We start from the raw sequence: 67,272 nt of genomic DNA on the forward strand, positions 1-67,272 counted from the left end.
AATTGTTAATTCACAATTTTATTGTTCTTCTATTAATTAAGAATTAATAATATTGCCATTTGCAACCATCATGATATGGTATTAATGATGTGATCATTCTAAATTCCTTTAGAGTTTAGATAGAGTCTAGAATATATTACATTATTATAATTTTCTTTCAAGAAAATGGCAATGGGATCCACACTCGTGCCAACATAAACTTGTATTCAAGAATAGGATTCAAAAAATGATGATGGGATCCAAAATATGAATCCCAATGAATAATTTGTTTAAATTATTATGATTGGTTCAAATAGAACTTTCTGTTATAACAATTTCAAATAGTTATTTATACCAACAAAAATCATATATACAAGTGTAAGTAGGACATGAGAGTAACAGAGTGAGAAAGATTTCAATGGTCATTCACTACTTTTTATTTTAGACATATATAGGGTTCTATTAATGTCATTCATTTTAATAGAATTGAAGTATAGGTATCCATTCTAAAAAGACCACTAGTATAGGTTCACAATATACACTTATGAACTGATCATTGCCATAGCTCATACATTGGTGGCATCTCTCTAAGCAATTTATCAAACTCCTTGAACGATAAATTCTTCATCAAAGCCGCCTTATTACCACCGGAGCCGGACCAAGTATTCGCCTCCATCCTCTCCATCCTTTCTTTCAAAATCTTGCTGTCTTTCTCTCTCCCTTCTGCTACCGTTGAATCTTTACCAGTCAGCTTTTGCACAACAGATTTGAAGCTCATAGCATCAGTTTCCACATAATGGGTGTTGATGATCACAACCTTTACTGGCTCTCTATTGCAGCCCGACATTACCAATCCTCGAAAGAAAATCAGAGGAAAAAACAATGAAAAACCTGGATGATTCAAAAGGTTATTTCAGTAGCAAATTAAGCAATACATTTGGTATATATGGGTTTGCTTTTGACTTTGGTTTTATGTTTGGAATAGCTAATATAATGGATGGAGGGTTTTTATAGAGAATCATAGTTGTTGTACGGTGGGGTTTGACAGTTAGAGAGATGAGATAAGTTGACCGTTGCAAGTTGGAGGCAGTCAAGACGGACCAAAAGTTTAAAGATAATGTCAAAAAGGCACACGCAATTGACGACCATGCAATTCAAGTTGCACGAAGGTACGGAACTTAAATTACACGCTTGATTGAGATCATGCAATTCTTATCAACGGTTGAGATTGATAGTTGCGAAAAGCAACTTTCAATCTTAACCATTCATTCAAAAAAATTAAAAAGTAAAAATTAAAAAGATTAAAAGAAAAAAAAATGTGAAGGATTTGGATAAATTGCACAATAGGTATTGTACCGGATTCTAACCAATAATAAATACAAAAACTATCACAGTGAGATTGATAGTTTCAAAAGTCATTTTTAATGTATGCCCTTGAATAAAATAAATTTTTACTTTTTTTTTTTGTTTTTAAATTTATCTCGAGTGAATTGAACAGTGCAATAGCAAATACACTGATCTCAATTTGTCAAGCTCTTCATAATTAAGAATAAAATAATACAAATGTGTTTTAGCCCAATAAGAATATTTTGAAAATATTATAATATTTTGTTGTGTTCATAAATTTTTTTTTGGAATTATTATGAGATTTATATTTAACTTATGTCTCTTAATATTTTAATTTTCAAATACTCCCACCCCAATTATAAAAAGGAAAATAGTTTCTTGGCAATTTAAGGCCCGTTTAGTAATGTTATTCTAGTAACGTTATTTATATTTTTTGAAAATACGTGTGGGTGAAAAAGTATATGGAAATACGTGTAATCTATATATATATATATATATATATAAAACCGAAACTTTTGAAACTCCCACAATTTTCCACGTCAGCACAATACAATATTTAAATTAAATTAAATTTTCCACCTCATCACTATTTTCTTTTTCCAATGCAACTTAGACTTCTAGCCAAATAAGGACACTCTCCCATCGCCTTTACTCTCTCCTATTTAAGAATTGTTTGCGTAGAAACCTAAGCCCCAAAAACTATTTTCTTCAAGATTTTTTTTTTTTGAGGGCGGCTCATGCTTCACAATTCATATATTCCACTTATGTATTGGACTCCTCTCCTTCTTCGGTCAATGCATCAAGGTTAGGGTTATTTGATTTGTTCAATAAAAATTATAGATTTGTTGCTTTTTCTTATAAGTTTGTCAATTGTTATTTTGTTTATTTAATTGCTGGGCCTGAATCTTTTAATTAAATCTTCAATTTTTTTTAACCTTTTAAAAGTTTTAATATTTTGAATTTTAACATTTAAAAGGTTTAAAAGGTAACTCATATTTCTCTAATATTTCTATGTTGTGTAGACATATTTTTTTTTTTGTTTATTATATTTCTCCATTGTGTAGTCACATAATTTTTTTTTTGTTTTAATAAATTCTTGGCTCAAAATCTTCTAATTGTTTGGTTTACATATGAATTTTTAAGTTCATTTTTTGCAATACATTTAATCGTCTGGCCAATTTCAATAGTAGAAAAGCTATAATCATGGATTCCCTTCTTTCTATTATATTTCTCTATTGCGTAATTATATAAATAAATATATATATATATATATATATATATATATTTATATTGTTTTATTTCAATACTATTGAAGCTTAGAATCTTCTGATTTTTTTTAAAAAAAAAAAAATTTGGCCTTTTGGAAGTTTTAACATCATAACTTTTGGGTTTTATTTTTTCTATTATCAGAAATTATCTAGAAGATTTCAATGAATATCCATGGATTATTCTTTTTGAGGGTAACCCATCTTTATCTTATATTTCTATTCCTAACTTTTTTTCCTATATTTTTTCTTTAATTGTCCGTGTTTATGTCTCTTTTGTTTTTCTTATTTTTACTTTCATAGCGTATGTACATGTTGTGTATGTTCTTTGATTCTTTCTTTAATGATTTTTGTGTGAGTATATGTCATCATATCTAGGTACTTAGGCAAAATCTATAAAGACTAAAGATGCTTCTTCTTCTTTTTTCTTTTTCTTTTTTCTTTTTCTTTTTTGTAATGAATCCTGTGTTTTTCATGACTTTAGTGAGCCATATTCTTAATGATCGAAATGGTTTTGTTTGACGTGGATTTTGTTCATATTGGTTTCAAAGTTTATTTCTTGGCTTATATTATAGATTGTAATATATTTATTCATCAAACTGTTTAGTTAAGTTTTCGAAATTGTTTTCAGTGTTGGACATTTTCTTGAAGCATGTTGGTATCATATATTAAAATACTGTTAAGTTGATAATAATAATAATAATATAGTTTAATAAATGTCTGAAACGTATAGCTGTTAACAAATGTTTTACCTATATGATTTTATTTTACAAATTCAATTTTAGTGTTGTACTCAATACATTTCCCGTGCATCGCACAGGTTAGTGACTAGTATTGTTTAAAAACTGAAAACATATATTTAAACACATGTATCAAATGGCCATTCAACTAGATATGTCAACTCAAAACGTGAAAGTCAGACCACACGATAAGCAGATATGGTCCATTCAAAGATTGCGTAGCCAAAAAAAAAAAAAAAAAAGATTGGGTAACAAGCAACAAGTCATTATATATTACCGTTATTAAAAACGTGAGTGTTGGATCTTGGAACGTTGACATATCCAATTTTAACTCTACATATAATCAAAAGGACAAAAAAGGACTTTTCAAGATTTTTCTTTTTTCTTTTTTTGATACATACTTTTCTAGATAGGAAATTTGGGAGTGGAGAGTTTCAAATTTGATTGATTGGCAGAACCACCAGTGGGATAGAGATCAAATCCATGCTCTGTTTCACTCGTATGATGTTGATGCTATCCTTCAAGTTCCCTTGAGTAGACAGGTGGTGCAAGATATCTTGGCTTGGTCTTTTACAAAGAATGGTAGGTACAATGTGAAGTCCGGGTACCATGTGGCCAAGCAACTGAGGTTGGCTGAGACTAACGATGGAGAGGCTTCAGTGCAACCATCAAATATTTCTTTGTGGTCATGGATATGGAAGGCTAGGGTCCCAAATAAGATCAGAATTTTTTCATGGAGAGCATGTCGTAATATACTGCCTACAAAAGACAATCTGGTGAAAAGGAGGGTGTTGGAGGATGCTCGATGCTGTTTCTGTCATAAAGCTGATGAATCGGTGCTGCATATTCTTTGGGAGCGTGGGGCAGCACAGGACATTTGGGCTGGCAGTGCAATCAGGTTTCAAAAATTTGGTACGGTGCAAGTGGATTTTGGGCAGTTGGTTGCTAGGCTCATGCCAAGGTTGTCACATGAGGAGCTGGATTTATTTTGGGTGATTTGCTGGCAAATCTGGCTTCAGCGGAACTCGGTCTTACATGGGGGAGCTTTTCAACATCCATCACGATCATAGCAGCGGGCTTTGGATTATTTAAGAGAGTTTCATGAAGCGCAAGAGCATCTAAGTGTACCTGTGACAGTTCCGGTTTCAGCAAGTCAGGCATGGCAGCCACCGCAAGCAGATTTCTTCAAGCTAAACTTTGATGGAGCATATTTTAATAATGGAGCTGATTCGAGTTATGGGGCTGCGATTCGCAATGGGAATGGTGAAGTGATGGCTGCTATTTCGGCTAAGGGTGGGGCTGTGAGGGATAGTGAAGAGGTGGAGGTGCTGGCTTGCTGTAAAGCTCTTGAATTTGCTATAGATGCTGGGTTTATGGAGGTGATTTTGGAAGGTGACAATGCAAGGGTATTGAAGACAGTGGCACAGGCTCAACCAGATCTAGCTCGGCTTGGGTTTATTTATGAAGATATTTGGTGCTTGATTGCAGGTTCTAGATCCTTTTCAGTCAATTGTGTTAGGCGTAGTGCCAATGGAGTTGCTCATGCATTGGCTAGATTTGCTAGATTATCTGATAATGAAACTGTATGGTTAGAGAAGGATCCTCCACCAGCAGTTGATGCTTTGTATTTGGATTCTAGTATTCTTCATTAATGATATTCATTTGGTTCCGGCTTCAAAAAAGAAAAAAAAAAGTGATTAAACAAATATGAGAATTTCTAGACTTTGCATGTATTCTTTATTTACAAAGAGACCCTAAACCCCTCTCTCTCTCTCTCTCTCTCTCTCTCTCTCTCTCTCTATATATATATATATATATATATATAATTTTCAAATTTATGGTGCTAACTATCAAGAGACTTTAATAATTAAGCTAACTAAAACTAATTTCATTCATTTTTTTTTTTTTTAGTTTGTTTCCTTTTGTAGATTACATTCTACGTATTTTTTCTTAGGACAAGGTTTAGTTACAAAATTTGTTGTAGTCTTAGACTACAACCTTACTCAATCTTTTTTCTTTAAAAGTGAATTTTGATAAATTCATCATTAGATTATATCTTCTTATTATATCTTCTATACTTATAAAATTTCTAGAAAATTAAAGATCAATAGTTATGTTATCAATAAATTTTTAAAATTGCAAGTTTTTGTAGTTTAATATTTTACATAAAATATTAGCTTATAAATCATATAGTAAATAGTATCCAATTGATACAAAATTTGTCATGTGTATTAAGAGCATAATGAACATGTCATTCAACAATTAGATTTATAGTAATATTTATTGATGGTGATCCATAACAAGTAGTCTTCGTCCATAAGGGCCGTCCAAGACCAATGACGTTCAAGACATTCTTCAAAAAGGAGAAATAAGAAAAATAAACTACAAACATGAAATAAGGACGTCCAAGGATGTTACTAGTCGTCCAAAGAGATTATGGTTGTCCACACTATAAAAAGGTGTGAACAATTAATAAACACTTAGTAAAATTCTAAGTGTTTTCCACTAATCACAAATGGTTAGACCACGATCCTCTACCTCAGAACGTGGGATGAATTCTCGAAATTTGCTCCACTTTCCCCACTAAGTCTACACATCTCACATAATGTTAGTGGCACCTAACAAGTAGACTCACTCCAAACTTTTTATAAAAAGGACTCAATCTCACTAGATTAAGTTAAGAGATGTGATAGGATTTTGCAACTCTTTGATTAACGAATTTGTATTGAATACAAATTATACTTGATGTAAATTATTAATCTTTACCAAAAAAATATAAAAGAGCCTCTGAGCACACAGGTGAGCGCGTGCTCAGAGACTAGTATCATTTTACTTGATAGAGTTTAACTAAAACCCAATTAGGTTAACTTTCACAACTCTTATTATATTGTAATCCTCTACTACTATTTTTTTAAATAGAAATAACAACGTAGTTAATTTTATCAAATTTTAATTTTTCGGATAGATACAAACAAAAAAAAAAAAAAAACCCTAGTTGCTATTATCAAATTTCTTCACTTCTTTTTATTCCAACGGTAAAATCAGTTCTAAAACTTGTACACTTTGTCAATGTTTTAGGTAGACAAAATTTTAATAGTTATTTTCAACTTTTTTATATCTGCTCAGCGGGATCGTTTAGAAAACATATCACCGTTGGGGTACATCAATGAAGATGCAAACATGGTTACAATAGGTTTGAGAGATTGGAGTTTTCAGCATGTAAAATAATGGAAAGCAAATACAACTGGGCAAACTCTTGCAGAGTATTCACAACACAGTTTTAGAGCTTAACTAGAAGATATCCCAGATTGCCCATATTGTTAACAGGCATACAGGGAAGATTTTTTTTTTTTTTTTTTTTTTTTTTTTCGGAGAAGAAAGTTAACAGGAAGCTAATGTATTTGTTTTGGTTGTCATATTAATAAAATTCGACCAATTTTTTTCTTTAAAATAAAAATAAAAACTTTCTTTCCCCTTTATCGTTACAGTTCTCTATTATTCTCTTTGTAATTTAAGCTTTATTCTCTATTGCTTGGCGTATTGTGTCTCTATGTAGTTTAAAGCTTTATCCTCTACGTACTGCTTTGAAAAATCTTATTTTGGAGGACTAGATAGCAAATACATAGCAGTTTTGTTTTATAGGTTTTTTTTTTTTTTTTTTTTGACAGGGAGTTTTGTTTTATAGTTGATCAAGCACAAATTCAGAAAATAAGTAGGGGAGGATTCGAATCCAGTTCCTCACATAGGGGATTAGAGAGTGGCAACAAGCTAAAATGTATAACATGATGGATATAACTTTGTTATTAACTTAACCTCTCTTTTTTTTTTTAAATTAAAGATAAAATTTATAAATTATGAACGGTGGTCATTAAATTGTCAAACCAAATATATGTATTTTTAAGCAACTTTCTTCTTGCTTTGATCAAGTAATATTTTTTTTTTTTGTTAATATGGATTGTAGGGTCACAATTTTGGAGCCCAAGCCCAAATCGTATGGAGTCTTAGTTTAATGAGCCCAATACAATGAATTTGTAGAGAAATGAGTTGGAAACTTGGACCTTAGCAAATTAAACGATCAACTAACAGGTCTAGATGATAAAGAAGGAAAAATGACATAGATTTACTAGGAAGAGATGTCCTCGGATTTTATCCGAGGAGACTCATTCTTCATATATCTCGTCCCCCCCTTTACCAGTCCTTCCCCCCTATTTTATACTATCTTCTCCTCATTTCCACCGTCCATGTGTAGATTTAGGTTGATAGTGATGATACTTGTCTCATTAGCCCCTTCTCAAAGTCATTAGGAGTGGTTGTAAAGACTGAAAAGTAGGGTTCAGTTAGCTGCAGAGCACTTAATGTAATAGTAGCAGCTTTCTCTTAGATATTTTCAGGCCTCCCTTTGTCCTTTTCTTTCTTAATACTTATTCTCTTTCATGGAATGGTCCGGAGTGTCACTCTCAATGACAGACCGTCCCCTTTGTCCTCGGCCTTGCCTGGCTGAGGAAGAGTTCTTCTTTGGGCTAGGCCCCTGGCCCAACATATACATTGGTATGGGCTCCCTAGTTTGTCACCCCCACATAGATCATACAATTAATTGCATAGAATGCAAAATATGATGTTTTCTTCATACACACACACATATATACACTCTCTTGGTAGGGTAAAACTCACCCAAGTTTCGGTGTCTCTTTTCTTGCTTTCAAGAACAAAAATTCAATTTTCATGTGAGCCTCTTTACAGACAAAATGGGGATATACTCCTTTCGGTGAAAAGTTCCAATAAGATCCCCCCTTTTTGAAACTATTTAGGAATATGCCCCTGTTTTGAAACTCAATTTTATCAAAATCGAGTTTTAGTGTGGAACTCAAGTTTCATGAACTCGAGTTTTTTGAAAATTTTCAAGTGGAACTCGAGTTCCACAATTTTTTTTTTTTTTTAAGTTTAATTTGGCTATAACTCGATTTTTAGAAAATCGAGTTTCAAAACAAGGTCATATCCCTAAAAAATTTCAAAAATTGGGTATTTTACTAGAACTTTTCGCCAAAAGGAGTATATCCCCATTTTGGCCACCACTTTACTTCAAATTTTTAAATGTTTAATAATTTAGATTTTTCTTAACTATTGAGTTGAGGTTTCCACTTAAAAATGCTTTTCAATTATTGTTTTAGATGATTTTTAATTATTAAATTTATGGTTTTAATTTAATTATACATTCGTGATTACTTGAGCCTTAAACTTAAAGTAAAATATATTACACAAACTTATTTTATAATTTTTTTTTTAGGCATCTCTTTATATATATATATATATATATATTGTTTTTTTGTTTAAACCCTTATAAACCAAATTTGTTTAACCTAATTAATTAACTAAGTAGTTACTTAGGTTAATTATTTAGATCTAGATTAACTCAAAAAATTATATCACAAAGTGTGGAAATATAAAGAAGATAGCGATACAATGACTCTAAAAAATTAATGAAACCAACAGTTTTAGGGTAAATAAAAAAAATTAAAATTAAAATTAAAATTAAAAAATAAAAAAAATAAAAAAGATGAGGATTTAACCTAACTATTCTTAAGGTAAACAAATTCACTATGATAGAATAGAAGTTTTACAATAGATTTTCTCCCTAAAATCTAAAATTACCTCTTGTAGTACTTACTCAAACAACCACATGCAGCTTCGAATGTACGGACTCTTTTATCTGAATTTGTTGAACTAAAACACCCACGTTCATGACTCTTAGATCCCACTCAAAGCTTTTTTTTAAATCATCAGCTATGTATGATCTTGTTGCAACAACTTTAGATCTACTGATTCTAATAATGTGTAGATGAAATTATGGTAGTGACTTTGAAAGGAGAAAGCACAGTACCTTTTAGATCTCAAAAGAGCATATCCAAAGTCTTTTAAAATGTGCCTTAAGGTTTCCTTTAAATACTAGAAGAATTAGATCTGAAACCCTAATCACTTAATGGGCTTAATGAGCTGTTAGGTTGAAATTATATTTTGCAAATACGTGTCTCAATTAGTTGAGCCTCTTTTCAATCGGTCGAACTTGACATGTTTCAAATTCCTAAACCTGCAGCTTCCTTATTCTTGTATTCTGACTAGCAACATCTAGAGTATTGTCTAATTATACCTATAGACTTAGGAATCTATATCTAGATAAGTTTATATTCACAATTTGCCAATTATTCTAAACTTTTAGAACCTAACATATATATATATATATATATATATAGAGAGAGAGAGAGAGAGAGAGAGATCACCTTTTATATTAGTTATATTTATAGTTATGCATTCATTATCTATTACATGACTAAGTAAATTATTCATTAATTTTTATTATCTATTTTATTATTTAATTTTAAGTAAATTAATAAAATATTTTTTTGTTTACATATGAATTTTAATTAACTGCATAATACTAGTATTAAGATAATTGTAAAGCCTAAATGTTTAAAACTTTAAATTGTTCACTTTTATAGTTTTATTTTTATAATTTTAGAAATCTAAGATGCATGGATTTATTGATTTGATACTAAGTGTGCATTTGGAATGAGCTGAATTTTTCAGTTTATCTCAACTTTTAGCTATTTTTGCTACCATTTATGGATCCTACTGTACTTTTTAATATTATTAATGAGTCTCAGTGTACTATTCAGCTTATATATTTAACATTTTTCTATACTTTCAACAAAAAGTTTTCAATTTCAGCTAAATTAGCTGTTCCAAATGGACACTAAATAATTTTTTTTTTTTTTTTTTGAGAAGATGATAGCATTGATTAATACAAGTTATGTATTTTTCTTTTTCTTTTTCTTTTTTTGGAAATACAAAATTGGCATGTCTGATAATGGATAAGCACTAAAATAACTTAGAATGAAAAGAAAAATTATGAATCTAATATAAGGCTGTAGCAAACCAAGACTTTTTTTTTCTACCAAAAAATATCCAAACTTTATATATATATATATATGTGTGTGTGTGTGTGTGTGTGGGGGGGGGGGGGGAAGAGAGAGAAAGACGAATTTGATTCGATTTTGGCTTCAGCTATCGCTTGCTCACACAATTCATTTTTGGAGATGGGATGCAAGATCAACCCTTCAGTACCCGTAACAATTCAAAAAAGATGTTAATCTCATCAAGAAACTACTAGTGTATTGATTAATATTCAAGTAAGAAATTGATGAAAAAAGACTAAGTGTTGGTTCTCGGGTTTAGTCCAAAGATGGTGTCATAGATAATATATCCCTCTTCTTCTTATTTTATGATCTTTTTTCTTTCCTTTTTTTCCTCCTCCAGATCCTGGTGCTTCTTGACTTTATACATCTTAGCGAAGATGCATCCGGATCTTACATTTGGAAGGGTATGATCAAACTATCTTGATACTTGTCCCATCAAGACCTTGCTAGAAAGTTTTTATACTTGAGTGTTAGCTATGGTGACACTGTTTAAGGTCATTTTTCCATTAATGCAGAGAACTAAGTAGTTGCAGTGCATTTAATGTAGAGGGAATAGCCATCTTGTACTTCCTTTTTCTTCTCTTCCTTGTTCAATACCAGGTTACCCTTATTCCACCTCGGGTTGCCCTATGCACCCCTCTGACTTTGCCCCTCGACCATCCAAGATTAGGCTGATGTCCTCGGCATCCTCATCAGTTATTGTTAGGCAGTCCAACCTGTCCAGGGGGGAGCTACGTGCTAGGGGTGTCAATTCAGGTTAGCGTGTCGAGTTCGTGTTGTGTCAAGGTAGGGGTATTCGACTAAATGGCTCAACCCTAACTCGACCCATTTAATAATCATGTTATGATCCTTCAACCCTAATCCGACCTGTTAATAAGGTAGGTTGACCTGACCTAACTCATTTGACACACTTAATAAACGAGTTGTGTTAGGTTGACATGAATGTAACACAACCATTTCAACCTACATAATATTAAATAGGCGTAAATGCACTTTTAGTCCCTAAATCAATTAACGCATTCCATTTTGGTCCTTTCCGTTAGCTCACTGCTGGAATTTACTTAGGTGGCAAACGAACTATTAAAATAATAATAAAAAATTTTATTTTACTATTAAAAATGCCATGTCAGCTTATAAATTAAAAAAATTTATTTATTAATTTTAACTAAAAAAATTAAAAACAAATCATTTAAAAAGAAATTAAATTAAAAAAAAAAATCTTTACATTATGTTCTTCCCAGTCATAATGAAGAACATGTTCATGTTCTTCCTCAAATAATATGTTTGGTTGCTGAGGAAATTAAAAAAATCAAGAACATGCCAACACAGAACACATAAAATCAAAGGGCACATATCTACAAAATACAAAGATCTTCAAAGATTCAAAACACAAAGAACACAAACCCAAACCCAACCTCAATCTCTAGCAAACCCAGAACATTACATGAAAAATCAAACCCTCCATACAAACATCAAACCCAGAAACAAACCCATAAATTTCAAACCCATATTTGAGAAGCCCGTAAACAAACCCAAAAATTTTAAACCCATCGATCTAATAGAGACCCACTGATCTGTGAGAGATTGGAGATAAATACACTTTAAACCCAAATCCAAACCATCGCCGACCTCAGCCCCTCCACTGTCATCGATCAGTCCATTAAGCCACTGCAATCCACACCAACGTCAAACCCATCCAACGATCCACCCCCACTGACCACCGGACCAACCACCACTTCACAACCATTAATCCAAGAGAGAGATTTAGAGATTTTTCCAAATCCACAATCTAAGAGAGAGACTTTAGAGCTTTAGAGCTTTAGAAAGATGAAAGAGAGAGGGAGATTTTAGTCTAAGAAAGAGATCTTTAGAGATTTTCGTTTGGGTAAGAAAACCCAGATCTACGATCTCTCTCTCTCTCTTCACCCAACCTCCAACCCAATCACGCTCCTCCTCACTCGAATTTGACCACAGATACTTCCCTACCATGAGTCCAACGTAGAATGGAATGTAAAACGCCGTAGTCGATTCCGGCTCCATAACCCGGCATTTGTGCTTCAAGAGCCAATTGTGGAAAACGATTTTCGAAACGAATTGGTCCATCCAGTACCACGCGAAGGCCGGAGAGGAGGACGACGTTGTTTTGAGATGGGAGAGGGTGGGATTGGGAGAGGTAGAGTCGGTGGAGGTGGTGGATTGGGATGTGAGTGTGGTGGTGGAGAGAGAGTTTGAGGGAGTGGAGAGTGGTGGTGTTTGGGTCTAGGGTTAGGGATAGGGTTTTGTGGTTCGGATTGTGATGAACACCATGGTTGGTTGTGGTGTGATTGTTTGAATTTTGAGATTTAATTAATTTAATTTCTTTTTTAAATGATCTCATTTTAATTTTTTTTTATTTAGTTAAAATTAATAAATAATTTTTTTAATTCATAAGCTAACGTGGCATTTTTAATAGTAAAATAAAAAAATTTAATATTATTTTAATAGTCCGTCTGCCACCTAAGCAAATTTTGGCAATGAGCTAATGGAAATGACCAAAATGGAACGCGTTAATTGATTTAGGGACTAAAAGTGGAAAAAATAAAATGTAGGGATTAAAATGGAAAAAAAAAAAAAAAACAAAATGTAGGGACTATGCATTTACGCCTATTAAATATAACATCCATCTAGAAATAATTTTTTTTACATCCCAAAAGGAGTGTATACACTTCAAGTCTTCAACCCACATTCAAAATAATATAGTTCAACAGAAATATAACATTCATCTAGAAATAAGTTCTTTACATTGCAAAAGAAGTGCATACTCTTCAATCCAAATTCAAAATAATATAGTTTAATAAAAATAAAATAACATAGTTCAACAAAAACAAGTGGGCCATATCATGCAATCAAGAAAAACACAAGGCACATGGGTTCAAAGCTTATGGTACAAAAGCATTATGTAGAAAAAATAATCACATTAGAGAGATAGAGAAATAACCGGTTTGAGAGTTGACACTTTGAGTTTGAGAATTGGGTGTGAGAAGAGTAGTACGACTGAAATAAAAAAAAAAAAAATAAAATTAAAAAAAAAAAAAAAAAGATATTTATAAGAAGGTTTAGAGATTTAGGGTTTGTAGGGTTTAGAGATCTAGGGTTTGTAAAGTTTTAATTTCCAATTATATCCCTTATAAATTTTTGTAATTACTTACTTTTCTTTTTAAATTTAAAATATATGTTGGATATAAAAGGTATTTGATAAATCTAAAATAAGATGAATATTTATTTGTTATACGAGTTAAACGGATTGTGTTAAGTGGATCATTTCAGGTTAACACAAATAAATTGGCGTGTCAAACGTGTCTATTGCAGGTTACGCAGGTTGACCCGCTTATGACACGTTTCTTATCATGTCGCTTTTGGGTCAACCTGTTTATGACCCAAACTCATTAAGGTCCAACCCTAATCCGAAAAAATCCGTATCAGGTTCGTGTTGTGTTCGCGGATTGGGTCGAACATTGACACCCCTACTATGTGCACACCTTCTGAGGACAATTTGCCAATGCTCCCCGGGGGCATCACTATATGAACTTTGTTAGCCATTTAGGTCTTTGTCCCCCCACAATATATATATATATATATATATATATATATATATATATATATAATTTAAACATAAAACGTGAAGTTTTTTTTTTTTTTTTTTAATTTTGAGAATCCGTTGAGTTAATTCTTGGCTCTAGATACTCTGAACTTAGGTTAGAAAAATCTTTTGAAGGAAAACCGAATATGTATCTTCTGCTCTCGTACGTGAACATTTCAAAATTTTAAAATTCGTTTATTTTTTTGGGTTATGCTTTTTTTTTAATCAAAAGTGATAAGGGAATATGTATCTGATATAAATAAAGTTGAAATTAGTTTTTTAAGGGAATATATCTTATCCATTTTTAAACTAGTTTTCTATACCAGAAAAAGAATAAATAAAATAAATTATGGAACTGAAATATAATTAAAATCTATTATATTATTTTTATCTTACCCTTACGTGATTCTTGCCCCCATTATTATTAGTTTCAAAAAAAAAAAAATCTATTATATTATTCTTATCTTACCCTTACGTGATTCTTGCCCCCATTTAGATTTTTTTCCCCCCAAAGTTAAGTTTTCAATCCTCAGGGTTAATTAAAAAAGATATATATTCCGCCCCCCCCCCCCCCCCCTTCAAAAAAAAAAAAAAAAGATATATATGTTACGAATAAAGAGAGAATCCGTTATGGATTTGTGAGTCAGACATGGCATATATAAGGTCTCTTTTTGGAATAAATGTTAATTAAAATCTCTATTAAAATCTTTTCTTTTTCTTTGGATTTGGGGTTGAGTCAGACATGGCATATATAAGGTCTCTTTTTGGAATAAATGTTAATTGAAATCTCTATTAAAATCTTTTCTTTTCTTTTTTTTTCTCAGATCAAATTTAATATATATATATATATATATGGAAATGCTTAAATGGTGGAGGACATTTTTCCCTTCCTTCTTATACATGTTTTGTCGACTTTCCATATTAATATACCTCAAAATATGAAAATACCATCTCAAGCAGAAAGAAATCTCTCATGTTTCCCATACCAAGAAATACAATCAATAAAATTAATACAAATTAGATTCATCTAATGTAGAAACCATTTTTTTTTTCGTTTAAATAGAATTATAATCCCATAAATAAGAGTAGACAAACCTAAAGCCAGAAGGAGAAGACAAAACTCATTTATCAAAATAGAAGATAAATGGGTTTGAAACTTACTTTTGGTTGGGTTTGTATGTTAATATTATCTTTGTCGGTATGTATTACTGAAGCTCAAGGCCAAACCAAGGATTTCAACGTGAAGAACTATGGTGCCATTGCTGATGGAGCGACCGACAACAGTAAGGTAATTCTTTTTTTTTATTTGTCTTTTACTCGTAGTGAAAAGTCTCTCATTAACTCTTAAAGTTTCTTGGACTTTTTCACACTATTCTTGTGTTTTTTTGTTATAATGGGTTCAATCAAGACCTATCTCAATCTCAAATGTTATGTTAGTAAAATATAAAAAGTTAGTGATTTGTTCATTGTTTGTAGCAGGACTATTAGTTCAAGTGTTTAGTAAATCAATTTTGAATTTTCTGGATGGTGTAAGTGTAACATGTGTAAAAGAGATAACAGTATATGGTCTGAATTCCTTAAGAACCGTGGCTTTAGTCACTATTTCTTATGCCCAGAAAACCCAAAAAGAGTTCAGGATACAATTCTAGTTCCTGAAATCCATGATTTGTTTCAACTTCCAGAACCTTAACCTAAAGAAGTCCATGGTTTCTTCATGGGATTGTGTAGAACAGTAGAACCTAATATTCAGACAATGATAACTATATATTGAAGACCAACTTATAAAAGAATTAAATATAGTTTCAAGTTTGATCGTGTAAAATTGAAGCTTGTAAGATTGACTTCGTGCTGGTTTGGGATGGAAAAAGAAGTTCTTTAAATTGTTAAATTATCAATTGTCTTAAAAATCTTAAATCATTTAATCCAACATTCCTTATTCATATGTGGACTGCCCCTTATTATTTGGCACCCAACACACCTCTTACTTTGACACTATATAAAATCACCAATTGTGTCCTAAAAATTTAAGCTATTAAAAAATAATGAATTTAATCATTTAATCTAACATGAATAACTTAATAAATTGATTTTTTTTTTTTTTTTAATGTTTTTTGCGTCAACAAACTTGAGTGCATGCATCAACAAACTTGAATTTTGAATGTTTTGTCAGGCATTTCTTCAGGCATGGAAGGAAGCCTGTGAATGGACTGGAAGGGCTAGGGTTTGGATCCCCATTGGAACATACAGGGTGAACTCAGTAAAATTTGAGGGTCCATGCAAGGGTCCAATAGCCTTTGTGATTAAGGGGTATCTCAAGGCTCCTACTGAACCATCCCTGTTTATCACCCAGAATTGGATCAATTTTCGATATATTAACAATTTGACAGTGAGTGGTGGTGGCGTCTTGGATGGTCAGGGAAAGGAGGCTTGGGCTTACAATGACTGCAACGAGAATCCCAATTGTCCCTCTTTACCAACGGTAAGTTAATTGCTTGTGTAGATCTATAGGGATTTCCTTGGTTCCAAAACATGTTGGTCTACCATGTGGATTAAGAATTTTGGGTCAAATTTACAAATGGTTATTCGTAGGCTTCACTATGATAAAGGGTCGTATATATATAACCATTGCCATGAAGTTATTGTTCTGGTCTTTCTTCCTGGCTCTGATTTTGTATTTCATGATGTGTGGATTTCTTTTTGTGTGTTAATACATACATATGCATGCATGTACTGGTGTCGTTACAATGATTAAAGTCAATTGGAAATTATTATAAAAACCGTGACAGGGGATTTTAGATCAGATCCCTTACTTGATAGGAGCAAACTTTATTTAGTTTTTGCAAATTCCTAAGTTAATGTCACATATAAATGCTTATTGACGTTGATGGTTCTCTTCCTTCATTGGAGGAGTTCCTCCGTCGATAAGTGGTCTCATATTCCATTGCCTTGTGGAGTAGCGTTGCTGCCTTTACCTCTTGGGACTGGCCATGAGACATACATTTCTATTACTCAGTGGCGGCTCCAGAATATATTTTTAGGGGGGTCAATAAGAAGATGCATTTTGGGTAAAAAATGAATTTTGCAGTCTACGTAATTCTTTATTACAAAGTGCTATATTTACAAAATTTTCATAAAACTTTTCTAACAATTTTAGATGATAATTTGTTATTAGTTTAATTTAAATTCACTACTAAAATTACTTTTTTTCTATTAATAACAACTAGTAACATCTGTTACTTAAGATTTGTTGTGAAAGTATTATGAATATAGCATTATATAATATAAACTATAAGTTTAATGTATATTGTTTATTAATACGATTTTTTTTATAATAGTTTATTAATATAATAAAGATACTAATTATTGTTGCTAAGCTTAAATCTTGAAAATCATTTATTGTTTTTAAGTACTATAATACATATGAATTATTTTTTGTTGTTAAAAAGAATAAATTTATAAGGCTTACTCCATATTTTAGGAAAAATTGGTTTGATATTGAGTTTTTTTTTTTTTTTTTTTTTAAAGACCAAAATATTGTCTAGATAATCATAATCAAGTTCATTTCAACTAGGCTTTAAAAAAATTTAGGTCTAGGGGTTTCAAAATTTTATTTTAAGAGGGCTAAAAAATAAATTAAAAAATTATATATAAATTTTTTCTTTTTTTGGCCAGCTAGGGTTCATTTGAACCCCCTGAACTGTTCCTAGAGCCGCCCATGCTATTACTATGATTTTGTTTTACCTATAAATAAAAAAATAGTACTATATATTTTTTGCATATAAAAACACAAGCTACACATACGATTCTTCGATCGATTTTTACATTGCTCAAATTGTGGGATGTCCCATATTCTTCATCTTCCATCACATCTCTTGTGAGAATAATTTAGAAGTTGGAAGATCCAAAACTAGTGGTATTTACTGATCATGCATATATTTTTTTATCGCTAATACTAATCTTTAAATTTCTCAATAGTATTATTAAAAAGTAAATTTTTTAATTTGTTATCTTGTTCCAAATGTAAGAGACTAACGTCTAGTTATGCATTGCAAATACATTTTCAGACAATGAGATTTGATTTTGTGACCAATGCATGGGTTCATCACTTGAGATCAATCAACAGCAAGAACACCCATTTTGTGGTTTTCGGATGTGTGGAAGTAAAAATCACTAATACTAGAATATCAGCCCCTGCTGATAGCCCCAACACGGATGGGATAAAAATGGCGAATTCAAGGGGCATCAAAATCCAACAAACAACGATTCGTACTGGTGATGATTGTATAGCCATGCTAGCCGGAACCAGACAAGTACGTATTTTTAATGTTACTTGTGGACCTGGGCATGGAATTAGTATTGGAAGCCTTGGCAAAGATGGAGATCAAAATGATTTGTTTGATATAAGGGTTAGAAACTGCTCATTTCAAAATACTTCTGATGGCATAAGAATCAAAACTTGGGCTTCTCCTGGAATTGGTAAGGTTTCCGGCTTGATATATGAAGACATTTTCATGAATCAAGTTGGCAATCCCATCATTATAGATCAAGAATATTGCCCGTACCCTCCTTGCAAAACGCAGGTAATTTTAATAATCCATTTCTTTTTTTCTTTTCTTTTTTATTATGATAGATGTAAATTTATGATATCCACTTTGCAATGTAGATGCTAGTGTATGAGATGGACCCCGAAAGAAAATAGGCTCTTGGTTAAAAAGTTGACATTTTTATTATGTTGTTAATGTGACATTAATATATTGATTGCTATATAAGTTTGTAAAGCTTTTGTTAAAAAATGGTCATACTTTTAGCATTTTACTTTCACAAAACACCTTATGGTTATTTATAATCTCTATATTAGTGGTACCAAAAAGCATGCTAGTGAATAAAAAACTGCAATGGCAAAGTCTTCCACTTGCATGCACAAGTTCCACACATTGCCAATTAATTATTAACAGTGTACTTAATTACTAATAAAACTTGTGATTTCCTTTCTTGTCTACAGCCCTCTCGTGTTCAAATTAGCAATGTCACATACAGAAACATCTGGGGAAATTCAGGTTCGAAAGTCGCAGTAACTTTCCGATGCAGCCAAAGCAGACCATGCAGAGACCTAGTGATGGAGAACATCAATTTGCATTATCATGGCCGTGATGGAGAGGGCTCTACTGCTATTTGCAATAATGTCAAAGGCGAATCTCTTGGTCCTCAAAATCCTGCGTCATGCATATAATCCTGCTATCACTAGCAAGTTCCATTTTAGTATGCTTTCCCATATATATATACGTCCAGAATGTTGGAAATAATGTAGACTTGAGGATCCCCTTCTTCTAATGGCTCATTCTTGTGCTTATTATCAGGTTCAAGGCATTTGGATTCTAACATGTCAAATACTATTGTATGATTAATTTGCACATTGGAGAATGGAGAGATTGTTTCATGGTTTTCCCGCTATAGTTTTGCCATTCTTAATTAACCTAGTCCTGCAGACTAAGATATACATAGCTATCTATCTTTCACTTTTCAAATATAAAAAAACAGAAGATATACATGACCAAAAATTATCTGGTCTTTCAGCATTAAATGGTTGATTTGTTTAAAAGCTTCAAAAGTTATTATTTTTGGCTGTTCTTGAGATTTTGGATTGGCATTATCTTTGATAATAGTACCACGATTAACCAAAAAACAAAACTCCTTATACATGTCAAACAAATCTCTAAATTAAGTAGCATGCTTTTATAACTAGTGACCATCAATGTTACAAATTTTCCTCTTTAATAGCGCTGCATTAAGAATTGGAACAACAACCCCACCCCACCCCCCCCCCCCCCCCCCCCCCCCCCCCCCAAAAATCCATGCTCATCAATAACTTTTGGTGCCAGTTCATTGACATTCCTTAAAATGATAAAATTAAAATTAGGGTTGAAACTTTAGATCACGCCTACCCCCACTTGTTGTAAGTTGTAACAATTATAAAAATAATAATAATACATAATAACATTTTCTTTGATGTTTATGAATTAAGTTTATATAAAACTACTCAAACTACTAAAATGAGTGTAGGAATATTTTCTTATTATGCGAGTTTTAGTTAGCTCAACTGATAAAGTCTTTGATGGTTAAATAAGAGATTTGGGGTTCAATCCCCGCCTACACCAAAAACCAATTGATGCTAACTGGTAAAGTTTCTCATAATTAAATAAGAGATCTGGGGTTCTATCCCTACCTACACTAAAAACTGATTAGTGTCTTGATCTAATAATATAAAGCTATCATAAAAAACGGATACTATAGATTGAAAGTTAAAACTCTCTAAATATATACATACATACATACATACATACATATATATATATATATATTTTTCCTCATTATCTTGTGTAAAATGCTACCGGTCAATAAATTAAATAATGATGTACATTGAATTTGATGATACGATGCCCATCTTTTTCACAACTACTCATTTCAACAATGTGGGAAAACTTCTACCTCTTCCCACCACTACAAAACACGGGGGCATTAGGCCGCTTTTTTTTGGGCCGCATTTTTTACTTCTACCTCTTCCCACCACTACAAAACACGGGGGCATTAGGCCGCTTTTTTTTGGGCCGCGTTTTAAAAAAGGCGGCCCCAGACGGACTAAAGCCGCGTTTTTGACAAAAACGCAACTTAATGGAAAAACAAGAGCCGCGTTTTAAACGCGGGGCCATAGATTAGTCCTGAAGCCGCGTTTTTTTAAGCTTCAGTCGCATTTTTTTTTTTTTTTTAATTCTTAACTATGGCCGAGTGTAGAAAACGCGGCTCTAGCTTTCCTAAAGCCGCGTTTTTTAGCCGCGGCTTTAATTTTAGTTTGAAGCCGCGTTTTATAGATGCGGCTTTAAATTTAGTCTGAAACCGCATGTTGAAAACGCAGCTCTAGTTCGGGATTGGGCCACATTTTTTAAACGTAGCTTCAGATTTTCCCTATAGCCGCATGTTAAAAATGCTAAAGAAATTTTAAAAAATAAAAAAAAAAAATTCTCTCTATGAGCTTACGTGTTCTTCTTCTTCTTCATCTTAAATATCATAAATATATATAAACTGTTTGATTAAGATAGATAAAGTTTATCACTACACATATTTACAGGCTCTATATCCACGCAACAACCAGTAGCACTATTAACTCTTGCACATGAGCCATCATGCATGAGGTTCAACAATCTTTTTTGTTTCTAAGTCATACACGTTTGAACTCATTGGTTACATTAATTAGTGCTGTATCTTTTCTTCACTTTCAAAACAATGAAGCCCGAGGCTCCTATTTTATATAAAACCGACATGAGTTCATGGGCCACATGAAAGAGTGTTACCAAATTAAGTGGCTAGAGATCGAGAGGCGGCCAGTCGGCCATACTTCACGACTGAAAGCTCTACAGTAGACAGGAAATATCTCTTGTTTCCAGTCGGGGTGAGTGTGATGTTAAGGATGCTATTGATTAATTATGGAAAAAAAAGGTAATGGATGCCTCAAAGACATTGATTTATAAAATAAATGTCTTAAAAGCATCCGTTAACAAGACTAATTCATATTATACTAGCCTTACAAACTCATGTATTACAAAAATTTAAGTGATATTTGGGATATTAAAAAATTTATTGTGTAAATCTTACAAATTGACGTGTTACCAATAAAAAAATGTGATTTAAATATTCACTTATTATATTATTTGAATGGACCCATTAGATTCTTGTTACATCTATTTGTTGTAAGTCTTTTGCAATAATGTTAATAGTAATATTAGCATTTTATTTATTATGAATTAAAATAGCACCAATCATATTTATTGTTATATCAATTTATAAATTTTTTAAAATTAAATTTATAATAAATTTAATATATATATATATAGTTCTTCAGTCCCAACCACATGAGACCCAGGTTGCATGGAAATCATTGCTCACTTCTAATACATACCATAGCAGGCTAAAATTTGTATTAAATAGCTAGGTATAAGAAAAAATAAATTTAAATTTAAACCTAAAACTAGTAACAAATTGAGTCATAATTTTTTTAAAAGTAGCAAATTAAATCATAACATTTAATAAATTCAGTAGCTCTAAAATTAATAAACCAAATTCTGTGATTTTAAAAAATAACAAATTGAATCTCAATCTGTTTAAGTATAAGTGTTGAATGAAATTGTTTTTGAGTTTTAATATAGATGAAGGTTATTTAATTTGCTACTTTTTATAAGGTTTAATATGTTACTTTTTGAAACTACAAGGTTTATTATATTAATTTTGAAAATTATAAGATTAAATTTGTTACACCCTAAACTAAAAGGTATAAAAAATTATTTTTTTTCAAAATTTATATATATATATATATATATTCTTTTTGAGGGAAAGGTAAGAGAATTTTATTTAAATAAGAGAAAGGTCTGACTGGAATACATCAACCAAGTCATTGGGTAGTTCCTCTACCCACACATCAAAATCAGCAGTTAAAACCGCTCTTCTAGCGAGGGAATGGGCAAGCTTGTTACCCCCCCTCTGTACATGCTTAAAAAATGATCTATGTAAATTAGAGCAAAGGCATCGAATCTCCTCAATTACATGTCCGAAAAGAGTCAAATTTGCACCCGGATTATTTATGGCTTGGATAATCCGCAAGCTGTCTCCTTCAAATTCTACCTGGAAGAGGCTTAACTCTTAGGCAAACTGGGCAGCACGGCTACACGCCAAAGCTTCAACAAGGTCCACCGAGTGAGGCAGCTTAATTTTCTGACTAAGTGCAGCAATAATCTGTCCCGAATGGTCGCGGATTGCCACCCCAATACCTGCTGACCCAGAACCATCAAAAACTGCAGCGTCGAAGTTGGCTTTGTAGAAACCAGCCTGCGGAGGGCACCAGTGCACCAGAACCGATCGTCTAGGAGGTGGCTGAGGTTTATGGATCGCAAAAAACTCCAGCACCAAATCCTTTGCTCGCTTACAAATTTCATGAACAGGCCATGAAGGTTGTTTCTCCCTCAATTTATTCCGTCTCTGCCATAAACTCCAAGCCACCGTTGAAAACCATGCCACATGAAAGACTGAACCTCTCTCAAGCACAGCTTCAAACAAGTCCATAAAGCTTCTAAAATGCTTTTTATAATACTCAGAAAACCCAACCTCTGATTTCCACACTGATTTAGCATGATCACATAGCCATAAAGCATGCATATTTGTCTCCTGATACTCCTCACAGAGAGAGCAAGATACATCCAAGGGAATCTGGCGCTTATGCAGATTTTCTTTAGTGGCCAGAGAATCTTTAACTGCCCTCCACACGAAGTGTCTTATCTTATTTGGAGCCCGGATTCGCCATACACCTTTCCAAATCTTAGCCGAGTTATCTGTAGAGGAAGAGGCTTGGACACTTGCAGCAGCCTCCGAAACCAGCATTCTATAAGCACTCCTAACAGAGTAGTCCCCATTTGAGGTGAGAGGCCAGACAAGAGTATCGATTTGACACATGGGGCTAACATGAATTCTGCTGATTTCCTCAGCTTCCCAAGAATAAAAGACAGTATTCAGCAGCTCCACATCCCAAGATTTAGAGTTTGGCAGGAAAAGGTCACTTACCCGGGTTACATGCACATTACTTCTTGGTGATACGACTTTGCTGGTACTCAGGTTTGGCACCCACCTTTGCTCCCAAATATTAATTGAACTTCCATCCCCAATCCGCCATACAGCCCCTTTCAAAATGACATCTCTGGCCTGGAGAATACTCCGCCAAGCATAAGAGCATCTATATGGAATAGGCGCATCAAGAATGGTCCCACCCGGAAAAAATTTAGCTTGAAACACCCTGTACGCTAAAGAATCCTTATGGTGGAACAATCTCCAAACCTGCTTAGCCAGAAGGGCATTATTGAACAATTGCAAATCTCTAAACCCCATTCCTCCGACTGATTTTGAAGTGCAAAGGGTGCTCCATTTCACCCAATGGATTTTCCTAGCATCACCTTGCCCCCACCAAAATTTTCGGATCATGGCCTCAATATCCTTGCATAAGCATCTTGGGAGCTTGAAGACATTCATGGAGTAGGCCGGAATCGATTGAATAACTGCTTTGATCATTATCTCCTTGCCAGCTTGAGATAAGAGTTTTTCTTTCCAGCCTTGCATTCGTTTCCAAATGCGCTCCTTGATGTCTGTGAAGCATGCTTTCTTATTTCTCCCAACAAAGGAGGGGAGTCCTAGGTACTTCTCATAGTGATGAATTGCTGGCACTCCGAGGGCTTGTTGAATGGCAGCCCGTACTGAGTCATCTGTGTTGTGGCTGAAAAATAAGGTGGTTTTGTCCTGATTTACCATTTGACCCGACGCCACCTCATAAGCAGCCAGCAGCTCTTTAATCTTCTCACATTCTTCTAGAGTGGATCTACAGAATAATAAGCAGTCGTCTGCAAAGAAGAGATGCGTGAGCTTTGGACCACGTCTACAAATGGAAAAACCATGAATCTCCCCTGCATTTGCTGCTTGTTCAAGAATGGCGTTTAGACCCTCAACACAAAACAGAAAGAGGAAGGGGGAAAGAGGATCCCCTTGTCTAATGCCCCTCGATGGGTGGATCATACCCTTAGGCTCACCATTCACTAGGATGGAATAGGAGACTGTGGTGACACATTCCATGATCAGCGCAATCCAGGAAGCTGTGAACCCCATTTTGGTCATAATCTTCTCCAGAAAATTCCACTCCACTCGATCGTAAGCTTTGCTCATGTCGAGCTTAAGAGCCATAAAACTCTTCTTCCCAAGGCGACTAGGAGTCATGTGATGTAAGGACTCAAAGGCTATCAACACATTATCTGTAATCACCCTATTAGCAATAAAAGCACTCTGTGTTTCCGATACAATATTGTTCAGTAGAGGTTTGAGCCTATTAGCTATCACCTTACTAATTATTTTGTATATCACATTGCATAAACTAATGGGACGATATTCAGTTACTTTCTCAGGATTTTTAACCTTGGGAATTAAAGCAATAAAGGTATGGTTGATGGATTTCAGAATTGAACCAGAATTTAAACTAGAAAGGACTGCCTGAGTTATATCCATACCTATGTCCGGCCAGTAGGTTTGGAAGAAAAGCGGCGGCATCCCGTCTGGTCCAGGAGCTTTCAGGGGGGCCATGTCCTTTATTGCAACTTCCACCTCCTCTGCTGTGTAAGTCTTGACCAACTTCTCATTCATCTCCTCTGTCACCACTACTTTAACCCCTTCCAGCACACGGTCTAAATGCTGTGGGTTTGAAGAGGTGAACAACTGAGTATAATACTCAGTTAACAAACCTGAGACAACTCCCTCATCACCCTGCCAAATCCCCGAATCATCCTTCAGTCCCTTAATAAAATTCCTCCTTTTCCGTTGAGTTGCTGAACCATGGAAGAATTTCGTGTTTCGATCACCACTCTGAATCCATTTAACATGTTCTCTTTGCCGCCACATTTGTTCCTCACGGTCCAGTAACAGACTCAATTCTGTCTTTAGTCGCACCACCTCTTGAGGATTACCTCCAGTCAAAACATCTTCCTCTGCTTTCCATAGTAACTCTTTTGTATTTTTTATCTCCTTTTTCACATTCCCGAAATGGGATCTACTCCACTTCTTGAGGCTCTTTTTGCACTTCTTTAGTTTCCTTACAGCTTGGTACATTGGCGTACCTTCATGGTTTGAAGCCCACGCTCGAGCCACTGTATGTCCACACTCCGGATCAGTGAGCCAGATTGATTCGAACCTGAAGGGCTTTCGGCTCCACTGCTTCCTTTCTCCATCCGCATCAAGGCTCAGCAAGATGGGTCGATGGTCAGAGGTGAAGCAGGATAAATGTGTTACTCTGCCTGTAGGGAATTTGGCTAACCAATCATAATTAGCTAAGCCCCGATCCAGCCTCTCCCAAATCCACTCCCCTCCCCTCTTCCCATGCCAGGTGAATGCCGGACCTGAAAATCCCAAATCCACAAATTCGCAGGTATCCATAGCCTCACGGAAAGCCTGCATCAAATTATGGGATCGAGGAGCGCCTCCTTTCTTCTCCTCGACTTGAAGTAACTCGTTGAAATCGCCGATGCAACACCACGGCAGCCTCGGCTTTGAGCTGAGCAACTTTAACATACTCCAACCTTCACACCGTCGACTAGTGTCGGGCTCCCCATAGAACCCGGTCAACCTCCAAGCCTCCTCTGTACCCCCATTAACAATCGCATCTATGTGATAGTTTGAGAAACTATCCACCCAAATCGAAATCTCTGATCTCCACAACAACGCTAAACCGCCTCCCCTATCTTTACTAGGGACAACGAACAAACCATCGAACTCCAACTCATACTTGATCTTCTTCATCTGTTCCAGATTAGACCACGTTTTAGATAAGAAGACAACCTTGGGACCTTGTGCTTGTACGATGTCGACAAGCTCTTGAACTGTGCGGCGGTTCCCAAGCCCCCGGCAGTTCCAGGCTAACGAACTCATTGATCCCGGCGGGGCTGGACGCCAGCCTCCGCCGATCTCTTTGTAACACCCACAGCATGCTTCTTCTTCCTCTCGCCGCTCTCTGCCTCAAACTCAAAAGCTTCCTCTGCTCTTCTCTTTAAAGTCCCGTAGGCTTTTATCCCATTTGGGTCATCAGTTGATTTCATCCTATTAGATTGACCCACAAAGGAAATATGGGTCTCAACCTGGGCCTGTTTATGCTCGGGATTCCTCTGAGAGCTTGCTTGAAAGGATGGGCCGTCGGAGCATAAGTCAAAGCCCACTTGAGGAGTTTTTGGTTGGCCCAGGCCACTTTTTGAAAGACTTTCTAAACCCTCAGTCACCACGTCATCTAATTTTTTCAAATCTGCATCAATGCCCTCTAATTGCACCTGAAATAAATCCCCATAACTGGTGGATCCCCGCTCACTGTCCGTTACTGCATTCATGGACAGATTTCCCGAAATTTGCGAGGGTGCATTAACGCTGTCCTGGTTTTGGGCAGTTACCATAGAAGGTTGCCCCAGGTCAACTCTCCTCCCTGTCGGACCGTCATGGTGTGGTTGTTGCCGGTGGACCACTAGTGAATGCTTTGATATGGAACCCTCTCCACTTCCGTTTCCTTATCCTTCTCCCTATTAGTTGACGCCTTCTCAACACCTTCCTCTCTTCCAACTCCGGACTCCTCAACCTCAAATCCCTCCACCCGAATTACCGTCTTGCGATATGGATTAGGTGTGGTCGCTCGTATCCAAGAACCAAACTGCTGGTCACCTTCTTTAAGCTTTCCTCTGCTTTTAGTCCAAAGAGAACACTCCCTGTCACTGTGGGTAAGCCGCCCACACCAGTAACATATGATAGGAAGCCGTTCATATTTAAACCGTACCCAACCATCTTTCCCCCCTGCCAGAGAAATCTTCCTTCCTCTGCATAATGGTTGAAGGATATTAATGTTGATCCTTAATCGCATAAAATTAAATCCTCCCTGACTATCATCATCAGAATCCGTCTCTTCAATGGCGCCCACCACTGATCCGATATCCTTGGCTATTCTACGTGTCATGCTACCCACCGGTATGTCATGAATTTGCACCCAAAAGCTCGTGCGATCAAACACAAGAGAGCTGATGGATTCGCTTTTCTCCATCACTCGCAGGCCAATGAGGTATTTGTCAAAAGACCAAGGTTCGCCCTGCAAAACTTTAACCACATCGGACTTATCTTCGAACGTGAAGAGAACCAAATGATTACCCATGTCTCTCACTTCAAAGCTTTTCCTAGTCCTCCATACCATCTTGAAGGTTCTCGCTATGGCCTCCATACTCAAAGTACGTTTTGTAAAGAACTTTGCAGCCAAAAAGAACTCCCCTGCCTCCTTTTCTTCAGCCACTTCATACCTATCACCTTCAGATTCCGTAAGGGAAAACTTCTCCCACAAAGCAGTGATACCTTCCATTGACGCCATCAAAATTCTACTCCTATCACTCGATACTAATACAACTGAACGAATGAAGGGAAACAACCCAACTCTAGGGTGGGCACCTCTTCTACTGACTATTAGGGTTTAGAGAGAAACCCTAGGCCAGAGAAACTGCCACATATAGGGCATTGATTTATGTCATTAATTTATATATATTTTTTGTTGTCTTCATAGGTGACATATTCTGATTAAGGTACAATAGAAGTAATATTAATAGTAAAACTAAACCCTGCTAAGATAGATGAAATAATGTTATACTATATCTGAATAACTTTCCATCATAATTACATTAAAAAAGTTATGACTTTTTTTTTTTTTTTTGGTGTCTTTTAACGTTCATCCAAAAACAAAAAACACTTGTTCCAAGGGAAAATATTAAGAATTAAAAATATTCAAATACGAATTGCAATGCACACTTTTTAAAAACTCACACTTTAAAAATCAAACACTTGCCAATAATTTATTGGGTTAAAACTTTTCATATACACAAATTGATTGTGGTTGTATGTCATATTTTTCTTGGTATTTGTGCATTGTATAAATTTTTGTTTACACTTGTCAATAATTTGTTGGTTTAAAACTTTTCATATGCACTGGCCGTATTACAGGATTAATTTTGTCAACTTATTTTACTATTCAACTTATTTTTATTATTATTTATGAGTTTTGCTGTACTTTTTAATATTATTTATGGGTCCTACTATAATATTTCAGTTAATTTTTATTTTTATTTATAATACTTTTAATAAAAAATTTTCAATTTTAACAAAATCAGTAGATACAAACAAACCCATATTCACACTGATTGTTGTTCGCATCAAAAAAAAAAAAACTGATTGCGGTTGTATGTCATATTTTTCTTGGTGTTTGTGCATTGTATTAATTTTTGTGTGCGTTAAATTTACAAAAATATCATATCATTTAATAAAGTATTAAATGCACCTTAATTCATACCAATAGCACAGAAAAAAAAAAAATCATACCAATAGAATATTTTCCTTATTTTCTTTTGAAACTAGACACATATATGTATTTAAAGAGTAAGTCTAGTTTCACAAAATTTTCCACAATTTTGTCACAATTTTATTTCGTGGCAACTCATGAGTTGTAAAAATAAAATATTGGTTCCATGTGGGTCCATGATTTTACCATTCACGAATCACCATGTAACAAAGTTATGACAAAATTATGAAAAATTTTGTAACATTAGTACAACATTAATTAGCACAACATTAAAAGTGGGTTGCATTACTTGCTTGTGCTTAGCCATATTATAGTGAGTTTTATGCCTTCAATAAAGTACCTTTAATATAAAGAAGTTAAGGAAGGTTTTTTGTTTTTATTTTATATTTTTTGGAGAAACGAAAAAAGGAAGTTGAATTATTTGCATGTGTTTAACAAACTTATAGTGATTAGTGAGCTTTAATGGTAAACATTTGATTATCTATGCACTCTCAATAAAATGAAAAGTATGTTGTTTTTTATCATGTTTTTACGGCTTTTTATGTCTCAGGGAATGGTTTTGCTAATCTTATCAGTCTCGGTAATACCTTGGCATTATTGAAAAGCATTGTTTTTCTTTGCACTTTACATACTAGCAGGCATTATCGAAAAGCATTGTTTTTCTTTGCACTTTACATACTAGCAGTTGGTGAAGGTGGGCATAAACCATGTGTACAAACCTTCGCAGCAGACCAATTTGACCAGAACTTGCCCGAGGAAAAGAAGGTCAAGAGCTCATTTTTCAATTGGTGGTACTTCGGAATAATGGTTGGTGCCACTTCTGCCATAATAGTGGTAGTATACATGGAGGTAAAAAAAAAATTCTCATATCATTTTTCAACTTTCCAAATCTTGAATTTGTACTTACACACGTACAAAGTGAATCATGTTTGTATGTGTTAGTTAATTAGTACCTATTTTTTTAGTGGACAAAAGCAAAAGTCATAAAGTTTTTTTTTTTTTCCTAAAAAAAACAAAAGTCATAAAGTTAAAAGTAACATTAAGAACATAACTTTTTTTACAAATGGTTGATATGACCAATTATTATATATAGTATCCCTATATTTATTGTAAACTTGAACAATTAAAGCATATATTGCAATTATTTATTTATATTCCATAATCATCACTACCACTTCATTAAGAATAATAAAGCTCTAATCCACTATTTTAAAAAACGGATCGAATCAGACAGTTCAACTTGTTAAGTCATAAATCAGACCTAACTGGTTTGATAAAAACCGGAATAACTAGTAAAGAACTTGTCAAATTGGTGAAAGCCGGTCAAGAACTGAAAAAACCATAAATTGGTTTCTTTTCCGATTCTTTGACCATTTCAGTTTTTAAAATCATGTTCTAATTCCAAAACTATAGGATAGAATATAGATCATCATTGATAGATTGAGATCGTTAACATGTATTTTTTGTCATTATTTTATCCAAATCAAGTTTTTAATAATTATGATAAGGGATGGAATTAAAATTTTTACCAAGGGATCAAAGGTATAAATGTATACTAAATTTAAAATTACAATAATATATATTGATCAACTTGACATGCATGGCTTCCTTTTTCTTCTATTTTATAAGAAGTATATACAATTTTTTTGGACTTTTTTTGTTTGTTTCTTTTTTCTCCATAACAAGTCCAAGTTAGTATTTAATTATAAAAAATTCCAAGTCGCAAAAACTTTATAATTTGGTGCAGGGCCATATTAGTTGGGTGGCAGGGTTTGGAACATTGGCATCAACGTTGGGAGTGTCGCTGGCAATATTTCTTTTAGGGATAAAGAGGTACAAGAAGCAGGGTCCCATTGGGAGCCCATTCACCAAGGTGGTGCAGGTGTTTGTGGCGGCCGCACATAAGTGGCACGTGAACAATACACATGACGTTTTGGGTGTTTGTTTTGGAGAAAAGTTAAATGATGTCCAAGTGGAGGCTCAACTAGACATGGAAAAACGGGTCAGAATTTTCTGACCCGACCCGACCCGAACCCGATTTTTTTGACCCGAAGCAAAAACGGGCTGACCCGTGACCCGACCCGACCCGCGACCGGACCCGAACCCGAACCATTTTTTTAAAACTTTTTTTTTTTGGTAAAAAAAATAGTGAAATTAAGACAATATTGGTTTAATTGTTTATTGTGAGTTTTAAGGAAACAATTGATACATTTACATAACTGCATGCAAATTAATTGAAAAATAAATAGTTGAGCATTATGTAATGAGTAAAGAGTTTTAGATATCAAATAGCAAAGTATATGCCAAGATAATATGGTTACAGTAAAGTTAAAAACAGATTTAAAATTGTAAATATGTGTGAGACACATTCACAAGTGTGAAAATAGTAAAGCCAAAGTATCAAATTAGCATAAATTATGAATGCTTATATCTATTTTTTAACAATTTATTTCCTAGAGTGTGTGCTGCTTAACAATGATATGATTTTCATAAAAGAGACTAGGTATAAATAAGTAAGCAATCAAACTTTAATATATATCTCAAATTGAAATAGAGTGTCAACCACAATTGATAATAGATTATAAAATTAATTTTTAAAATTGTAACTTTCTTATATGTTTTTATTCTTTATCAAATGAGTTATCCAATAAGTCATTTGTAATTTTTTTTTTTTTTTTGGAATGTTGATATTGTGTAAAAATAAAACTTGTATATTTGTTTTACTTATCTTTGTGTTGTTTTGTTTTAGATAGCAATGTTAGAATTTGTATAATTTTAAAATTATTGAATAAGTATTAATAAGTTTAACTGAGTTTATTCTTAATATGAGTAGTGAATTCAAATTAATGCATTTTACATCAAGTAATATGTTGCATAACTATCCAAATGGCAAATACATATTGTTTTCTTTATAAAAAAAAATAAAATAAAAATAAAAAGTAAAAAATTTCATGTAAAAAATACGGGTCAACCCGACCCGACCCGACCCGCCCCGCAACTCAATTGACCCGAACCCGTTTTCAACCTGCTTAAAATGACCCGTTTTTTACCCGTGACCCGTTTGACCCGTGACCCGATTGACCCGACCCGAACCCGACCGACCCGACCCGCTCGTTTTGCCATGTCTAGGCTCAACTAACAGTAGCTCAAAATTTGGCTCATACTAAACAATTCAGGTACATGTCAAAGTTTAAAATAAGTGCAAAATTTCATTGGTGAGTTTGACCTCATTACTACAATTAGTAAGGTTGTGGGTCATGTTTCATTCTTTATTTATTGATAAGTTACACGAATATTTAGTGGTTCTTGAATTTATGAATATAATAATCATTTTATTATTACGAGTGGAAGAAATAATAGTTGAATTATAGTTTATTGGCATTTGATTATCTTTTGACTAGGAAAAGGATAGTTCCTCCTTTTAACTCTCAAATCAAAATAGGAATGTGAGTAATTTTTTTTACAAATGGTACCATACTTGGTACACAAAACCAAAATAAGTCTATTACATCAAGTGTTAATACAACAAAATTAGTATAGCGGTATTAGATATAATATCACATCTAAAAATTAAAAGTTGTTGTAATAGTAACTTAAAAATAGTAAATTATTACATTAATAATAATTAGTTGTTGAAAGTTCAAATAGTGTAAAAATACCCTTGAACGTTTAGACCCTCAATTTACAAATTACCAATTCAAGTTTTATATCAAATAATTAATGTGCGGAACATAAACAAAAGCTTAATACAGAATTGGTAAACAATCTATGCCAATTAAAATCACATCTACAGCAGAAAATAAAAGGCAAAGATAAAGGGAAGAGAGATGCAAACACAAGGACAACACACGTAAAACCTCGGCGTAAAACCTCTCCGCCGCCCTCCAAGCGATAAACAATCCACTAGAAAATGTAGTTGGGATACATGAACAGCAATAGACCCTCCAAGCCTAATCTACCCAGTGTACCTAAGCCCTCCAAGCTTCCTGCTCCAACGAGGTTGCGCCGAACGTATTTCTTTTCTAGCTTCCCGGATTCCGCTACTTGACCATAGCATCAACCAATGTAAATTGGTTCCTTCCTAACTACTTCTCAAAACACCAAACAGCCCTCTTACAGTAATGGATATGGTGAGAAAAAGTTTTGGTAAAATGCCTCTCAATGATTTAACAATGGAGAGGAAGAGAGTTGAGAAATTTGAAGAGTCTCTTATGTAAAGATTGTTGACGAATCAATCTTGTTTTACTCTAGGGTTTCTCTCTCAAAATTCTCTCTGGAAGCTCTCTTTCTTTTGTGGGTATAAGGTGTATTTATACTGGGTTGAGAATGGAATGTGAAGAGTCAGGTTTTTCAAAACAGGGGTGGCTCGCGGCTTGGCCTCGCAGCTTGACTGAGTCGCGAGATCCAACCGCGCGATAACAGAACGGTCAGTTGTCCTATTTTGTCCTGTAGTGCTCCAGTTAGCATAACGCTTCAACTTCTGGCATGCTTGGCACGTGTGCTGCTTTTGGCGGCTTGCAACCGCAAGTCACCCACGAGATCCAGCCGCGAGACTCTGTTTTCTTGCACACTCTTGAGCATTCAACACTCTATCTCACTCACTACCCTTACAACAAACCCACCTAAATACAGGGTTACTAATTGCTGAAATACAAGCAAATTTGGCACAGAATAAAGCCAACAAGATGGTTGATTAAAATCAACCTTACAGTTGTAATAATTTATAATTTTCAGTTGCAATAGAGATTTTATTACTAAATTGAATTTAGAAAATTTTTTGCAATAACTTAAATTAAAGAAATCAATTTTTTTTAATAACTTAAATTGAAGAAACCATTATAATAACTTGATACCAATTATATATTTTGCGATATATTATAATAGAAATTTCAAAGAGATGGCTTATTGCAACAAATTTAACATTGTAATAACTAAAATATCAATAATTTTACAATTTATTGCAATGACAAATATGAAGCTGCAATAAATATATTATTACAATGATTTAATTCCAATTATTTTACAATCTATTGTAAAAAAAAAAAATGAAAAAATTAACTATTACAATAAATATACCGTTGCAATAATTTGAACCCAAATTATTTTTTTCAATTCTTTACAATCTATTGTAATAAAATTCATGAAATAATAGAATATTACAAATAAATTGTTTATTGCAATAGCAAATATATTATTACATCAAAATTTTCATTAAAATATTTTAGATTTATTGCAATAAAAATTTTTTGTATTACAAACTTATTACCTCAAATTTTATTACAATACTTCGCATAAATTATTGCAACGACTTTGTTGTTATTGCAATAATTTTTTTTTTTGTAATAAACATTTTTTGTTGTAGTGATAATAGTTACATCAGATTCAAAGGTTATATTAACATAATTTGTTTGATAATTTCAGCTTACAAATAAGACAAAATTTTAATGAGATCTCGCCTATCGCATTGAACTTAATAAAAGTGACATTTAATTCAAAGATTACACAATTTGTCTTCGAAAACTTTAGCTTTAGCTTGCAAATAGGATTAAATTTTAAGGAGATATCACCTATCACACTAGTAAAATAGCATTTGATTAAAAAGTTAATAACTGTCAAAAAGAAAAGAAAAACAAAAGCTGTATCAACACCAGCCCTTAGAAAAGACGAAAGGTATTACTATTATAAGATAACTTTGTATGATTGAAAATAAAAAAGATATTATCGAAGTGGATCCTCTAAATTATAGTTAATTTGTCACGTAAAATCTACTTTCTCAAAATATGATTATGTTATAGACGTTTTTTTTAATGAAAGATTATGTTATAGACTTGTAGCTATAGACCCTATAAGCCTATGACAATATGTTTTCTCAAACCAATTAATCAACCTTGCCATCAGGCTCTCATTTGGGAGACCAAAAATGGGGGGTAGCCTGTACGGTGTCTGTGAAAAGGAGTGTGAGCCCATGTCATGATGACAAATTCTAGGAAATTTCTAAAGGTAATATGCATTATTTTTACTTTGGCAAAAATTAGAAAAAGTTAGTTGTGTGGTACCTTTATCTTAGGATAATTTCTAACCAATAAAAATAAATAAAAAGGAAAAATCTTAGCTAAAATTCTTCATTGAACTACATTATTTTTTTCAGTTAAATTTAAACGTAAAAATAAATGTGGTATAAATATATTAAATGTTAGAAAAACATCTTTGATTTAGGGTGATTTTGTTTTCTAGTCCTCTTAAAAAAATTTAAATGTTGTTGTCGATTTTAATTTTTAATTTTTGGAATATACTGTGATCTACTAATGAAATAAAGCAGGGCCATAATAGATTTTTTTAAAATAATTTAATTTAATTTATTTTTTATTTTTTATTTTTGTAAAATAAGAGATCCTGTTAGATTACTTCTTTGTGGTATTCACTATGGAATTGAGTTAGCTTAGAAAAGTGCACGCAAAGAAGTTCATTAAAAATTCAGCTCTACATTATTGGTGTGCAAAGGCATGGGTTGCATATGTACTGGGAGAAATTGACACTATTTTGATGACCATCAAATTTTAAGTTTTATATATTTTTAGCAAGCAATATTGCCCTGTAGCATCCTAAGGGAGCCAGTAGAATCTCATAGTTACACTTAGAGGCTATTTGGATGAGTGATTTTCATAACTCATAACTCTATTTCCATAATTCATAACTCAAAAATGGTGGGACCCATAACTGAGAAGTTCGTTTGGCACTACATAATTATGTTTCCAATTTTTTGTTTCCATCACATAATTTTTTGATTTTTGAGTTATGAATTATGGAAACTGAAAACACATTTTAGATGTTTTCAGTTTCCATAACTCTATTTTCAATGGCATTTTTGTAATTAAACACACATGGAGGGACTCATTAGTCAGGTCAGTTGCACCTCTTAACCTTTTTTTTTCCTTTCTACTCCTGGGTTTGGTTAGTTCGCTCTTCCTTTTTTTTTTTTTTTTTTTTTTTGTTCTTCATCACTCTAATTTTCGGTCTTTAGTTCTTTTTTTTTTTTCTTCTTCTTTACTGGGTTCGGTTTTCTTGGTTTTTTTTTTTTTTTTTTGGTTCGGTGAGTTTGGGTATTGGAAAAAAAAAAAAAAGGGCTGCATCAAGTGACAGGTATGGGGCCCACAAATAGTGTGAAAAATATTGAGTGATGGTGCCAAACGGGTAGGGTATTTTAAAGTAATGAATAATGAGTAACAAAAATTGAGTGATGAAAAAAAAGCATCCAAACACCCCTTAGTCACGCTTAGGAATCTATGCCTTGCTTTGACTGGGTAGCCAACAGTAGCCTCAACAACAACCATAAGTCTTTTGAGTTACAATTTTTCTCACGACTACGAAGATGAACAAACTTTTAGTGTTAGAACATAAATTGATGTTGATGATGAATTCAAAAGAGAATTAGTAACAATTTGAAAATTCAACAATTTAATTGGAAAACTGTTGGAATATGCATGTATAGTATTACTCTAATAATAATAATAATACTGTCAATAATGTAGGATTCATTTTAAGAGAGGTGCTACATTTACAATATTTTCACAACAAATTATAAATGGTTAATTGTTATTGGTTCAAATTTGAACTTAACATTAAGATTACTTTTTTACTCCAATAATAACAACTAGTAATAACTTTTTACTTAAAATTTGTTGTAAAAATGTTGTGAAAATGTTGTAGATATATCATTTCTCTTCATTTTAATCCAATTCATGCGAAAATAGACAAGACATGTGTCAATAATGTTAGAGAAAGAGATGCGTAAAATTACACGAAGATGGTTTCAAAGTATTGTTCCTCATGTTTCAAGTTAGAATGAATGTGGGCTAGTTTATGGCTCCTAGAAAACGTACCAATTTTTAGTGGCATAAGCTTTTATTAGTCTTACTTAACATATGTATTATTTTATTGGTTGAAAACTGTAGGTTTTTGGAGAAAGCAACTATCATTGACAACATTGACGCATCAAGTGAAAGTAGAAATCCTTGGAGGCTATGCTCACTAAATCAAGTAGAGGAAGTGAAGCTTGTCCTCCGCCTCATTCCCATATGGTTGAGTTCCTTAATGTTCGGTGTAGTTGCGACCAATATTTCGACCTATTTCACCAAGCAAGGTAGTACAATGATCCGATCAATCGGACCCCACTTTCAGATTCCAGCAGCATCACTTCAAGCCTTTGTTGGCATAACTATCATGATCACTGTTCCATTGTATGACAGAGTTTTAGTCCCAATTACAAGAAAATTCTCTGGACACCATTCTGGTATTACTTTGCTACAAAGGGTTGGCATTGGTCTATGTATATCATTGCTAACTATTGTTGTGGCAGCTCTAGTAGAGGCTAAAAGGGTTAGCATTGCAAAACAATATGACCTTGTTGACAAGTATAAAGAAATTGTTCCAATGAGTGTGTGGTGGTTACTTCCACAATACATACTAAGTGGCTTGTCTGATATGTTCACATTTGTTGGGCTCCAAGAATTGTTCTATGATCAAATGCCAGAGTCATTGAGAAGCTTGGGAGCGGCAGAATATGTTAGTGTTTTAGGAGTTGGAAGCTTCATTAGCAGTGCTATTATATCTATTGTGCAGGCAATCAGCTCAAGTTGTGGTGAAAAATGGCTTGGTAACAATCTTAATCGCGCACACCTTGATTACTTCTATTGGGTGCTAGCAGGGTTGAGTGCCTTGGACCTGTGTGTATGTCTATGGAGTGCTATGCGTTATATGTACAAAAAACTTGAAGGGGATGAGATACTTGCATCAAAGTAGTATATATTGACTGCATACATCGATGGATCAATGATGTGAGACTATAGGGCCTTAAGCTGTTTGGTGTGTTGTTTCTATGAGCATAAATTAATAAATAAATTAATGAATTTCCTTCTTAATTAAATTATTCTTTAAATATTGAAATTGTACAAATGTTGTATTTCAACCCAAATTAGAGAAAAGTTAGAAGGTACTAGTTCATTGTTCATTTGACATGACATAAAATATTACTTGTTACCATTTTTTTTTTTTTTTTTTTGAGAAACATTACTTGTTACCATTAAATCCATAAGATTGCCCAAAATGGATCTTATTTTATTTTATTGATTTCATTTTTAACCTGGGTGTCGATTGATGGTTTACCTTTGTTTTGTTTCTGATTTTTCAACATTTGGATTTGCAGATTGATGGCGATTCTAAAAAATTTTACCCTCACAATGACGAAATCAATACATAAACCCTTGATACACATCCCTTCAATTGACCTAAGGGTAGTTGACCATGTATTTAATTCTGTTGGACTTGTCTCATTTGTCTATATATATATATATATATATATATATATATATATATATTGAAGCAGCTACCTTAACACACATCCCTTCAATTGATATGAGAAAATAACTAACTAACAAGCGTGCCGCTTAGTTATAAGGTGGCTGGGGCTACTGTCTTGACACACATTCCCTCTACTAGCCTAAAGGGATGATTAGAAGTTTATTTGGTTATGTTGTTTAAACAATAGTTTTCGTTGTTTAAATAATATAATACGTATTTTCACAATACTTAAACAATGTTACTAGAATATCATTACCAAACAGGCCTAGTTCTCAAGTCTACTGTCAAGTGTTAGGTTGATTTCCCCCCCCCCCCCCCAAAAAAAAAAAAAAACTCACCCCCATGCAAGCTAGGCCTTGTAACTTTTACTTTTCACTTCATCTTCACCAGTTTTCTGACCTAAGCATCGAAGTTTGCATGACCTCATCCTTTCAGGTGCTCTTGGTTGGTTTAAGGAACAGGAGATCTTCCTTGTTCACTCAGGAGGTTCCATCACAATTTGGCTAGAGTCAAAATATTTATTACAGTTTCATTATGTCCCCTCAATTTCACCACCCACTACGTTTTTGTTTGAAATTCTATGCAATGTTTTCAGTGTATGCTTCGGTTTATGCGAGTAACATTAAGTACCTGTTTGTTTCAGCATTTGAAGCCCAAAAGTTGCATTTTCAAAAAAGTCAGCCCAAAAATGGTGTTTGGTTAGTATAAAACGCAATTTTTTGGAAAAAGTGGCATTTTATATTTGTGAAGAGAACGCGCATTTGATATTTGGAGCTCTGATGGTCCATTTTGTTAAAAGTTCGTGGGCATTTGATATATTCATTGGGGGTGAGTTTGCAATTACCAAATTGCCCTTCAATAAAGGGCAAGGTGTCTTCAGAGTCTCACGCACAGTGCCTCATTCCTCTCATCTCATGTTTCTACTTTGCGCAAGCCAACTCCCTCATGCCTTTCATCTCTTCTCTTAGCTCTACCCTCTCCGTGCTACTACAAGCCTCTCCTTATGCATAAGTCTCTTTTTTCTTTTGTCACCCATTAAAAATCTTCTTCCTCTTCTTCTTCTTTCTTCGTCTTCTTCAACGGGCCTTCCTCTGTATTTTTTTAAAAAAAAATTATTTGTCTAATCTGATCTTAGAAATACATTTTGAAGGTAGAGTTTTGATCAACAAAACACCAAGCAACACCGATCTGCTACCAAAAACCACCAGGTACCAACACTGATCTGACATTTTTATTTTTTATTTTTATTTTTACCTATCAATTTATTTATTTATTTTTTTTCAGATCTTGCATGCTTTGTTCTTACTAAAGATCTATTTGTTCTCTTGCCGGGTACTGAAAAAATTTGTGGGTACATGCTTCATAATTATTTTTATTTATTTTGTAGATGCTCTGTCTTAAGTTACGCGATATCTAATTTGGGTATTTTAGCATGATTTGGGTATTTTATAAATATAAAGAATGAGAAAGAAAGAAGAATTTTTAGAAGAAATATAAATATTTTTCATGCTGGTTGTCGTGGTTCGTTGAGTATGTGACATTCTGGAATATTGGGCTTGTTTGGTTGTTGCATGGTGAGGTGCTGCAGGGTGTGCGTGCTCTGCTGATGTGGGGTGCGTCTACTGCGGATGGGGCATGCATGTGTAGCTACACACGCATGCCCCATCAGCAGCAGACGCACCCTACATCAGTAGCCCATGCACACCCCATCAGCACCCTATGAGAGTGCTTTTTCTCTAGCACCCAGGCTCAAGGATCCTAGGCCTAGTGGTTGTAGTTTGGTGGACCGGGCTTTGATTCACCGCAACTAAAGGGCTGTTTAAGAATCAAGTGGTGCACAGGGCATGCTTCCTACAGTACATATAAACTAACAAACAATGATATTTGTATTGAACAACAAATCAAAAACAACAAAGTAATGCAGAGAACAAAATAGTAAAAGCACAAAGTAATGGTTAGGGATCCTCAAATCAGTAAAGAATATTTTATTGAATTTTTCTTTATTATGATTACAGTACACTCACTAAGACGTGATACAAGGTTCAAGCAAGCTCAAAAATTACATTTTTAAATGGTTATTCTAACCTTTAAGACTTGCAAAATTTGATTCTTTTTGAATCCGAGTATGTGCTATAGTGGCTTTCTCTAGGATACCGGGAAGTAATTTTACTAATTTTCTCTGAGTTTTTTCTTCTCGACAGAATTTTATCAATGATTCTCTCGTCCAAAATTTTTCTACCTCTCTTCGCAATCCTTCCCTCCTTTTTATAGTGTTATTCTGGAGTCCCAGGGGAACTATTGATTCCCCCATTTTGCCCTCTGAGTACCAAAGTATGTGTTGTGCCTATCGTCTAGTAGGTTCAGTTTCCCTGTTCTTCATTCTTTCCTTCCTTTTAGTTTTGGTTCTTTGAAAGTCCATGACTGACTACCTATTTCGGAATATGCTGAGGTCACGCTCTTCACGATCCAACTTTTGGCCATCCTTCTTCTTTATCTTTTTTCTCAAACAGGCGGAATCCCACTCTGCCGGTTTGAAAGTCTTTCGCTGCTACTCCCTTTTTTATACTTCTTCACTCTGGTTCCCGAGGTGCTACCCACTTGCGCTATGAGAAGTCACTGATTTTTCTCTTTTTTCTTACTGGGTTGTTTGACACTTGAGAAGGACGTGCCCTCTCCTCTGTTTTCTTGTGTTCTTTTTGTCTTTTTCTTTCGAACTGTCTTAATCTTTTCTTGACTGTGTTTACACGCCTGGGGGATCTCGAGCCTTTTTGGCAGTCTCTGAGGATCCTGGCTCAGTTTTCTTCTTCAATCCTCTGACATGAGCTTCTTTTCTTTTTTTTCTTTCTTCTTTTCTCATAAGCTTCTGGGCTTGCCCTTTTTTCTTCTTAATGTTTTTCGGGCTCCAAGCCTCTATTTCTTTGGGCCTAGGTACTGTGACTTTTTAGACCTCAACACACCCCACACAAGTTTTTGTGTTTTAATGTTGATTATTAGTTATTTAATTATCTGAGTTTTTAAGGTTGTGGTTGAAAGTCTTTTGCCTGATATGAATTTTCAAGTTTTAGTTATGTTATGGGGTTATTTTTATTTTTATGTTTTCTAGTACTTTGCCTGATATGAATTTTCAAGTTTTAGTTATGTTATGGGGTTATTTTTATTTTTATGTTTTCTAGTACTGAATGGTAGCTTGAGTTTTTTGGGTTGGTTTTTGTGGTTTTTGTTGATTATTAGTTATGTGATTTTCTAGGTTTTGAATGCTTTGGTGTAAGAATTTATTGCTTAGTTTAAGAATTGAGGTTTAAGCTATACAATGTTTTTTTTTTTTTTTTTTTTTTGGTACTAAATGGTAGATTTTTTGCAAATTTTATTGTTTATGTGATTTTTTTGGTCTTAGTAATTAGGAGTGGAAGTGTTTTGCTTCATTTAGAATTGGAATTTAATGTAAAGTTGAATCTAGTTGACTCGTAAATTGTTATTTTGGTATTTGTATGATTTGTTCTCAAGGTTAATAACCTTGGATACTGCAATTGATTTGTTGGATTAAGATTATTTTTAAGATAACTATATGGAATTGTTAAATGTTTTGGGTAGTCTCATCTTCCTCTTTTCTGGATTCTCACGACTTGTTAAAATTTTAGTGTAAGACTTTTAAGAGGACCTCTTGTATACATATACTTGAAGCACTCCTATTCGTCTCTAATAAATTATCCTTTACTTAAAAAAAAATTAAGGTCCATAGAAGCAAAAGAGTTACTCTTATAGGTTTGGTAAAGAAACCCAATTTAAATGAAATGGATTGTTATGGTTTGGCATAACTTTAGCCTAGAATTATGGAGGAGATAAGATTGGGTTTCAGACAAAGGTTTTAGTGTGTTCTTCCCACCTTGATGAAGTTTGCATACACCAATTTGGTTTCCCGTGTTCTCCTCTGGCCATATTTATTTCCGGTTAATCTAGTTGGAGTCCACCCTAGGTAGGGATCATTTTTTGTTAATTTAAGACTTCTAGTTTAAAGGTTTTATAGTCTCTTATCTTATACTTGGGGAGAACTCATCAAAAACCATTTATAAAACTATTATTAGACCACCTATGCTTTATGGGATTGAATGTTAAATTATTAAGAGCAGTCTATTGCAATGAACCTGACTGCTTTTGAGGCCAGTGTCCTCAATTATGGCAGCAATTTTCTGGTTATGTTTACTGACTAGTGAGTGTACAAACGGTGCTCTTGTGAGTTGTGACATGATGAGATTCATCTCTAGCCCTTTCTATTTTAATGCTCAGACTAGGCAGCAATTTTATTTATTTAATTTTTTTGTGGATTTATTAGATCATGTTTGTAACTAGTTCACTAAATTGGAATATTATGAATTCTATTTTTTGCATTTCTTATGGTTGGTTAACTTTATAGATGGGTAAAAAGACCACTTCCAACCCCGAGGTAAAAAAGGTTAGAGCAGATTGGGATATTAATCCAACGTGGACAACTACTTTTTGTAACCTTTGTGTGGAACAAATTCAAGCCGGGAATAGAACAAAAGGTGTTGACTTTAGTACCAAAGGTTGGTTCAATTTGGTGACCAAATCTTGTGATGAGACTGGTAAAAACTATGATAAGGACCAATTAAAAAATAGGTGGGATGTATTAAAAGGTGATTGGAGAGTGTGGGAACAATTGAGGAATCTTGACACAGGTTTAGGTTGGGATGCAGTGAAGGGAAAGATTGCTGCTACTGATGATTGGTGGGACCTGAAGTTGAAGGTGAGTTGAGTATTTTATTAATATGTAGTTAGTTGGAGATAGTTTTTTTATATTATCGTTATATGAGTGAAATTACAATTATATTTTGTAGGAATTACCCAAAGCTAAAAAATTTCGAGAGAAAGGTCCACAGAATCTAGAACAAATTGATATAATGTTTAGGAATGTTGCAGGAACTGGGGTAGCTGCATGGACCCCTTCTTCAAATACACTCCCTCCAACAATGCCAGAAAAGGGTGCTAGTGATTCAGATGGTAGATCCGAATTTAAAGATAACCAATGTGACATGAGTTTAGACATTGATAGTTTGCAGCAAGGACATACTAGTCAATCACGTAGTTCAGGACAAAAGCGAACTAGTGAATCAATACTCTCACAGAAGAAAAAGAAGAAGATAGGAGGAGCTACAATGTTGGACGATCGTATTAGTCAATTAATAACTGTATGTCAGAATAGGTTTAAAGGTACTTCTCGAGAGTCACCAAGTTCAATTGATAATGTCATGGCGATTGTGAGAGCACTTCCTGGAGTGGAAAGTACGTTTGTGGTTTAAGCTTCCTATATCTTACTAAAAAGTCACGTAGGGAGATGTTCCTAACTTTCAAGGACCCAGAGTCACAGCTGGAATGGCTGTAAGGAATGATTTATAATCAAAAGAAGTGACCAACCTTATGTGATATTAACTATGTTGTATTAACTTTAAACTAAGTTAGCTATGTTGTATTAGCTATGTTGTATTAAGTTAGCTATGTTGTATTAACTTTAAACTAAGTTATGTTATATTTAGTATTAGCTTTGGACTAATATATGTGTAATGTAAACACATTTGAAATTTTCATTACAGTGTTATGTACTTGATGTTCTGAATTGTCTTGGTATGTTCTGAATTGTCTTAATGTTCTGATTATTATGTTGATTTATATTAAAGTAGTATTAGCAATGGTTAACTATTTGTTACTTTGTTGTGTAGCTTAAACCAATATGGATGATTATAATGGTACTCATGAGAGTGGCCATTTTATGGAACTATTAATGGATGGGGATTACAGAAATTACTGTGATGATCATGATGGTGGTGATTATAACAATGTTGACAATAATAATGATGGTGATAACAATGATGATGATGATGGTGAGAGTAGTGACAGTGATGATGACAGTGATTCTGATAATGATGATAATAATGACGATTCTGATGAGGAGTTTTACCAGCTTGTGACAGTTACCTGTGAAGCAGTTGTGACATATTTCAATAAGTACATTAATGAGACTCTTTGTTATGATTCTGAACAAACAGGGTGGGCTTGGGTGAGACATTGTATGGAAGGTAATGAGAAATTGTGTTACAATATGTTTATAATGAAAAAGGAGGTGTTTCATAATTTGTGTCAAGTTTTACAACATGACTATGGACTTCAACATTCAAGGAATATAAGTTTAGAAGAGTTAGTGGCAATCTGTTTATTGAAACTTGGTCATGGAACATGTAACCGAATGGTTCAAGAAATATTTCAACATTCGAGTGAAACCATAAGTAGACATTTTGAGAAGATGATCACTCTATTGGGGGCTCGCTTTGTAGCTGCATATGTAAAGCCTTCAGACCCAACTTTTAGTGAAGTTCCAACCAAAATACAAGACCATCCAATTTGTTGGCCACATTTCAAAGTATGTGTACTATTGTATATTTGAATAAGTGCTATTGTCTATAAGATAATACAATGCATGTGGAACTGAAAACTATTAATGTTTTTATTAGGATTGCATTGGTTTGATTGATGGCACACATGTGATAGCGGTTGTACCTACTGAGAAGTCCATTCCATACTTTGGAAGAAAGGGATATTCAACCCAAAATGTGATGGCTGCATATGACTTTGATATGTTATTCACATTTGTTTTGCCTGGATGGGAAGGTGCAGCACACGACACCTCCATTTTTCTTAATACTATTCGTAAACAAAGTAACAATTTTCCGCACCCACCACCAGGTTTGTGCCATGGTTAATCAATTGTTCATTATAATGACATATTGTGTGTGTGTGTTAATACAATTGAATTTTTTTTTCTAGGGAAATATTATGTTGTTGATTCTGGATACCTAATGATGAAAGGTTATTTGGCACCATACAAGGGGATATCATACCATCTTCAGGAATTTCGAAGGAGAGGTGGAAGCCCTAGAACTAGACATGAAAAATTTAATCATGCTCACTCATCTCTTCGATGTACGATTGAGCGCACTTTTGGTGTGTGAAAGAATAAATGGAAAATTATCAAAAACATGTCATCTTTTCCATTCCATATCCAAATACTTATTGTATCTGCTACTATAGCTCTTCATAATTTTGTTAGACTAAATGATAGGGATGATAGGGGCTTCATAAACACCAATCGAGATTCAATTTCTAGAAAAGAACATAATAGTGAAGCAGGTAGCAGTTATGAGCAGAACTCAGGATCTTTAATAAACCCTGCAATGGTAGTTCTTCGTGATTCCATTGCTAATTCCATTTGGAGGGATAATAATTAGTAGTTGTCTTTTTTTTTTTTTTTAAATATCATGTAGTACAATTTAAACTTGGGTTATTGGTATGTATTTTATCATATTTTTTACATTTTTATGTAGTACAATTTAAACTTGGATTATTGGTGTACATTTTATCATCTTTTTACATTTTCATTTTGTACTTCATGATGATGAAAATTATTTAGATTTAATTAATATTGATAAGAAGTCATTAATGGCAATAACAAATAATTATGACACTAAAAAAGAAAAATTGCCCAAACATTATTAAAATAATACCAATAATATATTATTATTATTATTTTTTAGTAAGTATATGAAGTAGTTGATTTAAGTATAAAATAAACTCTCTTATATATATATTTTCTTTTTTGGTAATTTATCCCTCAAACTGCAACTTTTATAAGTGCTAGTCAAACACTCAGTTTTTTCAAAAAGCACTTTTTAACAGCTTTTACCAAATATTCAACTTTTTAAAAAATCATTTTTTCATTATGCACTTTTTGAAAACTTAACTTTTTCAAAAAACCTAACTTTAAAAAGCGGAACTAAACTCACCCTAAAGAAGATATATTTGTTCAGTAGATACTTGGTAAAGTGGCATTGTATTATTAATTAATTGCTGCACAAGTAGATCCACGCTAAAGTACCCAAATGCCCACTGAGAGAATATATTAAAGGACCCAAAATACCATTGAGAAGCATGACATTAGTCCAAGTTCTTTATTTTTGCACCGACTTTCATTGAGAGCTAGTACTGTAGTCTGTAACATCAGAAAATGATAGATAATGGCCTTGAAGATACCAAGAAGCTCTTCATCCCTAGAAAACAGTCCAAAGGGGGATGGAATGCCGCCATTTTCATCATTTGTAAGCCAAGATAATAAATTTAATTCCTCCTCTTAATTAAGTAGCTACTCTCAAAACTTCCATTTTATATGCTTAAAACTTGGTTATTGATTCTTTTTACTTGGTTTTGCAGTTGTTGAAGTGGTAGAGCGATTCACATTCTGTGGCTTGGCTAGTAACCTCATCGTGTACCTCACAGATGAACTCCATGAGCCCACCTCCACAGCAGCTAAGAATGTAAACACTTGGATTGGTGTATCTTGTGTGTTCCCCATAGTTGGAGCCTTCATAGCTGACTCTTATCTCGGCCGGTTCAGCACCATCCTTGTGGCCGCCATCATTTATTGCACAGCAAGTTCTACGTCTCTTCGACCTTTTCTTTTCCCTTGATTAAGCTCTATGGGGTTAATTTCTTGCTCTTGTTCTTCCTAGATATGATAATAAACATTGTTTGGGAAAATCCCCTCGTTCAACAACTTGTAAATTATAGCAATATGATTATGTTTATCTTCACTAAGAAACTTTGCTGCCATTGTTACCACACATACAAACTCAGTCTCATTCAAGCAATATTTGACACCTGTAGAACTTTATTTGTTTTTAAGTCACACAAGTCTTCAGTGAGGTGCAATTAGTACTAGAACTCATTTGGCTGCATGCGCATTCTGTCTTTTGCACATTCAAAACAATGGAAGCTGAGGCGTCCATTGTATACACATACATGTGCATGCATGCAGGTTGGTTTTCAAACCGACTTGATAAGTTCAAATGAGCCATCCACTTGGAGATATATATGCATGAGTAATTTGCAGGAAAGCAAGAGAAAGAGACGCATGTAAATGTAATAACAGAATATAAGAAAGTAGAGATGGAAAAGCGAGCCAGTCGGCCATGCTACACCATAGAAAGCTCCATTGTAGTCATAATAAAAAAATAAAAAAATAAAATTTATATATATTGATAATATAATATATTATCTTACATTAATTACACTGTTCTTCATTCACAACCACATGAAATTATTCTATAGTTAAAAAAATAAAAAAAAAAATAAAAAAACAAATCTAATTATTAGGTTTTGAAAACTAAAAAATTAATTAAAACTCAATCCATTTAAATAGAATGATGTTGGGTTTGAAGTTTGATATTGATTAAGAGTTTAATTTGTTGCTTTTTGGCATCCCAAGGTTAATTTTATTACTTTCAAAACTATGAAGTTAATGTTGTCACTTTATAAAATTTTTTGGGTATAATTTGTTTTGAAACTATATCGTTGAATTTTTAACACTCTAAATTTAGGATTAAATTTTTTTTTTTCAAAATTAATTATAATTTCCTGTTTTATAACTAATAAGGAGATATATTGTTATTAGTATAATACAATAAAATAATGTTAGTGGTAGAATCATGTTAAATAAATGTTATACTAATCACACCTTACAATCTTAACAAAATGTGAAAAAGTTGTGCATTTTTGTGTCTTTAAAATCCATCCAAAAAGCCTAATGTCTTGAAACTCAGTGACATTTTTACCTTCCTAGATTAATAGAACCAATCTTCAAATTATTCCCTCACCCCTTATATTATTGATTTTTTTTTTTTTTTTAAATTCGTCTAAAAGAGAAATACAATTGTCTTAAGAACAAATGTTAAGGAATAATAACTATTCAATAATTATGAATCACAGTGAACACTTTCAAAAAATAAAATACTAGCATCTTAATAATTTATTGGTGTACAAGCATAAATTCATTGAGGTTATATGTGTTTTTGCAAATACATGGTAACTAATATTAGAGTGCATGTATATGGAACTATATATGTGTTTGGCAATCTTATAGTGCATTATAATGGTAAATATTTAATTATCTAGACCATCTCATTTAAACCTAAAATATGTAGTTTTTGACCTTTTTTTTCTTATTTTTTGTCTCAGGGAATGGTTTTGCTAACCTTATCAGTCTCGATAGTACCTTTGCATTATCGAAAACTTTTGTTTTATCGTAGCACTTTACATATTAGCAGTTGGCGAAGGTGGACATAAGCCTTGTGCGCAAACCTTTGCAGTAGACCAGTTTGACCACAATTTTCTTGAGGAAAAGGAGGCCAAGAGCTCATTCTTCAATTGGTGGTTCTTTGGAATAACGGTTGGCTCCACTTTTGCCTTACTAGTGGCAGTATCAGTGTTGTTGATACCGTACCGTACCGGCCGGTACGGCCGTAATATACCGTACCAGCCGGTGATCTGGTACGGTTAATCCCTACGTTTTGTACCGGTAAAAATACCGGCCGTACCGGGCAATACCGGCCGGTACAGAAATTTTTTTTTTTTTTTTAAGTTTTGTAATTTTTGAATTTTTGTTAGGAAATAATGGTAACTTATTTGCATTAACTTATTAGTATTATTTGTTTTTTTAGTATGCAATGGTAACTTTTAAGCTTTCTATTTTATTTTTTTATTTTTTTTCCCTTTTAATTGATACTAAAGTTTAAAACCATGAATAATTAGTTTTGAATTGAGGAAATGTTTTATGGTAAACTTTTATATTTATTATAATATATATATATATATATATATATACAAACACATACATACATACATATATATATATATATATATATATTTATAAATATAAAAAATAGCGGTAAACCCGAAACGGTACACCGGTATTGACCGGTATCCGAAATATATCGTACCAGTAGCCAAACCGGTACAACCTCCGGTACGGTATTGACATCCTTGGGCAGTATACATAGAGGTAAAAAGAAAATTCTCATATTATTTTTCAATTTTCTTATCTTGAATTTTTATATGTACATTTTTAAAGTTAATCATAGTTTTATGTGTTAGTTGAGTCTCTAACTACAACTGTTGGCAAGTATTTTCTAGTGGAGTAAATCAAAAGCCATAAACTTTAAAGAGAAAAGCCAAAGACGTAATTTTTGTCTCAAATTTTTTCACCATTGCTAATATAGTCTATTGTGATTGGACTAACATTATTTTCAATGAATTTAACATCACTCAATAATAACAACAACAAAGAGTTAGTTCCAAAACTTTGTGATAGAGTATAGGTCATCGTATACTGATTGAGATCGTTCACATTTATTTTTCTTTTCTATTTTATCATATCCATTTCTAAAATTATTTTTATTTATTATAATTATGCCTAGGGTTGGAATCAAAATTTTCACCAAGGGATCAAAGAAAAGGTATAGATGAATATTATAAACAATAAGAATAGAGTTGAAGATTCTTATTTGGTATTTGATATGTATAATTTTGAGGGATTCACCAGTCAAAAATAGCCTTGTTTGTGAAGGTTTGAGCCAATTTCACTTTTTTTTTTGGCTGCTTGTAATAATTATTGTATATTTCCACAGTTTGTGAACTATTCTAATTGTGAATAATTAAATAGAGTAATTACTTATTAATTAACATGCATGATATGCTTGGCTTCGCTATTATTCTTGATTATATGAAGTGTGTGTGTGTATATATATATATATATATATATTTTGTCTTTTTTCTGATTTGTCCTCAAAATAAGTTCAAATTAGTATTCAATTCTGAAAAATTTCATGTTGCAAAAACATTATAGTTTGATACACAGGATAACATTAGTTGGGCAGCGGGCTTTGGAACCTTGACATTAACAATGGGAGTGTCACTGGCAATATTTCTTTCGGGAATTAAGAAGTATAGGAAGCAGGGTCCCCTTAGGAAGCCCATTCACCATGGTGGCGCAAGTGCTTGTGGGGGCATCACGCAAGTGGCACGCAGATGAAAAGCACGGCGTCTTTGGTGTTTGTTTTGGAGATGAGATAACTGAGGTCCACCCAACATTGACTCGAGCTTTGGCTCATACTAATCAGTTTAGGTATGTGTCAAGTCTAAAATCAATCCACTATTTCATTAGTGAGTTGATGTTGACCTCATTACTACCAAGGTTGTTAGGGTCTTACCGACATATGCAACAACCATGTTTGATTCTTTTTATATTTATTAATAAGTTATATGCATACATTTTGTGGTTCTTGAACCCATGACCTCATTCTTTATTTTGTTATTATAGGTAGAGGACGCTAGTTAAATTATAGTTCATAGGCTGTTTGAATCTTTGATCCTCATTTTAATAGCAAGAACATTTTTTGTTTTACCTAACTCACAAATGGGAGTAGGAGACTAAATTTTATAACAAATCTTACCTATGGCATATACTCCGTAAATGTAACACTTGAGTTGGCTTTAGAATGTGAACACAAGAAGTTAATTCAGAAATCAACTCTAAATTTTCTTGGTGCAGAGGCGTGGGTTGCATAGTGGGAGAAATTGACTCCAAAATTAGCTAGTGGGGACTATTTTGATGAGGGTGCCGTCAACTTTTAGCCTTTACATCCTTTGAGCAAGCAATGCAAAATTACACATGAGATATATAGCTAGTGGGATCTCATCATTACATAGTCATAGTGAAGAAAAATAATGATGTGCGTTAATTGGTTAGCAAATAGAGTGATGCTTGAAATATTACAAGTTTAACTACATAAGTTTTATAAACTAATATATCAACTAATATATAAAAAAAGTAATTAAGAAATTTACTTATTATATTGTTAAGATGATACCAATCACATTTATTGACATGTCGATATATATAAGTTTTTCTGGTAATATTGGTACTAACTTGGCATTTTCCTAGTCAATAAAAACCACAATAATAATATCTTAAAAAATGCATAACTCATATTTATAATTATCCAAAAGATACTTTAGAGACATTTTGGTTTATGTCTAGTGTTTTAGTGTATTAGATTTGAAACAGATATGAGATATGTTAAAAAATTTGGAGACTTTTGCTAACGATGTAATGGGGTTTGTTATCCCTAGACTTTGTGCTAGTTGCTTAGCGTGTCTGTGAGACTGTGAGTGTGTTGGAGAGAGGGCTTGAGCAAAATTACATAAAGTTTGTTTCAAAGCATTCTTGCTCATGTGTCAAGTTATAATGAATATTAGGCTATTAATTCTTAGAAAACGTATTATTTTTATAATGTAATTCTTTGTTAGTCATGCTTGCCAAATGGTTGATCTAATTGTTTGAAAATTGAAGGTTTTTGGACAAGGCAATGATCATTGATGACATTGATGCATCAAGTGAAAGTCGAAATCCTTGGAGGCTACGCTCACTAAATCAAGTGGAAGAAGTGAAGCTTGTCCTCCGCCTCATCCCCATATGATTGAATTCCATAATGTTTGGCGTAGTTGCAACCAATTTTTCAACCTATTTCACCAAGCAAGGTACTACAATGATCCGATCAATTGGACCAAACTTTCAACTTCCAGCGGCATCACTTCAGGCCCTTTTCAGCCTCACTGTCATGATCACTACTGCATTCTATGACCAGGTTTTGGTCCCAATTACAAGAAAATTCTCTGGACACCATTCGGGTATTACTTTGCTACAAAGGGTGGGAACTGGTCTATGTATATCATTGCTCACTATGGTAGTCGCAGCTCTAGTGGAGGCCAAAAGGATTAGCATTGCAAAACAACATGACCTCATGGAAAAACCTGAAGAAATTGTTCCAATAAGTGTGTGGTGGTTACTTCCACATTACATACTATGTGGTTTGGCCGATGTGTTCACATTACTTGGACTCCAAGAATTGTTCTATGATCAAATGCCAGAGTCATTGAGAAGCTTGGGAGCAGCATTATATCTTAGTGTTTTAGGAATTGGAAGCTTCATTAGCAGTGCTATTATATATATCGTGCAAGCAATCAGCACAGGCTGTGGTGAGAAATGGCTTGGTAACAATCTCAATCACGCACACCTTGATTACTTCTATTGGATGCTAGCAGGGTTGAGTTCCTTGAATCTGTGTGTTTACATTATTGGGGTTTCTAAGCGTTTTGTGTACAAAAAAGTTTGAAGGGGATGATATATACTTGCATCAAAGTATTACAAAATTTCAGATCCGCTAATGTGTGGCTTGTGCTCTCGGGTTCTAATGCGTGCAGATATTATCCTTCTTTTCTTTTTCCAAAAAATTACAAAATTTCATTTTTGGAATGAACAATACACATGTGACTAGAAGTCTCACATGGAGAAAAATATAAAATTTGAGAATTTTCTTTTGAGGAAAATAAAACTTGAGAAATTAATATAACACAATTAGGCTTAACACTATAGGATTTTAGCTTTTAGGTTAAACTAGTCGTATACCCGCGTGTTGCGCGCGGTAATTTTTTTAGGATGGTCTCATCAAAATATTTTATTAATACTATAATTTTAGTTATTAACCATTTGATTTTCATTAGTTTTTAAGTTAACAAAAACCTTAAATATCCCTTCTTCTTTTTTCTTTTTTCTTTTTACCTTTACACACACACACACATATAGTGAATCTTTACACATACTTTTAAAAAAACTCTATATATTTCACTTTTTTGGATGCGTAAAATTATAGACTACTACTCCATAATGATAGTGGCTAATTAATTTTATTTTTTTTTTTTTTGTGATCTCATTTGTAACGCTTCTTACCATTATCATATATTTACTAACTGATGATTTGCATAACAAAGACGATAAATGAGATGTAGCATTGTTCATTAGATTTTCGAAAGTAATAGTGCATGAAAATTATATAAATATATATATATATATATATATATTATAAATAAGGTTAAATGAAATGTCAAAAAATGGATTTTTAAATTTTCTAACTTTATTTCTTACTCAATTTCTACTACTATCAGAGAACATCTCTTTTTTAGTTATGATTAATATGGTTTTCATAGTTAGAATTTGATTAGTTTTAAATTTAAATTTAGTACTATGATTGTATTTAATTTTTTATTTTTTATTTAATTTTTTAAGTGAATTAAACGGTTTATGTTACTACACTGTAAAGTTTTTAATGTTCTCCATACGGTAATCTCTATTTTATTTTTTACTTCTCCTAACAACCTCTTTGTTTTCCAATCAACGATTACTAATTGACATTTGGTTCTTTTTTTTTCTTTATCTACTCTTTATTACTTTGTATTGGTTTTTTTCTATACCATCTCTCTCTCTCTCTCTCTCTCTCTCCATTGGCAACCTATCGTTTTCCAAAATTTGATGATGATTCTATGACATTAAATATGCATTATTAGTTTTTTTTTTTTAATTTAGTGTTTCTAACTTGATTTATTTTGTATTTCATTCTTCCTTTGATGCATTGGGTGTGAGAATGAGTGTTTCCCTATCATTACTCCACTTAATGTGGACAATTTTATTTATTTAATTTAGGCAAAATATTATATTTAAAATTTTTAAAAATAAAAAAGGAGTGGAAATATAAATAATTTAATGATATATATGGGGGATGTGGTTGAATTTAAATGTTAAATAAAATGATACGAGAAAAAAAATACATAACAATAAACACTAACTTATCCAAATAATTCTATGTAATATAATAATAGTACATTCTTATATACTATTTTTAATTATTTATAATGAAATATGATAATATTTAACAATCAAAGACATAAAAAATAAATAAAAAAACTTAAAACACAAAGCTAAATCCCATAAACCAAAATAGAGCTCTAAAGAATACAAAACTTTATCAGGCTAAAATAGAGATGCAAGAAAAATAAAAATAAAAATCTACCAAAAAATTGAGGTAGAAGAGTGGGAAATAACCACTTTTCTGTGAGATAAAATTATGTAAAGAATAGAAGAGTGAATGATTTATACTAAGAGGATGATAATATAAAAAAACAAAATAAAAGAAGATAAAAGGAAAGAGGAAGAGTGATATCAAGGTAGAATTTTTGGGGAGATGAAAAGGTAAAGAAAATGAGAAAGGTTGAAGAAAGTGTAAATGTTAAAAAAAAATGAGTACAATTTGATGAGCACAATTTTCTTTTATTTGAATTTAAGTAAAATATTACATTTTTTATTTTTTAAAACAAAAAGAGAGAGAAAATATAAATAATTTAATGATAAGGAGGATGTGGTTGAATTTCAATATTGAGTAAAATGGAAGAGAAGAAAAAAATAAGAAAAATTAAAAGATATAACAATAAATAATTCTATGTAATATAATAATAGTACATTCTTATATACTATTTTTTAATTATTTATAATGAAATATGATAATATTTAACAATCAAAGACATAAAAAATAAATAAAAAAACTTAAAACACAAAGCTAAATCCCATAAACCAAAATAGAGCTCTAAAGAATACAAAACTTTATCAGGCTAAAATAGAGATGCAAGAAAAATAAAAATAAAAATCTACCAAAAAATTGAGGTAGAAAGAGTGGGAAATAACCACTTTTCTATGAGATAAAATTATGTAAAGAATAGAAGAGTGAATGATTTATACTAAGAGGATGATAATATAAAATAAAAAATAAAAGAAGATAAAAGGAAAGAGGAAGAGTGATATCAAGGTAGAATTTTTGGGGAGATGAAAAGGTAAAGAGAATGAGAAAGGTTGAAGAAAGTGTAAATTTAAAAAAAAAAAATGAGTACAATTTGATGAGCACAATTTTCTTTTATTTGAATTTAAGTAAAATATTACATTTTTTATTTTTTAAAACAAAAAGAGAGAGAAAATATAAATAATTTAATTATAAGGAGGATGTGGTTGAATTTCAATATTGAGTAAAATGGAAGAGAAGAAAAAAATAAGAAAAATTAAAAGATATAACAATAAACACTAAATTATCCAAATTATGCTATGTAATGGAATACTATTTTATTTTTATCTACTATCTTTAATTTTTTATAATGTAATCGGATAAAATTTAACAATCAAAGAGCAAAATAATAATAATAATAATAATAACTTAAAACACAAAACTAAATCGTATCAACATAAATTAGAGTTCTTAAAAATACAAAATTTTATCAACCTAAAGCGGAGATGCAATAAAAAATAAAAATCCACCAAAACATTGAGAGAGAGAGAGAGAGAGAGAGAGAGAGAGAGAACTTTTTTGTGAGAGAAAACTATGTAAAGAATGGAAAAGAGTGACAAATTTATAGTAAGAGGGAAGGGATAAGAAGAGACAAATAAAGGAAGATGAAGAGAAGGATGAATAGCAATATTAAAGTAGAGGGTAGTGGAGAGATGAAAATGTGAGGGAAGAAGAAAGGTTGAAGAAAATGTAAATATTTTAAAAAATAAGTGAATGTAAAAAAAAAAAAATTATAGGAAAATTGGAAATAAAAAATAAATATATATAGATGTTAAAATCGACAAAGATGAATATGTAAAGTCAATAATCTATTTATATATATATATATATATATTTGTAAAAAAAATAGGAATAAATATTAATTATGCAAAGAATGGAAAAGAGTGACAAATTTATAGTAAGAGGGAAGGGATAAGAAGAGACAAATAAAGGAAGATGAAGAGAAGGATGAACAGCAATATTAAAGTAGAGGGTAGTGGGGAGATGAAAATGTGAGGGAAGAAGAAAGGTTGAAGAAAATGTAAATATTTTAAAAAATAAGTGAATGTAAAAAAAAAAAAAATTATAGGAAAATTGGAAATAAAAAATAAATATATATAGATGTTAAAATCGACAAAGATGAATATGTAAAGTCAATAATCTATATATATATATATATATATATTTGTAAAAAAAAAAAGGAATAAATATTAATTATGTGACGAATGACGTGGTGATGAGGTGGCGCAACAGGAGCTCAGCAGCTATAAATACCACGCTTCAGCTTTTAGTAATATATTGATAGTGTGTTTATCAATGCATTTGAAATAGAAGATCTTGGTGTCCACTTTTTGAAACTTCCTGAAATATCCCTATAATTTTTTAACAGCAAAATTAAAGAAAACCATATGATGAGGGCTAAAGTTGTAAAAGAAAAAAAAATTTTGAGTTCCTAAACGTCAACCACTTTTTGTTGTTTTTGATTTGCACCCGAACTCTGATACTTCCTGTCTTGTTAATATGGATGCTTTTGGTCTGTATTATTGTAGACTCTCTATTGCTACTCTCGCTACTTTGGCTAGTTAGTGTTTAATATATATATATATATATATATATATATATATATATATTCCGTTTAAAAAAAAAAAAAAAAAAAATTAAACTTTTATCAAGGTTTCATCCTTAAATTTAGCTATGTTTCTTATTCTTCTTATTCACAATTTTCTTTTAGTGTTATTTATCCTTTTGGTCCCTCAAATTTGTGTTAAGTTTGATTTTGGTCCTTCAAATTTAAAAGTTTAGACTTGGTCCCTCAAATTTTTAAAAGGGAACCTTCTCAAAAAAAAAAATAAAAGGGAAGAATTGTGTTCCTCATTAGTATTTATTTTAGTGAGAAGTGTTACATCCACAACATTTTTACAATATTTTCACAACAAATCATGGATGATTAATTGTTATAGGTTCAAATTTGAATTTAGCACTGAAATTACTTTTTTAACCCAACAATAATAATTAATAACAACTTGCTACTTAGGATTTATTGTAAAAATGTTGTGGACATATCATTTCTCTATAATCCCTTTAATATATAGTTGGTTTGATACTTTGATTTAGTCCCAACAAAATAGGGTGCTCCAGCATCTCATTTAAATTTGAACTTTTAAATTTGAGAAACCAAAATCAATCTTGTGCCAAATTTCAGGGATGAAAAGTATAATTTAAAATTTTATTTTATTTTATTTTATCATAACTATAACTACATACAAATTCTTATTAAAAATATTCAAATTTTTATATTCAAAATCATGTATAAAAAAAATAAAATAAAATAAAAAAAGCAACAAAACCTTTGAGCATGCACAAAGCATGTGTGAGGACATGAGTGTTAAATTATTTAATGCTTCAACTATCAAGTGATATTAAAGTTGATTTTGATGTGTGGTAAGGTGGCACTGTCATTTTCTTGATTGGAGTAGGAATGGGGTCACAAGAGAGGTCACTCCGAATTTTAGCTAAAAAGCAAAAAATTAAAAAAACAAAAAATAAATAAAATCTAGCCACGTTTAACCTACACTTATATCATTTTTTTTTTTCTTTCTTTTTCTTATCTAGAGTTGAATAGCTCATTCAAGAATTATTTTTTATCCAATTTGCAAGAATCAATAGAAAAGGTAAATCCCTTATGATCACGATAGATCTTGATATGATAGATCCAAGTCAATTATTGATAGAGTAAATCTATTTACTAGTCTTGTATTATTTTTTTTATTTGTTTTTCCTTTCTACAAAAATGTGATTTAATCTTTCTCCCCAAACTTTTGTCTCATATCTCTTAACTTCTTTTTGACCAACAAATCATACTTCACAAATTTCCTCACCAAAAAAATCATCAATCACAAAAGGGGTTTCTTTTAGCAAAAAACAAAAACAAAAGGGGTTTCTTTGAGAGAGAGAGAGAGATGTTGGAGTAAAAAAAGGTTTTGGTAAGCTATAGAGCTAGTGTAACTTTTTGAAAATTTGGCTAATGGAAGGGTTGTTATTTTGGGTGGGTTAACTAAATTTTGATTTGAAAAGTGAAAAGGCCATTTACATAACCTAATAACCAAATGCGAATATGCTCTAAGAGTCAAAGGTACGTATTTGACTTGTCAGAGGATGAGGAAAGTAACTGGTCGACAGAGTCTATGCAAGAGATGTTGCTATCAAGAAAAGAAAAGAAACAAAAAATCAAATGAAAGAAACATTTTTATTGATGATATCGAAATTAATTCAAAGTGTTCTTTTGTGTGTAGGACGCGGAAAAGTTGTGGTGTCCACCAAAAATTCTATCCCATAGTCAAGGGTGACCCACTTGGATTTGGTTGAGTAGTCACATACATACATAATCAAAATCCACTTCACAGCTTTTCTTTTTGATCCACTTCATAGCTCATGATGTGAATTCCTCACATTCTTTTGTTATCTGCTATCTTTTCGTCCATTAATAGCAGTAAAAAGGAGTAAAATAAACAAGCATATATATATATATATATATATATATATATGTTTCCAAGAGAAAATATTAGAAAGCTTTGCATCCTATGCACAATCAACAAGAAAAAGAAATATAAAACTTAATTTCCTAATACAATCTAATGAGAAAGATTGAGAAAAGGAAATTACTAGGATAAAACCTAATCTAGGTCATTTAAACTTTGTTCAAAAGAGATTTATGGAGTGAGGGTATTAGATACCCACCCCAACTGATCTAAGAACCAGTCTTTTAGGCTATAATGACAAATATAAACAAACTTACTCATCAAAAACACAATTAAATTGAAGCAATGAAAGTTTGAAAGAGATAACGCTTCACATGCATTAGCCATTAATCACCCAAAAAAAATGCTAAAAATTAGAATAAGCAAGAATATAAGACCATGAGAGTTATAGTCACAATGACCTTTCAAAAGGAAAAATAAGTATTAAAAAAAATGAACACCGTGTGCATGTAAAGGGATTAAAATGCACACCTCAAATTAATTCCTACAGGATTGCATGAGTATGTTATATTTCATGGCTATTCTTAAAATGATAATTTAGCATCAAATCTGAAATTTTGTAATTTCACCTAGTTCTTCATCATTTTATGTGAATTTTTCATGTTACACAGAAAGTGAATAAACCTAATCAAATATGACATGTTAACAATATGTAGGCAAGAAAATCAGATTGTATTTTTTTTTCTCCCATAATTTCATGGGATGCAAGGCAACAATTAATACTAAAATTTTTAAAATCTTCTAATGCAATGCATGAACAATATCATTTCATGTAAATAATTTCAAGGTTTTAATAATAAAAAAAGACCATATTCTAATTCAAGAAATGGGGATTGAAAAACATCCTAATTTGGTGCAATAGAAAATCCACAACAATATTGACATAAGCTAATTTAACATTGAGATGATATCATTATTCAATGCTCTATCATGTTGGCATATGATGAATGCTCTGATGCACATGTTAAGATGTATGCCACGAGTATGGCATGAGAAAATGATTTTCGAATATCATGAAAAGATTACTATAAAAATCATAGTTTTATGCTTAAAACCCCATTCTAATATGGAAAATAATCAAACTTAGCAAATTTGTGTATATTTAATGTTCTTTCAATTTCAATTAGCTCAACTGCTAAAATCTCTAATTATTAAATAAGAGATTTCGGGTTCAATCCCTATCTACACCAAAAACCGATTAATGTCTTGATTTAATGATAAAGAGCAGGGACAGAGCCAGGAGTTGAAGTTAGGGGGGGCGGCTTTGACCGTTGGCTTTGCTGCTTCCTAGTTGTTGATTTTTTTTTTTTTTTTTTTTTGATGCATGCATTTTTTGCTAGGTAAAGACACAATTATTTTGTTTAAAACTTTTTAAAGGGCTGGATGTTTGTTTTGAGTAAAATTGGTTAATTATGCTTAATTATTTTTAACTTTACTATTAGTAATTTTTGTTATTGCGCAAATTTTTTTGGATTTGTATATTTTGTTTTAGATTTTAGATCTATAAATTTTTTTAATGGCCTTTAAATAAGGAAAATGTTAGAGCTACAAATTCTTTTACAAATTGCTAATATGATGAGTGATTATTAACAAGTAAAAAAGTGATGTAAGTGTTAGGCTCAAATGCGAACCAATAAGATTTTGTACCTCAACGATATTGTTAAGGGGTTTAATAAACTATAAAATTATAGTTTTATGATTTTTTTTAGTGTAACTATTATACACACACAGTGTTAGTTTTTGAATATGTTTGTGCCTGTAACATTACACTAAAAAGAATAATAATTGTTAAGGGGGACAAAATGTAATTTTATTAAACAAAATTGCTAAAATTAGTGTGTGTGTGTGTGTGTGTGTGTGTGTGTGTGTGTGTGTGTGTGTGTGTGTGTGTGTGTGTGTATTTTAATAAAAAATTTGGGAGGGGGAGGCATTGCCCCTGTAGTCAATATATGCCTCTATCCCTGGTCCCTGATAGAGGGCTATCATCATGAACAAACGCTATAGGTTGAAACCCTCTCAAAGAAAAAAATAATTGTTATTTCATAAACACCATCCATATTTAACTAATCCAACATAAATAGAGCAAATGATTTTTGAAATATGAATATAAAATTTCTAACAATCTAGAGGGCTAGGGTCTGCTTGCATGCACACTACCTTGCATGAATCTGAGTAGTGGATCTTCCTTTATATTTAAATTGATCGCTCGAACGTTACGATCATAGCAACGATCACTGGTGTCTCACAAACACGATAATGATCACCATGTTCTTCCGAACTCACGGACTCTCCTCGTGTTTTTCATGGAGCAGTTGTTTTGTTGTTGTTGAATGCCTTTGAATTTTCATTAATGAAGTGAACTATCAAGGGAACTTAAACTTGCGTTAGTTGAGACTTGATAGGATTAAAAAATGGTTATGGTATGACTAGTTTGATGAAGAGAGGATGCTTTTGGTTTTCAGGGAAATGGAGGTTTTTTGCTTTTTGTTGGTTGTGGGAGGTGCGGAGTGGATACTCTGGATTTTGATTTTTGCTCTAAATTTTGCTGGTTGTGGGAGGTGTGGAGTGGATACTTTGAATTTGGATTTTTGCTCTAAATTTTGCTAGTTATTTTGATAATGTATAATATAAATATTTCAATATATAAGAATTGATAAATTATCGATTATTCCAAAAATTTAAACTATTAAGAAATAGTGAATTGTTCACTTAACCATAATTCTAATATTCCTCCTCACATGTGAGTCTAAACTCCTCCTTAATAAGTAAGGCCTAACACGTGAAATTTTTAACATTTTACATGAGAGATAGAGTGGAGGTAGAGATCTAACTTTAGATCAACTATTCAGACATCATGATAAATTACTGATTCTCTTAAAAACTTAAATTATTAAGAAATAGTGAATTTAATCACTTAATCATAATTCTAAGAATATTATGCAGTTTTTGTAGTTTAGCTTGGGCAGCAATTAGAGTTTATATCAATGTAACTTGGCAGGGTAGTTAGAGACCATGTGGATAATCAAAATATAACCAAGCTTGTTGATGCAGAGGAGTACTACGTGTTGAATTGGGCCCGTGTGTGGCTTGAATTGCCACAAGCCCAAGTCAAGTCTAAATTCCCCTTAGTTGACCAAATCCTATTTGTAATAGGAAACCTTTTTTTGCTTCTGCCGACTTTAACATATACATATATATATATATTGTATTAAGTGCAACCGTGTGAATATATATGGAGAGAAATCCTAATTAACCTAGTGAGTAGCCACATGAGAGAAAATAGAGAAAATAGAGGCAGTCAGCTTCTATTCTTATTTTTCTGTGAGAGAGTGCTAGGGTGTAATTGGGATTTGGGTTTCTTGAGAGTATTCTTGTGCACTATTGTATTTTCCCTGATAATAGTGAAATCCCTGCAACTCCGTGGACGTAGGCAAATTGCCGAACCACGTAAATATTGTCTTGTGTGTGTGATTATTTTTCTTTGGCGTGTGTTTTCTCTATTTGTTTTGTTTCTCACAGGTTGGGATTTTTAGTTAAATTCCCTACAACTGGTATCAGAGCCTAGGGTTAGGTTTGAGTGGGAGCAATGGCAGAGGAAGCAGGAAAGGCGTCTGGAATAGAAAAGTTTGACGGCACAGACTTCGCATATTGGAGGATGCAGATTGAAGATTATCTCTATGGGAGGAAATTGCATCTGCCTCTTTTGGGGACAAAACCTGAGGCTATGAAGGCTGATGAATGGGCTCTTCTTGACAGACAGGTACTAGGAGTTATCAGGTTAACTCTGTCTAGGTCTGTTGCACACAATGTTGTAAAAGAGAAGACCACAGCAGATCTGATGAAGGCTTTATCTGGTATGTATGAAAAGCCGTCAGCAAACAATAAGGTGCACTTGATGAAGAAACTGTTCAATCTGAAGATGGCAGAGAATGCATCAGTAGCACAACATCTGAATGAATTTAACACTATCACAAATCAATTGTCGTCTGTAGAAATTGATTTTGATGATGAGATTCGTGCTCTGATCGTCTTGGCTTCTTTGCCAAACAGTTGGGAGGCAATGAGGATGGCAGTAAGCAATTCTACAGGAAAGGAAAAACTCAAGTACAATGATATACGAGATTTAATTCTGGCTGAGGAGATTCGCAGAAGAGATGCAGGTGAATCCTCAGGATCTGGTTCTGCCCTAAACCTTGAGACAAGAGGCAGAGGTAATAACAGAAATTCAAATCGGGGCAGATCAAAATCCAGAAATTCTAATCGGAACAGAAGTAAATCTAGATCAGGCCAACAAGTACAATGCTGGAATTGTGGGAAAACAGGTCACTTTAGGAATCAATGCAAAAGTCCTAAGAAGAAGAATGAAGATGATTCTGCTAATGCTGTAACAGAAGAGGTACAGGATGCATTACTTCTTGCAGTAGACAGTCCACTTGATGATTGGGTTTTAGATTCAGGAGCTTCGTTTCATACCACTCCACACCGAGAAATCATACAGAATTATGTTGCAGGTGATTTTGGTAAGGTGTATTTGGCTGATGGTTCAGCCTTAGATGTTGTGGGTATGGGAGATGTTCGAATATTGTTGCCCAATGGGTCTGTTTGGTTACTGGAGAAGATTCGACATATTCCTGACCTGAGGAGGAATCTAATTTCTGTTGGACAACTTGATGATGAAGGACATGCAATACTATTTGTTGGTGGTACTTGGAAGGTTACAAAGGGAGTTAGGGTATTGGCTCGTGGAAAGAAGACTGGTACTCTGTACATGACCTCAAGTCCAAGAGACACAATTGCAGTTGCTGATGCAAGTACTGATACAAGCCTATGGCACCGCAGACTTGGTCATATGAGTGAGAAAGGGATGAAGATGCTGTTGTCAAAAGGAAAACTACCAGAATTGAAGTCCATTGATTTTGACATGTGTTAAAGTTGCATCTTAGGAAAGCAGAAAAGGGTGAGTTTTTTGAAAACTGGCAGGACACCGAAGGCTGAAAAATTGGAGTTAGTACACACTGATTTGTGGGGGCCTTCTCCGGTTGCATCCCTTGGAGGTTCAAGGTACTACATCACTTTCATTGATAACTCAAGCAGAAAGGTATGGGTTTATTTTCTGAAAAATAAATCAGATGTATTTGAAACCTTTAAGAAATGGAAGGCCATGGTTGAGACAGAAATAGGTTTGAAAGTAAAATGTTTGAGGTCAGATAATGGAGGAGAGTACATAGATGGAGGGTTCAGTGAGTATTGTGCTGCACAGGGAATTAGGATGGAGAAGACCATTCCTGGGACACCACAGCAGAATGGTGTGGCTGAGCGCATGAATAGAACTCTCAATGAGCGTGCTAGGAGTATGAGGTTGCATGCTGGACTACCAAAAACTTTTTGGGCTGATGCTATTAGCACTGCAGCTTACCTGATAAACCGAGGACCTTCAGTTCCCATGGAGTTCAGACTTCCTGAGGAGGTTTGGAGCGGTAAAGAGGTAAAGTTTTCACACTTAAAAGTTTTTGGTTGTATTTCCTATGTTCATATTGATTCTGATGCTCGTAGTAAACTTGATGCAAAGTCTAAAATATGTTTTTTCATTGGCTATGGTGATGAGAAATTTGGCTATAGGTTTTGGGATGAACAAAACAGGAAAATCATCAGAAGTAGAAATGTGATATTTAATGAACAGGTTATGTACAAGGACAGGTCAACTGTAGTATCAGATGTTACAGAGATAGATCAAAAGAAATCTGAGTTTGTCAACTTAGATGAATTGACTGAAGGTACTGTTCAGAAAAGGGGTGAAGAAGATAAGGAGAATATAAATTCACAGGTAGATCTGAGTACACCTGTAGCTGAAGTCCGCAGATCTTCCAGAAACATTAGACCTCCACAGCGTTATTCACCCACTTTAAATTATCTCCTGTTGACTGATGGTGGTGAGCCAGAGTGTTATGATGAAGCCTTGCAAGATGAGAATTCAAGCAAGTGGGAGTTAGCCATGAAGGATGAGATGGATTCCTTGTTGGGGAATCAAACATGGGAACTAACTGAATTGCCAGTAGGAAAGAAGGCTTTGCACAACAAGTGGGTATACAGAATAAAGAATGAGCATGATGGTAGCAAACGTTACAAAGCCAGATTAGTTGTTAAAGGGTTCCAGCAGAAGGAAGGAATTGACTACACAGAGATATTTTCTCCAGTTGTGAAGATGTCAACAATCAGACTAGTACTGGGAATGGTGGCTGCAGAAAACTTACATCTTGAGCAGTTAGATGTGAAGACAGCATTCCTTCATGGTGACTTGGAGGAAGACCTTTACATGATTCAGCCAGAAGGGTTCATTGCTCAAGGACAAGAGAATTTAGTTTGCAAACTGAGAAAGAGCTTGTATGGCCTAAAACAAGCTCTTAGACAGTGGTACAAGAAATTTGACAGTTTTATGCATAGAATTGGGTTCAAAAGATGTGAAGCTGATCACTGTTGCTATGTTAAGTTTTTTAACAATTCTTACATCATATTACTGTTGTATGTGGATGATATGCTTATTGCAGGGTCTAGCATTGAGGAGATTAATAATCTGAAGAAGCAATTGTCCAAACAGTTTGCAATGAAGGATTTGGAAGCTGTAAAGCAAATCCTTGGTATGAGAATCATTAGAGACAAGGCTAATGATACATTGAAGCTTTCACAGTCAGAGTATGTGAAGAAAGTTCTCAGCAGGTTCAACATGAATGAAGCTAAACCAGTGAGCACACCCTTGGGTAGTCATTTTAAACTAAGTAAAGAACAGTCACCAAAGACAGAAGAAGAAAGGGACCACATGAGCAAGGTGCCCTATGCCTCAGCTATTGGCAGCTTGATGTATGCTATGGTATGTACAAGGCCAGACATTGCACATGCAGTGGGAGTTGTGAGCAGATTCATAAGTAGGCCTGGAAAGCAGCATTGGGAGGCAGTCAAGTGGATTCTGAGATATCTGAAGGGTTCATCAGATAGATGTCTTTGCTTCACAGGTGCAAGTTTGAAACTGCAGGGTTATGTAGATGCTGATTTTGCTGGTGATATTGATAGTAGAAAGAGTACTACTGGGTTTGTTTTTACTCTGGGTGGTACAGCTATATCATGGGCTTCAAATTTACAGAAGATTGTTACTTTGTCTAGTACAGAAGCTGAGTATGTTGCAGCAACTGAAGCTGGAAAGGAGATGATTTGGCTACATGGTTTCTTAGATGAATTGGGTAAGAAGCAAGAGATGGGCATTCTACACAGTGACAGTCAGAGTGCAATCTTTCTTGCCAAAAATTCGGCTTTTCATTCAAAGTCGAAGCACATACAGACAAAATACCACTTTATCCGTTATCTTGTTGAAGATAAGCTGGTAATACTTGAGAAGATTTGTGGATCTAAGAACCCGGCAGACATGTTGACTAAGGGTGTCACTATTGAGAAGTTGAAGCTGTGCGCAGCTTCAATTGGTCTTCTAGCTTGAGGACAAGAGAATGAGTTGCAGGGATGAAGGACTATGTTATGGAGGATTGTGGTTAATGTTTGCAGCTTGTGAGCCCTTAAGGGCTAAGGTGGAGCTGATGGAGGAGTTTGCTAGTGTAGCTTGATCAATTCAAGCCAAGGTGGAGATTTGTTGAATTGGGCCCGTGTGTGGCTTGAATTGCCACAAGCCCAAGTCAAGTCTAAATTCCCCTTAGTTGACCAAATCCTATTTGTAATAGGAAACCTTTTTTGCTTCTGCCGACTTTAACATATACATATATATATATATATTTATATATATATATATATATATATTGTATTAAGTGCAACCGTGTGAATATATATGGAGAGAAATCCTAATTAACCTAGTGAGTAGCCACATGAGAGAAAATAGAGAAAATAGAGGCAGTCAGCTTCTATTCTTATTTTTTCTGTGAGAGAGTGCTAGGGTGTAATTGGGATTTGGGTTTCTTGAGAGTATTCTTGTGCACTATTGTATTTTCCCTGATAATAGTGAAATCCCTGCAACTCCGTGGACGTAGGCAAATTGCCGAACCACGTAAATATTGTCTTGTGTGTGTGATTATTTTTCTTTGGCGTGTGTTTTCTCTATTTGTTTTGTTTCTCACAGGTTGGGATTTTTGGTTAAATTCCCTACACTACGCACAGCAAAGAGCAGGTCCTGAGTGCATCCAAGCTTTGCTAAAAAAATTTCTGCCTAGTCATCTTCATGGTAGGAATGGATTAGCTCAAGGTGGGATATCGAGCTCATAAGGGATCTGCAGTCTCCAACAATACCAGATTAAAAATTGTTACAGCAACAATATAATATGAGTTAGTAAGTGTAAAAAAGCTTAGCATCATGTTTCACAACCAGAGTGAGTCCATTTGCTTAATAACTTATAATCAAATCTCGATAACCAAATATTTACAACTTGATAATTTCAAACAGACTTTTTAAGTGTTTAAATATTATTTAATAGATGAATATGGTAGGTTTCTATTTATAATAATCCCAATCTGTGCAGTAACATTATTTTGAATCCATTCAATTTGAAAAGACAATCTCTAATTACCCAAAGCATTGCTAAAACACTAGGTCCCTTCCTTAAGGATCATGAGAAGCCAGCTACACATGACACAAGTTTCTTACTAATTTAACCCCCACAATAGAAAAAGTTTCTCTCTCTATACCGAGAGCCTCTCTCTCCTCAGGAGAGTTTTTTTCCTTCGTTCTTTCCAAGGTTGACAGGCACAACAACCCAAAATCCCTTAACCCATACCTCTTTTCTCCCCTTCTTCCTTTACTCTGCCTCCTTTTCTTAACTCCCGACCTTATGCTATCTATTCCACTCCCTATTCCAACTACCAGCCTTTATTCTCCTTGAATTTCACTTTCAGCAAACCCAATCTTGTTTGTTTTCTTCCTTC

General features: G+C 33.3%; 4 protein-coding genes and 1 pseudogene across 4 annotated transcripts; 4 read left to right on the forward strand and 1 right to left on the reverse strand.

The window, feature by feature from the left end:
• Positions 1-532: 532 nt before the first annotated feature.
• On the reverse strand, positions 533-826 carry LOC115985720 (VQ motif-containing protein 1-like). The gene has a single exon (XM_031108633.1). The coding sequence runs from the start codon at positions 824-826 to the stop codon at positions 533-535; it is 294 nt and encodes a 97-aa protein (XP_030964493.1).
• Positions 827-15,030: 14,204 nt separating this feature from the next.
• Positions 15,031-19,443, forward strand: LOC115983994 (exopolygalacturonase-like). The gene is made up of 4 exons (XM_031106870.1): positions 15,031-15,209; positions 16,092-16,400; positions 17,986-18,501; positions 18,924-19,443. Exons 1-4 carry the CDS (start codon positions 15,066-15,068, stop codon positions 19,149-19,151), a joined length of 1,197 nt encoding a protein of 398 aa, XP_030962730.1. The 5' UTR covers positions 15,031-15,065; the 3' UTR covers positions 19,152-19,443.
• Positions 19,444-29,415: 9,972 nt separating this feature from the next.
• LOC115983867 (protein NRT1/ PTR FAMILY 5.4-like) lies at positions 29,416-37,661 on the forward strand. The gene is made up of 5 exons (XM_031106707.1): positions 29,416-29,453; positions 29,501-29,711; positions 30,610-30,834; positions 31,992-32,038; positions 36,815-37,661. The coding sequence occupies exons 1-5, from the start codon at positions 29,416-29,418 to the stop codon at positions 37,659-37,661; spliced, it is 1,368 nt and encodes a 455-aa protein (XP_030962567.1).
• Positions 37,662-43,962: 6,301 nt separating this feature from the next.
• Positions 43,963-45,238, forward strand: LOC115985722. The gene is made up of 3 exons (XM_031108634.1): positions 43,963-44,649; positions 44,741-44,972; positions 45,054-45,238. Exons 1-3 carry the CDS (start codon positions 43,963-43,965, stop codon positions 45,236-45,238), a joined length of 1,104 nt encoding a protein of 367 aa, XP_030964494.1.
• A 1,052-nt stretch (positions 45,239-46,290) lies between these two features.
• On the forward strand, positions 46,291-52,291 carry LOC115985723 (annotated as a pseudogene).
• The last annotated feature ends 14,981 nt before the right edge of the window (positions 52,292-67,272 follow it).

This window comes from Quercus lobata, chromosome 4, assembly GCF_001633185.2.
Source record: "Quercus lobata isolate SW786 chromosome 4, ValleyOak3.0 Primary Assembly, whole genome shotgun sequence".
Classification (NCBI taxonomy): Eukaryota; Viridiplantae; Streptophyta; class Magnoliopsida; order Fagales; family Fagaceae; genus Quercus; species Quercus lobata.

Excerpts from the sequence above, each read along its gene's own strand:
- LOC115983867 (XM_031106707.1), top strand. The coding sequence starts at position 29,416 with ATGGTTTTGCTAATCTTATCAGTCTCGGTAATACCTTG. Across the intron at positions 29,712-30,609 it reads TAGTGGTAGTATACATGGAG|GGCCATATTAGTTGGGTGGC; the intron begins GTAAAAAAAAAA and ends AATTTGGTGCAG. Across the intron at positions 32,039-36,814 it reads GCTCATACTAAACAATTCAG|GTTTTTGGAGAAAGCAACTA; the intron begins GTACATGTCAAA and ends TGAAAACTGTAG.
- LOC115983994 (XM_031106870.1), top strand. The coding sequence starts at position 15,066 with ATGGGTTTGAAACTTACTTTTGGTTGGGTTTGTATGTTAATATTATCT. Across the intron at positions 15,210-16,091 it reads GAGCGACCGACAACAGTAAG|GCATTTCTTCAGGCATGGAA; the intron begins GTAATTCTTTTT and ends ATGTTTTGTCAG. Across the intron at positions 18,502-18,923 it reads ACCCTCCTTGCAAAACGCAG|CCCTCTCGTGTTCAAATTAG; the intron begins GTAATTTTAATA and ends TCTTGTCTACAG.
- LOC115985722 (XM_031108634.1), top strand. The coding sequence starts at position 43,963 with ATGGATGATTATAATGGTACTCATGAGAGTGGCCATTTTATGGAACTA. Across the intron at positions 44,650-44,740 it reads TTTGTTGGCCACATTTCAAA|GATTGCATTGGTTTGATTGA; the intron begins GTATGTGTACTA and ends TGTTTTTATTAG. Across the intron at positions 44,973-45,053 it reads TTTTCCGCACCCACCACCAG|GGAAATATTATGTTGTTGAT; the intron begins GTTTGTGCCATG and ends TTTTTTTTCTAG.
- LOC115985720 (XM_031108633.1), bottom strand. The coding sequence starts at position 826 with ATGTCGGGCTGCAATAGAGAGCCAGTAAAGGTTGTGATCATCAACACC.